Genomic DNA, 58,422 nt, shown 5'->3' on the forward strand with positions numbered 1-58,422 from the left:
TGAAAACAATCCTAAGGAACTGCCTGAGAAGAAAAAAACGTAGGAACACTAAATTCTTTATACACAGCAGCTATATTAGGTAGTGGTCAGTTGTTTGCTATTGACTGACCTGTAGGGATCAATGATAGATAATATTGATCACAGTTTCCATTCCCACTCTCTTGTACCCTGTGCAGCTTATTGGTGCGGTGGACCCCCCTTGTCCAGGATTTTGTGAAGGCTTTGTAGTTCCCAGCCTTCTACTACTTTTCCTTAATTAGCCTCCTGGCAGAGAAAGGTCTCATATGCCCAAGTTTATGTGTTCCTGCAAGTCATTAAATCCCACAGCCATAATGGGCTTTCTTACTTTGGTGTTTCATTGCTGTAAAGGAGGTTGATCCTGGACATCCAGCAACGCCCAGCCACTCACTGAAGATTGGCGTGTGGTCTCCCTGCAATAACTGAAGTCCAGTCAGCACCAGACCTGCTCATTTGTGACAGCCCTCTGATTCAGCTTCAGCCAGTGTCGATCCATTTGAATCTCATGTTATTTAAAGCAAGTTAAAAAAAACTTGAAGTTTGAAGTCACTTTGTTGTCTCCTAGAGGTATGAGCTTTGTGTGGGAGTCTTCTAATACAGCTGAGCAAACCCAGAGTTGTTGATTTGTAAGGCAGGAATGAATGCAAGCACTGACAGATACTGAGGCATGCCCGTGACACTCCTCAATTCCATTCAGCAACTAACAGGCTGGAAGAGGTGAGTGAAAAAAGTAATGCTTTGCTTAACCTAACCACAGTCAGCTTTAGAGTGCAGCATGTTGTGCAGATGGTGTAAGAGCAGTTGCTGTGTGGTGTAACCTGAGTGAGCTGATCGATCACTGATGTTCTGCAACTTCTTGGTCATGTCTTCAGGCTACTTGGAGGACCTCTCTGAGCTTCCTCCCGCCATGGAATAGCACTAACCATCCTGCAATTACTGGCTGTCAGAGTCAAGAAGATGAGGACAAGCAGGACAATTAAATACACTCTGTTCGCATTCTGCTACATCTTCTGGGTGAGTCAGTTAACATAACTCTACTTCTGTCAGTACCACTACCAATTATCCTTCTGAGGGAAGGCTCCACTCCATATTGAAGGGCTGACCCCATTCACAGAGGAAACCAAATTCAAACAGTCATACTTAATTTTGAGCCTAGAGCAAGACTATGAAAACGTGGGGACTTTGGCAATAGTCGGAGCAATTGCAGGTACTTCTTAGAGAGGCTAAAGATGTTCTAAGGCATATAGAGGCTTGGGAGGAAGGGTAGAGGATTCCAGTGAGGAGGAATTGAGAAAGAAGTAAGTGAAAGGGTGAGGATATGGCATTGTTATTACAGAGAAGACTATTTCATAGAATGTAGAACTGTACGACAAACTACACACCCTTTGGCCCATGATTTTGAGCAAACCTTTTAACCTAATCTACAATTAATCAAACACTGCTTTCCTACATATCCCTCCATTTTTCTTTCATCCATGTGCCTTTCTAAGAGTCTCTTAAATGCCCCTAATGTATCTGCCTCTTCCACCACCCCTGGCAGTGCATTCCATGCACTCACCACTCTCTGGGTAAAAAGAGAGTGACTTCTGACTTCCCCTCCTATACCTTTCTTCAATCACCTTAAAATTAAGTTCTTGTGTTAGCTATTACCACCCTGGGAAAAAGTCTCTGGCTGTCTGTTCTATCTATGCCTGTTATCATCTTGTACACCTCTATCAAATCCTCTCTCATCCTCCTTTGATCCAAAGAGAAAAGCCCTAACTTGACAAGAAAATGGGGCAAAAGTGCAGTCAAGCTCAGCACCGAGACTGCCCAAGGTCAACATTCAACATGGGTCCTTGGAACTACTGTTTTGGAATAGCAAGGTCAGATAAAGTTTTAGAGATGGGGAGGAGGATTTGTGAGTGGGAAGTAGAAGCAGCAGGGTTTAGTGCTGATTTATGTAAAATCAAGCAGATTGCATCAGGAAGAAAACAGGAACTAGAAGCATCTGGCCTGTCGAGTCTGCTCCACCATTCCATAAGATCATGGTTGACCTGTCCATGGACTCATCTCCACCTACCTGCCTTTTCCCCATAACCCTTAACTCCCCAGCTGTTCAAAAATCTAACTGTGTCTTAAATATATTTAATGAGGTAGCTTCTACTGCTTCCCTGGGCTGAGAATTCCACAGTTTCACCACGCTCTGGGAAAAACAGTTTCTTCATAGAGAAGCAAACACGAGGAAATCTGCAGATGCTGGAAATCCAAGCAACACACACAAAATGCTGATGGAATGTAGCAGGCCAGGCAGCATCTATGGCCAGGCCAGGAAGCACTGTCAATGTCTTGGCCCAAAACGTCGACAGTGGTTCTTCCTATAGATGCTGCCTGGCCTGCTGCGTTCCACCAGCGTTTTGTGTGTGTTTCTTCATAGAGACACTGAATCATAGAAAAGTACAGCATAGAAACAGGCCCTCCTGCCCATCTTGCCCATGCTGAACCATTTAATCTGCCTAGTCCCATTGACCTGCACTGGGACCGTAGCCTTCCATACCCCTGCCATCCATGTACTTATCCAAACATCTCTTAAACATTGAAATTGAGCTCACATGCACCACTTGTACTGCCAGCTTGTTCCAAACTCTCACGTGCCTCTTGAGTGAAGAAGTTCCCCTCATGTTCCCTTAAATTTTTCACCTTTCACTCTTAACCTATGACCTCTAGTTGTTTTTCCACCCAGCCACAGTGGAAAAAGCCTGCTTGCATTTACCTTATATATACCCTCATAATTTTGTATGCCTCTATCAAATTTCCCATCAATCTTTTATGTTCCAAGGAATAAAGTCCAAAGCTATTCAGTCTTTTCTTATTACTCTTATTATTTTCAGAAGGCATTTGATAAGGTCCCACATAGGAGATTGGTGGGTAAAATCAAAGCTCAGGGCATTGGGGGGAAGACATTGACATGGATAGAAAACTGGTTGGCAGATAGAAAGCAAAGGGTAGCGGTGAATGGGTGTTTCTCGGAATGGCAGGTGGTGACTAGTGGGGTGCCACAGGGCTCGGTATTGGGACCACAGCTGTTTACGATTTACATCAACGATTTAGATGAAGGCATTGAGAATAACATCAGCAAGTTTGCTGATGATACTAAGCTGGGTGGCAGTGTGACATGTGATGAGGATGTTAGGAGAATTCAAGGTGACTTGGATAGGCTGGGTGAGTGGGCAGATACTTGGCAGATGACGTTTAATGTGAATAAGTGTGAGGTTATCCACTTTGGGAGTAAGAACAGGAAGGCAGATTATTATCCAAATGGTGTAAAGTTAGGTAAGGGAGAAATACAAAGAGATCTAGGAGTCCTTGTTCATCAGTCACTGAAGGTGAATGAGCAAGTGCAGCAGGCAGTGAAGAAGGCCAATGGAATGTTGGCCTTTATTACAAAGGGAATTGAGTACAAGAGCAAGGAAATCCTCTTGCATTTGTACAGAGCCCTGGTGAGACCACACCTGGAGTATTGTGTACAGTTTTGGTCTCCAGGGTTAAGGAAGGACATCCTGGCTGTAGAGGAAGTGCAGCGTAGATTCACAAGGTTAATTCCTGGGATGTCAGGACTGTCTTACGCAGCGAGGTAAGAGAGACTGGGCTTGTACACGCTGGAATTAAGAAGATTGAGAGGGGATCTGATTGCAACATACAAGATTATTAAGGGATTGGACAAGATAGAGGCAGGAAATATGTTCCAGATGCTGGGAGAGTCCAGTACCAGAGAGCATGGTTTGAGAATAAGGGGTAGGTCATTTAGGACAGAATTAAGGAAAAACTTCTTCTCCCAGAGAGTTGTGGGGGTCTGGAATGCACTCGGAAGGCAGTGGAGGCCAATTCTCTGGATACTTTCAAGAAGGAGCTAGATAGGTATCTTATAGATAGGGGAATCAAGGGATATGGGGACAAGGCAGGAACCGGGTATTGATAGTAGATGATCAGCCATGATCTCAAAATGGCAGTGCAGGCTCGAAGGGCCGAATGGTCTACTTCTGCACCTATTGTCTATTGTCTATTGTCTCAAGCCTTCCAGCCAAGATAAGATCCTTGTAAATTTTCTCTGTCTCTTTCAGCTTTGGTTTATATCTTTCCTGTAGGTAGGTGACCAAACCTACACATAATACTCCAAATTAGGCGTCACTAACTTCTTATACAACATCAACATAACATCCCATCCCCCGTACTCAGTACTTTGATTTATGGTGGCCAATGTGCCAGAAGCTTTCTTTATGACATCACTTTCAATGAATTATGGACCTGTATTCCCAGACCCCTTTGTTCCACCACACTCCTTAGTGACCTAACACTCACAGTGTAAGACCTACCCTGGTTTGTCCTACCAAAGTGCAACACCTCTGACTTATCTGCATTAAATTCCGCCTGTCATTTCTCTAGCTGGTCCAGATCCTGCTGCAAGCTCTGATTGTCTCCTCCTCACTGTCCACTACACACCCAATCTGTCAATTTGCTGATCCAGTTAACCACATTATCATCCAGATTGTTGATATAGATGAGAAACAACAATTGTCCCAGCTCTGATCCCTGCAGTACTCCACTAGTTACAGGCCTCTAGCCAGACAGTCACCCATCTACTACCACTCTCTAGCTTCTTGCACAAAGCCAATGTCTAATCCAATTTACTGCCTCGTCTTGAATGCCAAGCGACTGAACCTCCTTAACCAACTCCTTGTTAAATGCCTTACTAAGGTCCATGTAGAAAACATCCACTGCCTTGCCTTCATAAACCTTCCTGGTAACTTTCACAAAAAACTCTATAAGATTGGTTAGACATGACTTAACACACATGAAGCCATGCTGACTATCCCTAATCAATCCATATCCATCCAAATACTCATATATCCAGTCCCTTAGAATACCTTCCAATAACTTCCCCACTACTGATGTCAGGCTCACTGGCCTATAATTTTCTGGTTTCTTTTTAGGGCCTTTCTTAAACAGCAGAACAACATTGGCAATCCTCCAGTCCTCCGTCAGCTCACCTGTCACTAAGGATAATTTAAGTATCTCTGCTAGGACCCCTGCAAATTCTGTACTTACTTACCACAGGTTTTGAGGAAACACCCTGTCAGGACCTGGAGATTTATCCACTCTAATTTGCCTCAAGACAGCAAACATTCCCTCCTCTGTGATCTGTATAGGGTCCATGACCTTGCTGCAGCTTTGCCTCACTTCTATAGATTCTGTGTCCATCTCCTGAGTAAATACAGATGCAAAAAATCCATTTAAGATTTACCCTATCGCTTTTGGCTTCACACATGGATTACCATTCTGATCTCCCTGAGGACCAATTTTGTCCCTTGCAACTCTTTTGCTTTTAACCTAGCTGTCGAATCCCTTATTCCTGTCTGCTAGGGCAACCTCATGCCTTCTCTTAGCCATCATGATTTCTTTCTTAAGTGTTCTCTTGCATTTCTTGTACTTTATAAATACCTAATTTGTTCCTACCTGCCTTTACCTGCCATACACCTCTTTTTTATCTTAACCAGGACCTCAATGTCTCTTGAAAACCAAGCTTCCTGAATCCTATTATCTTTACCTTCTATCCTGACAGGCACATACAAGATTTGCACTCTCAAAGTTTCACTTTTGAAGGCCTCCCACTTACTAAGTACACCTTTGCCAGAAAACAGCCTTCCCAATCCACACTTGTCAGGTCCTTTCTGTTACCATCAAAATTCATATTTCTCCAATCTAGAATCTCAATTTGTGGACTAGATCTGTATTTTTCTACATTTACTTTGAAACTAATGGCATTATGCAAATTAGATGTAAAGTGTTCCCCCATACAAACTTCTGTCACCTGCCCTGTCTCATTCCCTATTAGGAGATCAAGTATTGCATATTCTCTTGTTGGGACTTCTACATACCGATTAAAGAAACTTTCCTGAATACATATGACAAACTCTACCCCACCTAGCCCTTTTACACTATTGGAATCCAATCAGTATGTGGAAAGTTAAACTCTCCTACTATAACAGTCTGTGATCTCTCAACAATTTGTTCCTCAATCCTGCAGACTGTTGGGTGGTCTATAATTTAGCCCCAGTAATATGGTCATACCTTTCTTATTCTTCATTTCCACCCATAAAGCCTCACCAGGAGAGTTCTTCAACCTATCCTGACCGAGCACCGCCGTGACATTTTCCCTGACTAGTAACGCCACCCCTCCCCCTTTAACCCTTCCTGCTCTGTTATGTCTAAAAGCAATGGAACCCCGGAATATTGAGCTGCTAGTCCTGACCCTCCAGCAATTAAGTCTTACTAATGGCTGCAATATCATAATTCAATATGTTGATCCATGACCTGAGCTCATCTGCCTTTCATACTTCTGGCATTGAAATATATACAGCTCAGAACACTAGTTGCACCATGCTCAATCTTTTGATTCCTGACTTTGCCTGTCTCCACAACCTCTCCACTATCTGTTCTGGTAGTCTGGTTCCCATCCCTTTACAACTCTAGTTTACAACCCCCCACAAACTTTTCTGCTACGATATTAGTCCCCCTCTAGATCAGGTACAAACCATCTCTTCTGTACAGGTCTCAACTTCCATGGAAGACAGTCCAATGATCCAAAAATCTGATGCTCTCCCACTTACTCCCTAGCTGCATGTTAAATTGTATGATCTTCCTATTTCTGGCCTCACTAGCGTGTAGCACAGGTAGCAATCCTGAGATCAGAATCATGGAGTCTTTTCCTTTAATGTAGCACCTAACTCTCTGAACTCACTTTGCAGAACCCTGTCATTGGTACCTACCTGGACCATGACCTCTGGCTTCTCACCCTTCCATCTAAGAATGTTGAGAGCTCGATCGGCGATGTCCCGGAACCTGGCAACATACCATCTGGGGATCTCATACTCATCCACAGAACATCCTTTCTGTTCCACTAACTAATGAACCCCCTATCACCCTTCTCCCCCTTCACTTCTGAGTCACAGAGCCAGACTCAGTGCCAGAGACTACTTGTAGGAAATCCCTCCACCACCCCCCCCCCCAACAACAGTGTCCAAAGTGATATCCTGTTGTTGAGGGGGATGGCCACAGGGGTACGCTGCACTGGCTATTTAAACCCTTTCCCCTTCCTGACTGTCATCCAGTCTCTTTGATCTTGTTCCTTGGGTGTAACTACCTCTCTTTATGTCCTATCTATCATCCCCTCAGCCTCCTAAATGATCTGGGGTTCAACCATTTCCAGCTCCAACTCCTTAACGTGGATTGTTAGAAGCGGCAGCTGGATGTACTTCTTGCAGATGAAGCTGTCAGAGACACTGGAGGTCCCTCTGCCTTCCCACGTCCCACAACAGGAGCATTCAACTATCCTGCCTGGCATCCCCACTGTTCTAATTGAGCAAAAATAAAGAAGGAAACAACAATTAAACTGGGGGGTGGAGGGAGAGAAAGAAAATCTACCTATAGCTTTTTCGCCTTCCCTCATACAAGCTTCTCCTCGCTGAAGCCTCGAATAATTACTCTAATACTGTCCACTCCATCAAAGGCCCTTCAACAATCTATTCCCTGAATCTTGATGCTATGTCCCCTAGTTCTAAACTCACTTACCAGTGGAAACAATATTCCTGCCTCTATCTTTTCTAACTCTTTCATAATTTTATGTTTTGATAAAATCCCCTCTCATTCTTCTGAATTCCAACAACTCAATCTCTCCTCATAGGCTAACTGCCTCATCTCCATAATCAAGCTACTGAATCTCCTCTGCACCTTCTCCAAAATGAATATATCTTTCCTCAAGGCAACCAGATCTTTACACAGTATGCCTGGTGCAGTCTTACTTGTACTTTGTACAGTTGCAGCATAACCTCCCTGCTCTTAATTCAGTCCCTCTTGCAATGAAAATTAATATTTCATTTGCCTTCTTAATATCCTGTTGCAACTGCAAACTAACCTTTTGCAATTCATGCACAAGCCACTCCCAAGTCCTCTGTACAACAGCATGTTGCTATCTCTCACTGTTTAAATAATAATCTGATCTTCCAACTTTTCCTTCCGAAGTGGATGACTTTCTATTTAGCAATGCTGTACTCCATCTGCCAGACCCTTGCTCCCTCACTTAACCTATCTATATCTCTCTGCATCCTCTGCACAATTAAAAAATTAATTTACTTTTTATTTATAAGAGCCCAATAAGCTGCACTGCCCAGCAACCTATCTGTTTAACCCAAGCCTAATCACAGGACAGTTTACAATGACCAATTAACCTACTAACCAGTATGTTTTTGGACTGTTGGCGAAAAAAAGAATTGCTTTTCCATTCAATTTAGTGTCATCAGCAAACTTAGATATGTAACTCTTGGCCCCCTCTTCTAAATCATTGTTATATTTCGTGAACAGTTGCAGACCTAGCACCAACCCTTATGGCACTCCAATCACAACTGTCTGCTGACCAAAGAAGCACCCATTAATCCCAACTCTCTGTCATCTATTAGTTAACCACTCCTCTATCCATACTAATACATTACCACCAACACTATGCATTCTTACGGGTAAGTCTTTTATGCAGGCACTTTATCGAACACCTCCTAGAAATCCAAGTATATATAATCCATCTGTTCCCCTCTATCCACTGCACTCATTACATCCTCAAAGAACTGCAGTAAGTTTGCCAAAAAGAGATGGGACAGAGTAAAAGACCTCGTCATGGAGCAGTAATTAGAAAAGGAGGCCAAATTGGATGTAAAAATATTCACTTGAAAGAGCTGATTTCATAAAGCTTTTCTCACTGCAGTGACCCCAATTGCCAGAGAGCCAACTGAGGCTAAACAAATGAGACTGGGCTATCAGCAAATTAAGACTTCACACAAGTGTCTGAAAGAAAGACTTACATTTATATATCAATACCCTGACATCCCCAAGGTGCACTGAAAATGGCCCAATGACGTTTTATTGAAGCTGATTGATGTTGGTTTATTATTGTTACATGTACCAAGATACAATGGAAAGAACTGCCCTACCAATGAAACTAATGTCTATTTAGTTAGCTTTCCTAACCATGTGGTTTTTTTTTGCCAAATTTGACTCTATTTAAATGGATACAATGGACTACAATTTCTGTGAAGTTGCTTGTACTCACCAGATGCCTGTGTTTAAGTAGAGCATGCCTCTCAGTGCAAACTTTCCCAAGGACTTGATTAATGAGTCTCGTTGTAATGCAGTCCTTTGCGAATTGTAAGTCCCACAGAAAATATGAGGGAGCTATGAAAATTTAAATAATTAAACATTTAAAAAACATCTTAGCCTTTAAAATGTATGAATTGTGAGAAACACTGTTTAAAACACTTCTGTTGTGTATTTAATATTTCAGTAATATTGTAAATATATTATTTGATTAAGTGCTCTTTGTTTGGTTCAACAATTCAGTACAGGTTATACGTAAAAGTATGTGAATGGCAAGCATCATCACGTCATAAGTATTTGTCTTGCTAAAAAGTGAAAACAAAACTAAGGCATGCATTCCCAGCTCCGTGTTTCCTTTCAATTAGTTTTGTTTTAGAGTTACAAAATATTTGAACTTCAGATGATGAGCATCACTTAACCCGTGCCAGGTTGCATCCAGTGAGAATTGATGAGACAGCATAACTAATTGGAGGATATGGTCATTTGTGATCCACCACAGGACTCCTTTAGGATGCTAGTAGGTGTGCAGAAGTTGGAGATTTCTGCATTGCCTCCACTTATAAAATCATAGAGTCATGGAACACTACAGCACAGAAACAGGCCCTTCACCAATTTAGTCTGTGCTGAACCATTAATCTGTCTAGTCCCATCAACCTGCACCTGGACCATAGCCCTCCATACCCCCCTCATCCGAATTTCTCTTAAATGTTGAAATTGACCCTGCATACATCACTTGTGCTGGCATTTTATTCCACACTCTTATCACCCTCTGAGCCCCGTCATGTTCCCCTTAAACTTTTCACCTTTCACCCTTAACCCATGATCTGTAGTCTAGTCTCACACAATTTCAGTGGAAAAAGACTGCTTGCATTACTCATCTATACCCCTTATAATTTTTTATCCATCTATCAAATCTCCCTCAATCTTCTATGTTCTAGGGAATAAGGTCCAAACCTATTGAACCTTTCCCTCTGTCCTATCACACTCCACAGTGCACTAGTGCTCACATATAAGGCCTACCCTGGTTTGTACAATACCTCACACTTCTGTCTATTAAATTCCATCTGCCATTTTTCGGTCCATTCTTCAGTTGGTCTGGATCCGGCTGTAAACTTGGATAGTCTTCCTCACTGTCCATTACACCCCTAATCTAGATGTCATCCACAAATTTGCTGATCTGTTTTACCACATTATCATCCAAATCATTGATATAGATGACAGCAAATGTTTTGAGAGGTTGGTCAGGGATTACATCTGCAGCATGCTACCACCCACACTGGACCCCTACAATTCGTCTATCAATACAACCGATCGATAATGACGCAATAGCCACAGCTCTACACACCATCCTTATATATCTGGAGAAGAAGGATGCTTATGTGAGAATGCTGTTCTTGGTCTACAGTTCAGCATTCAACACCATAGATCCATCCAGGCTCGACAGGAAGCTCAGAGGCCTCGGCCTTGACCCTGCCTTGTGCAGCTGGATCCTGGACTTCCTATCAGATCACTGGCAGGTGATAAGAGTGGGCTCCCTCCCCTCTGACCCTCAACACAGGAGACCCTCAGGGCTGTGTACTAAGCCCCCTCCTTTATATCCATGACTGTGTCGCCATCCACAGCTCCAATCTGTTAATTAAATTTGCTGACGACACTACACTGATTGGCCTAATCTCAAATAATAACGAGGCAGTCTACAGAGAAGAAGCACAGTGGTGTCAAGAAAACAACCTCTCCCTCAATGTCGCCAAAACAAAGGAGCTGGTTGTGAATTACAGGAGGAATGGAGTTAGGTTAACCCCTATAGACATCAATGGATCTGAGGTTGAGAGGGTGAACAGCTTTAAGTTCCTTGGCATCCACATCACCGAGGATCTCACATGGTCTGTACATACTGGTTGTCGGTGAAAAAGGCACAACAGTGCCTCTTTCACCTCAGATGGTTGAGGAAGTTTGGTATAGGCCCACAAATCCCAAGAACTTTCTACAGGGGCACAATTGAGAGCATCCTGACTGGCTGCATCACTGCCTGGTATGGGAACTGTACCTCCCTCAATCGCAGGACTCTGCAGAGTGGAGCAGACAGCCCAGCGCATCTGTAGTTGTGAACTTCCCATGATTCAGGACATTTACAAAGACAGGTGTGTAAAAAGGGCCTGAGGGATCATTGGGGACCTAAGTCACTCCAACCACAAACTGTTCCAGCTGCTACCATCTGGGAAACAGTACTGCAGCATAAAAGCCAGGACCAACAGGCTCCGGAACAGCTTCTTCCACCAGGCCATCAGACTGATTAATTTACACTGATACAATTGTATTTCTATGCTATATTGACTGTCCTGTTGTAATACTATTTGTTACAAATTACTAAAAATTGCACATTACACATTTAGACAGAGACGTAACCTAAAGATTTTTACTCCTTATGTACGTGAAGGATGTAAGTAATAAAGTCAATTCAATTCAATACAACAACAATAGACCCAACACTTACCCTGCGGTACTCCAGTAGTCACAGGCCTCCAGACAGAGAGGCAACCATCTACAACCACTCTCAGGCTTCTTCAGTGAAGCCAATGTGCAATCCAATTTACTATCTCATCTTGAATGCTAAATGGCTGAACCTTCCTGACCAGCCTCCCATGTGGGACCTTGTCAAAGGCCTTGCTTAACTCCATTGAGACAGCATCCACTTCCTCAGCTTTCCTGGTAATTGCCTTGAAAAACTCGATAAGATCGGTTAGACATGACTTATATATGTGGCTAAGGATATTTTAAATATCTCTACTAGAGCCCCTACAAGCCTCCCACAGGATCTGAGGGATCACTATGTCAGGCCTTGGGGATTTATCCACCTTAATTTGCCTCAAGACAGCAAACACCTCCTCCTCTGTAATCGGTATAGGGTCAATGACCTTGCTACTACATTGTCTCACATCTATAGATTCTGTATCCATATCCTGAGTAAATGCAGATACAAAAAATTAATTTAATATTACCCCCATCTCTTTCAGTCCCATGCTTAGATTATCATTCTGATTTTCCAGAGGACCAATTTTGGCCCTTACTATTCTTTTTCTCTTAATATAGCTGTAGGATCCCTGAAGATTCTCCTTTATCTTGTCTGCTAGAACAACCTCATCTCTTCTTTTAGCCCTCTTAATTTCCTTCTTAAGTGTTCTCTTGCATTTCTTATATTCCTCAAGTACCTCATTTGTTCCTGTCTGCATTTACTGCTCTGCACCTTTTATTTTCTTAACCAGGGCCTTAATATCTCTCAAAAACCAAGATTCCATACACCTGTATTCTTGTTTTTTACTCTGACAGAAGCATGCAAACTCCGTACTCTCAAAATTTCACTTTTGAAGGCCTCCCACTTACCAAGTACACCTTTGCCAGAAAACAGCCTTCCCAATCCACACTTGCCAGATCCTTACTGATACCAAAAAATATTCTCCAATATAGAATCCCAACCTAAAGATCAGAACTATCCTTCTCCATAATTATTTGGAAACCTATGGCATTACCATCACTAGATACAAAGTGTTCTCCTAAAACAAGCTTCTGCCACCTGCCCTGTCTCATTCCCTAATCGGGGATCTAGTATCACACTCTCTCTAGTTGAGACTTCTATATACTGATTAAGGAAACTTTCCTGAATGCATTTGACAACATCCATCCCATCTAGTCCTTTTGCAGTATGTGAGTCCCAGTCAATACGTAGAAAGCTAAAATCATCTACCATCACAACCTTAGGTTTCTTGCAACAGTCTGAGATCTCTCTACAAACTTGTTCCTCTAAATCCCTCGGACCGTTGGGTGGTCTAAAATATCCCATTAATGTAGTCATACATTTCTTAGTTCTACCCATAAAGCCTCACTAGTCGAGCTCTCTGGTCTGTCCTGACTGAGCACTACCGTGACATTTTCCCTGACCAGTAATGCCATCCTTCCCCCTTTAATCCGTCCCACACTTACATGGTTAAAACAATGGAACCCCAGAACACTGAGCTGCCAGTCCTGCCCCTCCTACATCTAAGTCTCACTAATGGCTACAGAATCATGATTCCTTGCCCTAAGCTCATCTGCCTTTCCTACAATACACCTTGCACTGAAATATGCGCAGCTCACCACGCTCAACCTCTTGATTCCCGACCTTGTGGATAGGCTTAACAACATCTTTCAGCAGAAACTCTCCACTTTCTTTTCTGGTGCTCTGGTTCCCATACCCCTGTAACTCCAGTTTAAGTAACCACCCCTCCTGTGCTGTACTTGCAAACTATTAGGATATTAGTCCCCCTGCAGTTCAGGTGCAGGCTGTCCCTTCTGTACAGGTCCCAACTTGCCTATGATCCAATAGTCTGAAGCCCTCCCTCCTGCACCAACTCCTTAGACACATGTTAGACTGTATGATCTGTAGGACTCCTGAAACCATGTAGAGACTATAAAAGTGAATCTGTGGAACTGATTTCCACAGACAGCTGTGGAGACAAAGTAATTGGGTATATTTAAAATGGAGGTTGATAGGTTCTTGATTAGTAAGGTCACTAAAGATTACGGGGAAAGGCAGGATAATAGGGTTGAATGGGATAATAAATCAACCATGATGGAATGGTGGAGCATTCTTGCTGGGCCAACTGAACTAATTCTGTTTCTGTGTTTTATTGTCTTATCATCTTATGGACATAGGATCTACCCAAGTTGGTGCCTTTGCTTAAGATCACATCAGAAAGGTAGCATCTCTGACTCCCACAATACTGCACAGGCTAGATTCTGTACTCAAGACCTTTTGACAGATGTAATAAAGAAAAAAAAATAGTCTTGATATGAGCTCCTATTTCTTCTCCATCAATGACCACTTACTTCAATCTCAACATCATCGACCACTCCTAATGTCTCTCTATGCTGCTAAAGCTAGCATTATGTTTTCAGATTGGAGGTGATGGCTGGTGCTTGACACTCTCAATAAATAAAGTGAAAAATATGAGTGATTCTAAAGTATGTAATGTTTCAAAAAGAGAGTGATGAAGGTATTGATCATTGAATTGGATTTGAAGTGCTTTTAGGAATTACTCTTGTTTCTCTGGTCTTGACAGGTAGCAAGTGGGCTGATGATAGCTGTGGGGATCTATTCAAAAACAGCGGTGGAAGGAGGTAAATCTTAAATCTCACAGTAAAATGCCAATAACCTGCTGTCAGACTTTTCAGAAATCCTAGTGGTTCAGAACCTCACCCACAGAGTGTTGATTCCTGTTTTCCCTTGAATGTATTGGGTCCCCAGTTCCTGTTTTCATTTTAATGTACTGGGTCCCTGTTACTGTATTCTCTCTGATGTAATGAGGCCCAAGCTACAGTGTTCCCTCTGATGTACCTGGGGTCCAGTTCTTGTGTTCACTTCAATGTACCAGGGCCCCAGTTCCTGTTTCCCTTACCAGGACCCTAATTCCTGCTTCCCTTTGATGTTCTAGGGCTCCAGTTCCTGTGCTTGCTTTAATGTACCAGGGCCCCTGTTGCTACATTCCCTACACCGGGCCCCAGTTCCTGTTCCCCTTTAACATAATAGGGCCCTCTTTCCTGTGTTCCCTTTGATGTACTGGGGCCTGTTTCCTGTGTTCCCTTTGATGTACTGGGGCCCTGTTTCCTGTGTTTCCTTTGATGTACCAGGCCCTGTTTCCCGTGTTCCCTTTAATGTACTGGGCCCCATTTCCTGTGTTCCCCTTAACATACCAGGGTCCCAACTCCTGTGTTCCCTTCAAAGTACCAGGGCCCAAGTTCCTGTGTTCCCTTTGATGCACTGGGGCCATAGTTCCAGTTTTCCCTTTAATGTACAAGGCCCCAGTTTGTTCCCTTTAATGTACCGGGGTCCCAGTTCCTGTGTTCCCTCTCCCCCACAGCAGTCCCATTTCCTGTGTTCCCTTCAATGCATTGGGCCCAGTTTGTTTGTTCCCTTAATGTGCTTGAGTCCTTGTCCCTGCACATTATGTCACACTGGGGCATCAGTTCCCATGCTCTTCTGAAACTCACCTGGTTCAGTTTTCTGCACCCCTTTGGAACTTGCTGGTTTCACTGGAAAGTGTACCTTACTGTGTACCCTCTTCAAAAAATGTGAATTGTAAATGTTAGTAGGAATAGCATCAAATTGGCCAGAAAATCTACTAGTCTGACATTACCAAAGTTCTGAATATGTCTAATTAATTGTGCTCTACTGTGCAATGAACACAGTAAAGCTGGAGCGCACAGGTTTGTTAAGGAAGGTAACTTATTAATGATACAAATTGCTGATGTAATAAACAATCTACTGCTATTTAACTCTGATAGCATGTGTCCAATAAACACTGTGTCCCCATTCCATAAATTAATAACACGTGCAGAGAACATAAAATTAATCTGCAGATGCTGGAAAGAGGTTAGAAGCTCATCAAGGTTAGAGAGGAGAACTGCTTCAAGTTTGGTCCTGACAAACAGTTCAACAGCACAAACAGGAGAAGATCTGCAGATGCTGAAAATCCAAGACAACACACACAAAATGCTAGAAGAACTCAGCAAGCCAGGAAATTGATAAATCTCAGATGCGGCCTGACCAGCTGTATATTTCCAACATTTTCTATTTTTATTAAAAAATATAGGGGATGGGGGAAAGTGCATGCAGTGATAAAGCCTCAGATAAGGATCTCAGATTTAGTGCATTGTCAGGGTTACTACGTCTTTTGGCATTCTGTGCTGATTTGTGGTTCCCCTCTCCACCCCCCCCCCCCCCACCCCCGTAAAAGCAAACTGTAAGATTATACTGAGCTGGTGTTCGAAATAACAGGCAATTTATTAAAAAGCTGATGCTCCCCAGGAGACCAGTCAAAGCTGATCTAACTGACTGTGAATTTGGTACAGCATTTACATTCTCAGTTGAAGAGATTACCAGTAAAGCTCCATTTTGATAATAAAATGGTGGCAACAGAAAGACTTAATTAAGCATCAGACGAGGGTCTGATTACAGAATAAAATGATTATCCACAGGTCTAACAGTAAATCCAATCTACTATTACAAAAAGGAATAACTAGTGAAGTTCCTGAAACTTGGGTGTCTTTGTTGCTGCATTCCATGCCTCTACTTCCATGCTTTGTCTGCAGTTCCCTGTTACCGCATTAGCACAATTCACATCCCCATTTACTCGGCTTTTTATATCAAAATAAACTTTATTCATAATAAAAATATTACAAAAATAAACCACGCAATGCCTTTAGTTTCTGAATTTTATCGTTAATGCTTTCAGCACTGTTCCGTTACATTCTCTAAAGACAATAGGACTGCAGGCACTTATGAGGTGCTCTCCGGTGCTACACTGAATAAAACAAATTCTTTTAGTAGCCCTCACTAGTCTTTCCCCTACAACACACCTAAACAGGAAGTGTTAGAATACAAAGCAGGTCAGGTAGCATTGCTAAGAGAGGATGAGAATTAATGTTTGTCTTTCCGTGGAGAAAGAAGAAACTGAAAAAGGAGGTAGAAAAAGAAGCAGGTTTTAAGATGTAGTGAACCTTAACACCTGTTTTAATTTTAACAATACCCGGTGTTCCAAGTTCGATTGAAACATCATTAACAGATCGCTTCCAACAACTTCCTCATTTGCATTTCCATTATCTTTAGCACCCCATCCTCTTAATCAACAACCCATCACAATTATCTGCCCTAAACCTCCAAATCAGCCACACAATTACCCCACCCTTATCTGTGTGACCACTCCCATCCACCACTTCAGACTCTTGAATGGACCTCTTGTATGTTAACATGGACTCTTGACCTCATCATCTATCCCATTATCATCCAGCACTTTGTTTCCCTGCAGCTGTTACACTTCATCCTGCATTGTTGTTGTCTCAGCTTGCTCTACCTCAATGCACAGTGTAATGATTTAACCTTTATGGACAGCTTGTAGGACAAACTATTCACCGCATGTTGGTTCATGAAACAATAATAAAGCAAAACCAACCTTCTCCCTGATTTCTTCATTCCCTTGAGAAATTCTCCCTTCAGTTCACTTTAAACTACAACCTCCATCATCCATAGTTCAAGGGATTGCAGAGAGAAGTTGCATTCTCTTGCAATTATTGCCTTGGGATTCCTGCAACATTAGATCAACAGAGACTCTCCTCAGGAATGCTGCCCATATCAATGGGCCAATCCCAAACTTCCCACTTGTCACTGTTATTGCATGCCTGATTGAGTGTATTCCATTTAAAATGTGTGGCCAAAGTACTCCTACACTTGCCCCACTCTCTATTTTAATACATTTGGGAAATATTAGCTTTCCCTAAATGCCCCTAAGAAGAGGACTTGGAAAAGTTAATGACTGGACTGCAGCCTTCTTTGTTGTAAAGGTACACTCAGCAGCCACTTTATTAGTTACAGGAGAGAACCCGGTGCAGTCTTCTGCTGTTGTAGTCAAGTCAAGTCACTTTTTATTGTCATTTCGACTATAACTGCTGGTACAGTACACAGTAAAAACAAGACACCGTTTTTCAGGACCATGGTGTTACATGAAACAGTACAAAAACTAGACTGAATTATGTAAAACACAACACAGAAAAAAATGACACTAGACTACAGACCTACCCAGGACTGCATAAAGGGCACAAAACAGTGCAGGCTATACAATAAATAATAAACAAAACCATAGGGCAGTAAGTTGGTGTCAACTCTGGGTATTGAGGGGTCTGATAGCTTGGGGGAAGAAATTGTTACATAGTCTAGTCGTGAGAGCCCGAATGCTTTGGTGCCTTTTCCCAGATGGCAGGAGGGAGAAGAATTTGTATGAGGGGTCCTTCATAATGCTGATTGCTTTGCGGATGCAGCGTGTAGTGTAAATGTCCGTAAAGGTGGGAAGAGAGACCCCGATGATCTTCTCAGCTGACCTCACTATCCACTGCAAGGTCTTGCGATCCGAGATGGTGCAATTTCCGAACCAGGCAGTGATGCAGCTGCTCAGGATGCTCTTAATACAACCCCTGTAGAATGTGATGAAGATGGGGGGGGGGGGGGTGGGAGATGGACTTTCCTCAGCCTTCACAGAAAGTAGAGACGCTGCTGGGCTTTCTTTGCTATGGAGCTGGTGTTGAGGGACCAGGTGAGATTCTCCACCAAGTGAACACCAAGAAATTTGGTGCTCTTAACGATGTAGCCCATCCACATCAAGGTTCAACATACTGTGTGTTCAGAGATGCTTTTCTGCACATCACTGTTGTAATGTGAGTTACTGTTGCCTTCCTGTCAGCTTGCACTAGTCTTGCCATTCTCCTCTGACCTCTTTAGTTAACAAGGCATTTTCACCCACAGAACTGTAAGATCATTCTCTGCAAACTCTAGAGACTGCTGTGCATGAAAATCCCAGGAGATCAGCAGTTTCTGCAATACTCATATCACTTGCATGGTACTGTTACGTTCCCCAGTAACCGGGTGACTTACCAGCAAAGATAGATAGGTCCGCTGAAGCCTGATGCTACTATTTTCAAACGTTTTATTTATAAAGGGGCACAAACGTATGGTTAATACAAAACATTCAGATCATATGCATTGTCAAAACTGAATCTAAAGCACAGGTGTAGTAATAATCAATCAAAATTGAGCTCTATCGTTGTCTAAGGGATACTGAGTCCAATGAAATATAAGAGTCACTCAAAGTCTGCAGGCTTCCCCATTTCGGGAACCGCTGGCGTTTCACGTGTTGGAGAGAGAGAAAAGGAACACTTGCCCGTCGTCCTTGCGAAGCAAATCCCTGCTGTTAGTTAAAGCGGTTTTTCCTTTTGGGTCCTGCCACAGACTCCCGATCCGGAATCTAACGCACGTGGCTTCCTTCAGAATGGCTTCCCGTCCTGACGGGAAGCACTTTCGTGTCTTCTTCGTGTGTCTCCTTGGTGCGTCTGAGGCCCCGCCTCGGCAGCCCACCTTTTATCTGGACTGGCAGGGTTGTAGATGTCAATCAGGGTGGGGGTGAGGCAATCTTTCCCCCATCACCCATCTCACATTGCCCTTAGGGTTTGCACGTAGTCCAGTTCCTTATTCCACAAAGGTGTCTCCCAAGACAATGGCTATGTCCAAGGCTTTTGTCTTGCTGAGCGGCCAGCCCACATTCCAAACCGTAAGGCTCTCTCTCTTGCGATTCTCACAAAGGAGGGGGCTGAGGTCATGACAGTACCAACAACCATTCCATGGTTAGATAGCATTTCTTCTCCATTCTGATGCTTGGACTGAATAGCAACTGAACCTCTTCTTCTTCCTCCTCCATTTCCTGCAGTTTAGACGCATTTAGGCATATTACTGCCCCCGCAGGATGTATAATTAGTTACAGAGTTTCAAGAAATTCAAATTCTCGAGTATACGTAGAAACAGAATAATAAACTTTTCAATCAGATGGTGGTTCTCTTGGTGGCCAAACAAAGATTTAACAGAAAAACAAAATACATTTAAGTCAGACAGCCTCCTGAACAATATGCTTCTTTCAATTTTATATTGATTGCAACTCAGCAAAACATGCTGAACTGTCTCTGGACTACCACAGTCACATAATCCAGTTGGATGTTTTCCTATTATCTTTAAGTAATAGTTTAGCCCACAATGCCCCAACCTAAGTTTTGTTAATTTCACATTATCTCTATGATTTAAAGGGTAACAGTCTGAGACCTTTTCAACTAGTGGGTGACTAGAAAAGAAATGCCTTCCCTTTAATTTATTTTTCCAATCCTCCTGCCATTGCTTCTCTATACCTTTTTTTTAATCTTACTTCTCAATTCTGCTCTGCCTAGGGGTATTCTAATTCCTACTTGCCCACTCTGTAAGGAAGACTTTGCAATGCCATCCACAATTTCATTTTCCTCCACCCCAGCACGCCCAGGTATCCATGTAAATCTGACTTCACAACCCATCTTCCCTACTCTAAACAAAACTAAGAGAATCTCAATAACTATGTCAGGACGAGCTTTTGATTTATTCCCTTTTATCGCCTCTAAGGCAGCAGCAGAATCCGAACAGATGACAACCCTGCATGGTCGAGAGTCTTCTACACACCATAAGGTCCAGAGGATTGCTAATAATTCTGTTGCAAAGACAAAAACACCATCTGAAACCTAGTGACCAATCTCAACTCCAAGTTGAGACACGTACATCCCAAATCTGGCCTTACTGCTCTCTGGGTCCACTGAGCCATCTGTAAAAAATCTTCATATAAGATCCCCATTTATTATTTAAATATTCATTTACGATCGCTGTTGAAATTGCTCTGCTTCCTTGAAGCTGAAAAAGGAGGAATAGGTCTACACTTGGTTCTGGCAAAAGCCAAAAAGGAACGGGTGGCAAGCAAATTTGGTCAGCTATGTCTTCCTCAATGTTTCAATTTCACAGCCCAGATATTAACCAAATCTGAAAATGGATATCTTTAATTTTACTTTGGTGCTCTGATGTCTCCTGCAAAAGACATTTTGATGGACAGCTGTGATTGAAGCCATTTAGTTTTGCCCAATACTGCAGGCCCAACTTAACTCATCTTAAATGTAGAGGTGCTTCTCCCAAACTCGTCTTAAATGTAGAGGTGCTTCTCCCACCTCCACACATAATGCAGGGACTGATGTTGTTCTGAAAGCTCCACAACAGAGTCTAAGTGCTTTGGACCGCACAGTGTCTAATTTTCCAAGCACTGCCATAGCATCGGAACCATAAGCAATACAACAAATTACTGATCTAATCATAGCTAGATATATTAAGTACATAGTTTCCCACCCCACTCCCCAGTCACATCCAGCAATACTTCTCATGACATTTAAAACTTTCTCACACTTTCCTATTGTTTTATCTATATGAACCCTCCAAGTAAGTCTCATCAAACCAGACACCTAAAAACTTGAATACCTTGACTCTTTCTAATGGAGAACCATATAGACACAATTCACAATCAGGAATCTTTCTTCTAAAGCCAAAAATCATAACTGAACTTCTTGACCATGTCTGCATAACACATTAATAACACTTAATTGTTGCCACGTGATTTGTTGATTAGATATTTGCATTAAGAAGCAGGTGTACAGGTGTATCTAATAAAATGGCCACTGAGTGTATTTCTACATGACTACAAGGTAAGGTCCAGGATTCAACCTGATAAGGTTCTCAGCCCAAAATCTGGACTGTTTATTCCTCTCCATAAATACTGCATGACATGCTGAGTTCCTCCAGGATTTTATATTTGTCCTCCTGGATTTCCAACATCTGTAGAATCTTGTGCGTCAGTGATAGTGTAAGACTGGTGTTGTATTTCCAAGTCTGGTGGCTTGGGACCTGAAGTGGAGCTTGCAGTTCAACAGCTGTCCTGTAGGGGGCACAAGCAGGAGAAGATCTGCAGATGCTGGAAATCCAAGGCAACATGCACAAAATGCTGGAAGAATTCAGCAAGCCAGGCAGCATCCAAGGAAATTGATAAACAGTTTCAGGCTGAAGGAAATCAGTCTGAAATGTTGACTGTTTATTGATTTCCATAGATGCTGCCTGACCTGCTGAGTTCCTCCAGCATTTTGTGTGTGTTGTCCTGTAGAGGGCGCTGGTTTGGGAGGTACTGGCAGACCAGCCTGGGAGTGCTGTTGCAGATGCAGATACTTGCATTCCTGTGCAGCGGTAGCAGAGGGAGTGAATGGTGAATGATGGATAGGAATGGAGTGTTGCTTTGGCTTGGATGTGCAAGGCATACTTTCTGCCAATCAAGAGTTTGCAATTCCTCCATGCTTTTAACTCCTACAACACTATTTCTACTATTAGTTGCAACTCCAGTACAACTGCTCCCTCATACACTGCCACTTCATCTTCACTCCATCTCCTTCATCTTCTTCAATCCACTCTCAAAGACAGAAACATGGGTTACCTTGCTCTTTGAAGATCTCAGATAGATATTTGTTTCTTGATCATTCATAAAATAAACTTCTCAAGAGCCTTCCCCTAGGTGAGCTCTCAAGCCTTGCTCTGAGTTTTCAGTGCTCACCCATGAGAACCCTCATACACTGCTCTTTGCTCAAGGTATATCAAAGATTGAAGTTATGCAAACAAAATATTGGAGGAACTCACCAGGTCAAGCAGCATCTATGGAAAGTAATAAAGAGTCAACGTTTTGGGGTGAGACACTTCATCAAGTCCGGAATGGAAGAGGGAAAAAGCCAGAATAAGAAGGGAGGAAGGGAAGGAGTGTAAGCTAAAAGGTGAAGCCAAGTTTATGCAGGAGCAGGGATGGGGTGAGAAGCTGGAAGGTGATAGGTGGAAGATGTAAAGGGTTGAAGAAAAAAGAATCTGATAGGAAGGAGGTAGACCATGGGAGAAAGGGAAGGAGGAGGGGCACCAAGGAGAGGTGATGGGCAGGTAAGAAGAGAAGGGGTAAGAGGGGAGCCAGAATGGGGAATGAGAAAAGAGAGAAGGGGGAGGAGAGAGAAATTAATAGGAGTTATTGAAATCAATGTTCATGCCGTCAGGTTGGAAACTACTCAGATGGACTAAGAGGTGTTCAAAGTTAACTTTTCCAACCTGAGAATGGCCTCATCATGACCATAGAGGAGGCAATGGACAGACATGTCAGAATGAGAATGGGGATTGGAATTGAAATGGCTGGCCACCAGAAAATTCCACTTGTTGCAGATGGAATGAAGGTGATTGATTTAAGTTTGAAGGTGCAGATTTAAATTACTATTTTAGTAAGTGTTGTGCCATACTGTCTCACACCCTGTTTGTGTTATAGTTGCCTTTGATGTTCTTTTGCTGCAGCCTACCTTAAATCTTTCCGATGCAGGAGACTGCGGATGTTGGAATCTGGAGTAAGAGCAAGCTGAGGAACTCAGCAGGTTGAGCATCACCTGTGGAGGCAAAGGGTTGGTTAATATTTCAGATCAAGACCCAGCATCGTGTTCAAACCTTGCACTTTTCTTTCAGGTGCTGTGGATTCACTGATAGCAGACCCTGCACTAATACTGATCATTGTGGGATGCTTAATATTCTGTATCACTTTCCTGGGCTGCTTTGGAGCTCTGCGCGATATTCAGATTCTGCTGAAAATAGTGAGTACCCAGCAATATATGGTCATGCCTTTTGGTGGAAGGAATAAAGGCATAGACTATTTTCTAAACAGGGAGCAACTTCAGTAAGCTGAGGTGCAAAGGGACCTGGGAGTTCTTGTAAAGGTTAAATTGTCGGTTAAGTGGTGAGGAAGGCAAATGCAATGTTAGCATTCATTTCAAGAAGACTGGAATAGCAAAACCAAGGACGTATAAGGCATTGGTCAGATAGCGCTTTGAGCATTGGAGAGGGTCCAGTGAAGGTTTACGAGAATGATCCCAGGAATAACTGTTCAATGTATGAGGAATATTTGATAGTTCTGGGCCTGTACTCACTGGATTTTGGAAGAATGTGTGGGATTTATTTGAAGCCCATTGAATATTGAAAGGCCTAGATAGAGTGGATGTGGAGAGAATGTTTCCTATCATGGCTAAGTCTAGAACCAAAGGGCACTGCCTCAGGATAGAGGGAAGTCCATTTAAAACAGAGATGAGCAGAGGTTTCTTTAGCCAGAGGGTGGTGAATCTGTGGAATTTATTGCTATAGATGGTTGTGGAGGCCAATCATTGTATATTTAAAAAGGAGGTTGATAATTTCTTGATTAGTAAGGGTGTTAGAGGTTATGAAGAGAAGGCAAGAGAATGGGGTTGAGAGGGAAAATAAATCTGCCATGATAGAATAGAGGTGCAGTTTCAATGGGCTGAACAGATTAATTTTGTTCCTATGTCTTATGGTCTAATGTATGTGTTACGAAATTTGCTGTTTTCCAGCAGCATTACAGTGCAAGGCATAAACATTTACTATATAGCTACAAAATAAATAGTGCAAAAAATGAAAATCAAATTATTGGGTATATATAAAGCAGAGATTGACAGGTTCTTAGTTGGTAAGGGTGTCAAAGGTTCTGGGGAGAAGGCAGGAGAATGGTGTTGGGAGGCATAATAAATCAGCCATGATGGAATGGTGAAGACTTGATGGGCCGAAAGGCCTAATTTTGAAGTTTGAATTGCTTTGTTTCCACTTATTTAACTTAAGGTGTATTTGCCAAGTTATAGAATCTGTTTCAAGCTCCTCTTCATTTTAATTATATCTAAGGTAATCTAATGAAGGAACAAATCTAACAGTGATGCAAAAATAACAGCAGAAATACAAGCGAAGAACTTCATGAGCTTAAACATCCCAAGGTGTAATTACTGGAGTCAGGAAGCACAATATCCAATAGAAGGCTTTCATTGAAAGCAATGAGTAAATTACCAGATAGAGACCTAGGAACAGGAGAATGTCAAATAAAGTATTAAGCTTATTCCATCATTCATTGAAATCTTGGTTGATCTGTGTTATAATTTTATTAACTGGCTTTTGCGCCATAGTGGTTAATAAAAACCCTCATTTGTTTCATGTAGAAGTAATAACATCCACACCATCAATTGCCATTTGTGGAAGAGAGTTTCAAATTTCTCCTCCCCAATCCCATTCCGACATGTCAGTCCACGACCTCTTCTCCTGCCATGGTGACTCTGCTCTCAGGTTGCAGGAACACCTCATATTCTGTCTGGTTAGCCTCCAATCCGTTGGCATGAACATTAGTTTCTCTAACTTTCAGTGATTCCACCCCCCTTCCTCTGTTTTTTCCATTCCTCACTCTGGTTACCCTCTCTCCTTTTCTCTTCTCTTCACATGCCCATCACCCCTCTCTGGTGCACCCTCCTCCCCTTTATTCCATGATCCACTCTCCTCTCCTATCGGATTCCTTCTTCTTCAGCCCTTTAACTTTTCTACCTATCACCTGCCATCTTCTTACCTCATTCCCTGCTCTCCTACCCACACCCCTTCACCTGGCTTCAGCTATCACCTGCCAGCTTGTACTCTTTTCCCTCCCCTTCCACGTTCTTATTCCAGCTTCTTCCCCCTTCCTCTCCAGTCCTGATGAAGGGTCTCAGCCCAAAACATAGACTGTTCATTCAAGATGTTGGCTGAAACCTGGTGGGTGTGCAGTACGCCCTGCCAGGGGTGGTGGTAGAGTCAAGATATATTTGGAACATTTAAGCACATGGATGATAGATGGATGAAATGTAGGAAGGATGATTTGGATTGATCTTAAAGTAGGTTAAAAAGGGCAGAACATTGTGAGCTAAAGGGTCTGTACTCTTGCTCTGTTCTGTGTTGTATGATATTTTTCCCAGGTTTAACATTAAGTTGATATTCTTTCTCTACATGGCACCCCACACTGTATAAACTGAACCTTGAAATTGTATTGGCAGTTCCTATGGACTCTCCTGATCATTCTGCTACTTCAAGTAACAGTTGCTATACTTGGCTTCATATTCTCTGAAAAGGTAAATTGAATATTCAACTATTTTTGTCTTTTTTTGTGCTTTTGCATTATTTAGCTGGTACAAAGAGAACAAACTATCCATCCCATGGTTATAGGATGAGGGCTGTAGAGAGAGGGTTTCACACTACATGTATTGCCCATGGCTAGCCATGCTGGTTCTTCTAGATTTGCTGCTAGTTTCCAGGAGAGCATAAAAAGTTTTCAAAGAGGTTTGGACCTGTTAAGCTCACAATCAAAAAGATGGCAGATAGAGTACAATGTGAGGAAAAGAGAGATTGGGCACAATTATGGGAAGAAAGAAGACAAAATGTATATTTTATATGGGATGAGCAAACAAATGCTGGTATGTTGAGGGACCTTGGTATCTGGTTCATGAGAATCAGAAAGTAAACTTAAGGTACAGAAGATACTCAGACAAATGATCATTTGGCCTTTATTGGAAGGAGAGTGGAATACTAAAGAGTGAGCTAGTCTTGCTGTGGTTGTGAAGGGCTTTGTGATATCTCATACAGTTTCTATGCCAGAATGCAGAGCTGTGGATGAAATTATGAAGAAGTAGACCCAGCCTCTCTTGTGGAGAACCTGATTCTGCCTGAGTGGCTGTGCCATTCACAAATGGAGTGTGTACCAGTGTAAATCAGAGGCATGGAGACCACCCTGAGTCCTCCATGCACACTCCTGTCAATTCATGTAAAAGGCGTACAGAGAACCTCAGACAGAAAGTGGAAATGTTCTGCCTGGGTTTCTGAAGAAATGCAATCACAAGACGTGCAGTATTACTCATTCACGGATATATAAACAAACAGACATAAGGATTTTGTTTGCCTCATTCGGTCTATTTTTCCATGAGAATGAAACCATTTGGTCTTCCTGTCTGTTTACTCTCAGGGACTTAACCAACAGCAGTGTTGAGGATCCAACTAGAACATATAGGAAGTACACATGTTCTCTTGAAAGATCATCTATCTGAAACATATCTCTCTCCACAGATGCTGCTTGACCTGCTGAGTATCTCCAGAATTTTCTATCTTTTTTTTCCAACTTCCTGCATCTGCAATGTTTTGTTTTCCAATAATTCCACAAAGCTTAAACTGTTTCTAAATTTTATTTCATTTGCTTCAGGTGGAAAAAAAAGCAGTAGCATTACTGGAGAAAGGAATTATCAGATACAGGGATGATCTGGATCTGCAGAATCTCATTGATTATATCCAGAAAAAGGTACTGGTTGTTCCATCTTGGTGACCATAGATTCAATTATGGCCTTTGAGCTTCAGTGGAATAATTTAGATGTGACAGCATTGCAATACAATAGAATATTTAAGCATCTTTTGGGTTGCAGAGTGGAGATGTGACTCTACCAAAGGAGGTGTAAGACGCTCCTTCCCTCTGCTAGCCTGTAGGTCACCCTTGGGCAAGGTTTAGCACCTCCTTAGCCCCCTGATCAGGGTCACGTAAGCATTGGGAGCGGATGGTAGATGGTCATACGAGCAGCTGGTCTGTATCACAAGTCCTTGTTGGGCGACAACTGATACCAGACAGACAAACTCTGAAGAGTATTGATAATGGCTGGGATCACCTGTCTTGTAAAGACACTGCCAAAAAGAAGGCAATGGCAACCACTTCTGTAGAAAATTTGTCCAAAACAATCATGGAAAGATCATAATTGCCCACATCATACCACATGGCATGTAACAAACAAATGAAGCATCTTTTAGGATTTATTGTACTTATTTCTCAACCTCGGGTACTTATGCAGTTTGGATGTTCTAAGTTTCCTCCCAGGTAGCAAGTATTTGTGGGTGGTTGAATAATTGGCTACTGCAAATTAGATGAGTGGAAATTAACCAAAGGGGAGTTGATGGGCACGTGGGAGAGGATAGGCTATGAGACTGTAGGGAAATGAGGCAAGGGTGAATAGGATTGGTGGGATGGTCTTGCAGAGAGCTGGCACTGAGCCAATGGACTGAACAGCCCCATGTTTCTTAAGGAGCCTTGAGAAGACTGTTCTTGATTCCTGCTTGTAGAAAACAAATTTCTTATCATTGGAGAAATATTAATTCAATATCTGGTTCAAAAATAAGCTAGCTCTACAGAGTTTGATGTGGTACTTTTGACTAAACCTCACCAATAGTTCGAGAGCTCCAGAAGGAAAATACACTGGAGGCCTCCCCACAAAAAGAGGCAAGGCTTCAGTGCTTCAGAAGGACTTAGACAGGTTACGAGAATGCGCAAAGAAATGGCAGATGGAATACAGTGTCAGGAAGTGTATGGTCATGCACTTTGATAGAAGAAATGAAATGGTTGACTATTTTCTAAACAGAGAGAAAATACAAAAAAACTGAGGCACAAGGGGACTTGGGGTCCTTGTGCAGGATTCCCTAAAGGTTAATTTGCAGGTTGAGTTGGTGGTGAGGAAGGCAAATGCAATGTTAACATTCATTTCCAGAGGACTAGAATATACAAGCAAGGATGTAATGTTGAGACTTTATAAGGCACTGTGAGGCCTCACTTGAGGTATCGTAAGCAGTTTTGGGCCCCTTATCTTTGAAAGGATGTGCTGAAACTGGAGATGTTTCAAAGGAGGTTCACAAAAATGATTCCAGGATTGAATGGCTTGTCTTATGAAGAGCGTTTGATGGCTCTGGAGCTGTATTCACTAGAATTCAGAAGAATAAGAGGTGACCTCATTGAAATCTATTGATGCTGAAAGGCCTTGATAGAATGGATGTGGAGAGGATGTTTCCTATGGTTGGAGAGTCTAAGACAACTTCAGAATAAAGGGGGCGTTCTCTTTGAATGGAAATGAGGAGGAATTTCTTTAGCCAGAGAGTGGTGGATCTGTGGAGTTATTTGCCACAGGCAGCTGTGAGGCCAAGTCTTTATGTATATTTAAGGCAGAGATTTATTGGTCAGGGCATGAAGGGATAAGGGGAAAGGGCAAGAGATTGGGCTGAGAGGATAATTGGATCAGCCATAATGAAATGGCGGAGAAGACTCTATGGGCAAATGACCTATTTCTGCTTCTATATCTCATGGTCTTTTGGTCTTCAGGTCACACTCCAAGTTCTGCCCTCATGTCCCTATGGAAACATTGGACTGCTCTAAGGGAAAACTTCTAAAAGGGATTAAAGGGGGTAGCTTTTTCACATAGGGGATGGTGAGTATTTGGAATGAGCTGACCAAGGATGTGGTAGAGCTCATGTTCAAAGTAAATTTATTAGCAAAGTACATTCATATTACCATATACTATTTTGAGATTCATTTTGAAATACAATGGAATTTTATGAAAAACTACACAAAAACAAAGGCTGGCAAAAAACCAATGCACAGACAAAGACAAACTGTGCAAATAAAAATAATACTGAGAATATGATTGTAAAGAGTCCTTGGAAGTGAGTCTGTAGGTCATAGAATTAGTTTAGAGTAGTGGTGAATGATGTTTTCCATGCCTGTTCAGGAGCCTGTTGGCTATGGGACCTAAGGCTGATGGTAGTAGCAAGAGGACATGGCCTCAATGATTTAGTCACATCCTCAAAAAATTCAGTCCGGCTCATAAGGCACATTGATGAAGGAAGAGCAGTAGATGTAGTGTATATAGTTTTCAGCAAGGCATTTCACAAGGTACCCCATGCAAGGCTTATTGAGAAAGTAAGGAGGCATAGGATCCAAGGGGACATTGCTATTTGGATCCAGAACTGGCTTGCCCACAGAAGGCAAAGTGTGGTTGTAGACGGGTCATATTCTGCATGGAGGTCGGTCACCAGTGGAGGGCCTCAGGGATCTGTTCTGGGACCCTTACACTTTGTGATGTTTATAAATGACCTGGATGAGGAAGTGGAGGGAAGGGTTAGTAAATTTGCTGATGGCATAAATGATGGGGGTGTTGTGGATAGTTTGGAGGGTTGTCAGAGGTTACAGTGAGACATTGGTAGGATGCAAAACTGGGCTGAGAAGTGGCAGATAGAGTTCAACCCAAATAAGTGTGAGTGGTTCATTTTGGGAGGTCAAATATGATGGCAGAATATAGCATTAATGGTAAGACTCTTGGCAGTGTGGAGGATCAGAGGGATCTTGGGGTCCGAGTCCATAGGATGCTCAAAGCAGCTGCGCAGGTTGACTCTGTGGTTAAGAAGATGTACAGTGTATTGGCCTTCATCAATCGTGGAATTGAATTTAGGAGATGAGAGGTAACATTGCAGCTATATAGGACCCTGGTTAGACCCCACTTGGAGTACTGTGCTCAGTTCTGGTCTCCTCACTACCGGAAGGATGTGGAAACCACAGAAAGGTTGCAGAAGAGATTTACAAGGATGTTGCCTGGATTGGGGAGCATGCCTTATGAGAATAGGTTGAGTGAACTCGGCCTTTTCTCCTTGGAGCGAAGGAGGATGAGAGGTGACCTGATAGGGGTGTACAAGATGATGAGAGGCATTGATCATGTGGATAGTCAGAGGCTTTTTCCCAGGGCTGAAATGGTTGCCACAAGAGGACACAGGTTTAAGGTGCTGGGGAGTAGGTACAGAGGAAATGTCAGGTTAAGTTTTTTATGCAGAGAGTGATGAGTGTGTGGAATGGGCTGCCAGTGATGGTGGTGGAGGAGGATACGATAGGGTCTTTTAAGATTCTCCTGGACAGGTATATGGAGTTTAGAAAAATAGAGGGCTATGGGTAACTCTCAGTAATTTCTAAGGTAAGGACACGTTTGGCACAGCTGTGTGGGTCATAGGGCCTGTATTGTTCTGTAGGTTTTCTATGTTTCTATGCTTCTAATTAAAGAACATTGTTTTAAGAGATAGGGAAAAGATTTAAAAGAGATCTGAGGGGGTAGGTTTTTCATTCATATAGAACAAACTGCCGCAGGAAGCTGCATTTAAAACATGTAAATGACATTTAGGCAGATATATGGATTCCATCTGGGTAACCTCTGACCTGATGGCATAAATATTGATTTCTCCTCCTGAATAAAAAAAAAATCGCTCCCCCTCCCTTCTTCCTCTATTCCCCAGTCTGGCCCCTTAACTCTTCTCACCTGCCTATCACTTCTCCCTGGGTCCTTTCCTCCTTCTCTTTCTTTTATGGTGCACTCTCCACTCCTCTCAGATTCCTTCCTCTCCCACCCCTTACCTTTCCCACCCACCTGGCTTCACCTATCACTTTCTAGCTATCCACCTTTCTCATTGTGACATCTTCCACTTTCTTCCTCAGTCCTACTGAAAGGGTCTAGGCCTGAAATGTTGGCTGTTTGTTCATTTCCATAGATGCTGCCTGACTTGATTTCCACCAGCAATTTATGTGAGGTACTGGACATGGATAAGAAAGGTTTAGAGAGATATGGGCCAAATAGATGGAAATAGGACAAGTTTAGATGTGTTATTTGGTCAGGTTGGATGAATTGGGCCAGAGCCAATATCTGTGCTATATAACTCTACAACTCAATGAACTGAAGGAGTAACAATTCACTGCTTCCACTAACATTACGATGGTTTCATCTTTGCTGCTAACCATTTTCTGGTTTTCTCCTCTCAGTTATTTTCAATAAAGTCAAAGCACAAAACTAAAGAAATAACCTCATCCTTTGAGTTTATTGCATGCCCTGCCTGACAGTCCAAAAAGCCTCACCTCGGTCAATTAACCTACTCTTTGGAAGGTGGGAGGAAACCAGAGCCCCTGACCACATGGTCACGGGGAGAACATACAAACTTCTGACAGACCAGCAGAAATGAATGTGTATCACGGAGCTGTAATAAGACCATTAAGACATAGTGTGTACTGGAAATAGAAGCAATTTTGATTATTAACATGCTTATCAAAGCAATAAATTAACAAGTTGTCCACTGAACAATTATAAGTGTCCCCATTTTTCTTTTCCTTCAGTTCAAATGTTGCGGAGCATCGAGTTACAAAGACTGGTCGCAAAATATGTACTTCAGCTGTGTGGAAACCAACCCCAGCCTTGAACAGTGTGGTGTGCCATATTCCTGCTGCATCATGACTGCTAAAGAGGTGAGGGCAACTTACCTTGTACAGGGGCTCCCTGGGTTTTAGGTGACCTGGTTTACAGAAATGTGGCTTGTCACATATTTGCCCATACACTTGGTGGCCACTTTATGAGGTACACCTACACACCTGCTCACTAATGCAAATATCCAATCATCCAATCATGTGGCAGCAACTCAATGCATAAAAACATGATAAAGAGGTTCCGTTATTGTTCAGGCCAAATATCAGAATGGGGAAGAAATGTGACCTAAGTGACTTTGACCATTGAGTGATTGTTGGTGCCAGACGGGGTGGTTTGAGTATCTCAGAAACTGCTGATCTCATAGAATCTTCATGCACAACAATCTCAAGTTTACAGAGAATGGTGTGAAAAACAAAATACATCCAGTGAGTGGCAGTTCTGCAGGTGAAAACACTTTGTTAATGAGAGAGGTCAGAGGAGAATGGCCAGACTGGTTCAAGCTGACAGGAAAGCGACAGGATCTCAAATAGTCATGTGTATTGACAGCGGTATGCAGAAAACCATTTCTGAATGCACAACACATTGAAGCTTGAAGTGGGTTTCATGGCATTCAATAAGGACGTGTTACAGTATATCAAATTAAATCAAGTTTAATTATCATTCAAACCATTCATAGATCCAGCTGAGAGGGAGGGAGGGAGGGAGAAACAGTGCTATTGGTTTTAAGGAATATAATAGAACACTGTAACACACTGATGATGAATGTAAGAATGAAAGGCCTTGTATGATTCTTGTTAATAATATTTTATTATGAATAAAGTTTACTTTGATAAAATAACAATCTCAGATTGCTCTAAGCATGTGTAACAAGCCCTTGTTTTGGAAGTGGAGTCATTGATGTAAGTAGAGAATGTAGCATCACACAACTAATGAACACCAATGTAGTGATATTTATTTATTTATTTCTTATTTAGAGATACAGCATGGTAACAGGCCCTTCTGGCCCAGCTTGCCCAAGCCACCCAATTACACCCATGTGACCAACTAACCTACTAACCTGTACATCTTTGGATGGTGGGAGGAAACCAGAGCATGCAGAGGAAACTCACATGGTCACAGGGAGAGCAAATAAACTTCTTACAGACAGTGACGGGAATTGAACCAGGTTGCTAGTGCTATAATAGCATTATGCTAACCACCACACTACTGTGGTGCCCCATTTTAGAGATAAATATTAAGCAGGAGCCCCCAGTAGCCATGGGCCACTGGACACAGATTACGTTTGCATAGGCAACCCCCTGACCCTTTTATGGACTGAATGATTTTAAAAGTCTTTGATAGTTCTTTAACAAATGTCGATCAGTTGTGCTTTCTTCTCCATAGGTGCTGAACACAATGTGTGGGTACGAGACTCAGCAGCTCAAGTTTTGGATGGCTCGGAAAAAGATCTACACTGATGGATGTTTGAACACTATTGTCCATTGGGGGCATAAAAACCTGCTTCTGATTGGTGGCATTGCTCTTGGCCAGCTTCTCCTCGAGGTCTGTATCTCTCTTACTTCATCAGCGCTGCACTTGTGGGCTTCCTTCCAGGCTCCAGCTCTGCCCTTGAACTGGGCCTTGCTTTAGTATCCCGATTCCAATCTCACTCTCTCTCCCTTGCATCGCTGCCTTTCCTACTATCAGTTCTGGTGTTCCCAAGGATGCTTCCTCATTTTCTTTATTTCACATCTGTCCCTCAGCAACATCCTCCAAGGATATAGTGTAGGTTCCAAATGTGCATTGATGAAACTCGGCCCTAGTTTCTGTCACCTTCATGACCCTCCTTACATCCTCACACAGCTGAGCCTACGCCCACAGAAGATGCCAGAAACACTGAGCTTGAGATCAGGCAGCATCTGAGGGAAGAGAAACAGAGTAAATGATTCAGGTAGAGACCCTTCACCAGAACTGAAAGGAAGGCAAACGAAGCTTGTAAAGATGTAGGAAGAGTGGGGTAGGATGTTCTCTCTGATAAAACCGGCTTTTACCATAGGGATAAGCTATAAAAATGTTATCTGGTCAGTGACTGAATGGGAGCAGTTTGACAGGGAGAGCATAGAAAAGAATCCAAACACAAATGTGTCTGGGCACATTGCAAACTTTTGGACTCAATATTGAATTCTGAAACTTCAGCTAACTTGATTACTGCTGTATCATTCTTCCACCTGTAATATTAACCCAATTTTTTTCATTCTTTTCTTCTCCCCTCTGGTAGTTGAGGACATGCCTAGCCTGGCCTGCTGGGGATGAATTTTGTGACTCCTACATTCTTCTGTCACTGTCAAACTCTTCCCATTCACTCGCTGAGCAGATAACCTTGTCTACAACTTATCCTGTGGTCACCCTGGTGTTAGCCCATCAGAGACATTCACCCTCCCCAACCATGCTCACAGTTTAATGAGTTTCTCGTGTCTCCCTGACAAAGTGTCTCTAACCCGAAACGCTCCTCTTCCCACAGATGCAGCCCAACCTGCTGAGTATTTCCATCATTTTCTGTTTTATTTTAAATCTCAGCAGCTGCAGTTTGTTTGATGGTATCCTGCATCCAGTCTGGATTGTGCAAACCTTCCTCCAACTGGATGCCAAGACAATCAAATGAATCCTGCCGAAAGGTTTCGGTCTGAAATGACGACTGTACTCTTTTCCATAGATGCTGCCTGTCCTGTTGAGCTCCTCCAGCATTTCATGTGTGTTGCTCAGACTTCCAGCATCTGCAGATTTTCGATCAAATCCTTCCCCCATTGCAGGTTCTGTTCACCACACACCAGCTTCATTCAGCTGGCACCTGTCTACATCAGAACCACACTGCCTGTATCTTTGAAAGATGTGCTTTGTATACTTGTTTCTGCAATATCACTGATCTTAGTCCCAGTAACTTTACAGACACCTCCCCACTGCTCCACACCCACTCCTTCAGAAGAGGTGTTGGCAGTGATTGAGTGTAAATCCATTGGCAGGAATTGTCAGAGAGAGGCCCTGAAGCCAGAAATAGCAGGCTAGGGAACCCAGAGATGGTAGCAGCAGGAAAACAAACATAGAAACATAGAAATCTATGGCACATTACAGGCCCTTCAGCCCACAATGTTGTGCCAACCATGTAGCCTACTGTAGAAACGGCTTAGAATTTCCCTACCGTGTAGCCCTATATTTTTCTAAGCCCCATGTACCTATCTTAGAGTCTCTTAAAAATCCCTATTGTATCTGCCTCTACCACCTTAGCTGGCAGTGAATTCCACACATCCACTACTCTCTGTGTGAAAAACTTAATTCTGACATCCCCCTTGTACCTACTTCCAAGCACCTTAAAATTAGGCCCCCTCATGTTAGCCAATTCAGCTCTGGGGAAAACAAACCCTCCAGCTATCCACATGATCAATTCCTCTCCTCATCTTATACGCTTCTATCAGGTCACCTCTCATCTTCCATCGCTCCAAGGAGAAAAGGCTAAGTTCACTCAACCTATTCTCATAAGGCATGCTCTCCAATCCAGCCAACATCCTGGTATATCTCCTCTGCACTCTCTCTATGGTATCCACATCCTTCCTGTAGTGAGGTGACAAGAACTGAACGTGGTACTCTAAGTGGGATCTAACTAAGGTCTTATATAGCTGTAGCATTACCTCATGGCTCTTGAACGCAACCCCATGGTTGAATAAAGCCATCACACCATATACCTTCTTAACAACACTGTCAACCTGCGCAGTAGCTTTGAGTGTCCTATGGACATGAACCATAAGATCTCGCTGATCCTCCACACTGCCAAGAGTCTTACAATAGTATTATATTCTGTTCTCAAATTTGACCTACCAAAATTAACCACTTCACACTTATCTGGGTTGAACTCCATCTGCCACTTCTCAGCCCAGTTCTGCAGCCTATTGATGTCCCGCTGTAACCTCTGACAACCCCAAAGACTTTCCACAACACCCTCAACCTTTGTGTAATCAGCAACTTACTAACCCACCCTTCTACTTCCTCATCCAGGGCATTTATAAAAATCACAAGGAGGATGGGTCCCAGAACAGATCCCAGCAGAACACCACTGGTCACCGTCCTCCATGCAAAATACAAACCATCTACAACCACCCTTTGCCTTCTGTGGGCAAGCCAGTTCTGGATTCACAAGGCAAGGTCTCCCTGGATTCTATGCCTCCTTACTTTCTGAATAAGCCTTGCATGGGGAACCTCATCAAATGCCTTACTGAAATCCATATACACTACCTCCAATGCTCTACCTTCATCAATGTGTTTTGTTACATCCTCAATGAATTCAATCAAGTTTGTAAGGCATGATCTGCCCTTGACAAAGCCACGCTGACTATACATAATCAGATTATGTCTCTCCAAATGCTCATAAATCCTGCTTCTCAGGATCTTCTCCAATAACTTGTCCACCACTGAAGTAAGACTCACTGGTCTATAACTGCCTGGATTATCTCTACTCCCTTTCTTGAATAAGGGAACAACATTTGCAACCTTCCAATCTTCTGGTACTTCTTGTATCCCTATTGATGATGCAAAGATCATTGCCAGATGCTCAGCAATCTGCTCCCTTGCTTTCCACAGTAGCCTGGGGTACATCTTATCTGGTCCCGGCGATTTATCTATCTTAATACCTTTCAAAAGCTCCAGCACATCCTCTTTCTTAATGTCAATACACTCAAGCGTTTCAGTCCACTGTAAGTCATCCCCACAATTGCCAAGGTCCTTTTCACTAGTGAATACTGAAGCAATGTATTTATTAAGTACCTCTACTACCTCCTCTGACTCCATGCACATTTCCACTCCCACTGATGATTTGTCCTATTCTCACACGTGTCATCCTCTGCACTTCACATACTTGTAGAATGCCTTGGGGTTTTCCTTCATCCTGCTTGCCAAGGCCTTCTCATGGCTCCATCTAGCTCTCCTAATTTAATTCTTAAGCTCCTTCCTGGCAACCTTGTAACTTTCTAGAGCTCTATCAGTACCTAGTTTCTTGAACTTTTCGGAAGCTTTTCTTTTCTTCTTAACTACAGCTTCTACATCCTTTGTACACCATGGTTCTTTTACCCTATCATCCTTTCCTTACCTCAATGGAACATACCTATGCAGAATACCATGCAATTGTTCCCTGAACATTTGCCACATTTCTGCTGTGTATTTCCCTGAGAACATCTGCTTCCAAGTTCCTGCCTAATAGCATCATATTTCTCCCTACCCCAATTAAATGTTTCCCCAAATTGTCTGCTCCTATTCCTCTCCAGCGCTATGGTAAAAGAGACAGAGTTGTGATCACTACCTCTAAAATGCTCTCCCACTGAGAGATCTGACACCTGACCAGGTTCATTTCCCAATAACAGATCAAGCACAGATTCTTCTCTAGTTGACTTATCTACATATTGTGCCAGGAAACCTTTCTGAACACACCTAACAAACTCCACCACATCTAAGCCCCTTGCTCTAAAGAGATGCCAGTCAATATTAGGAAAGTTAAAATCACCCATCACGACAACCCTATTATTATTAGAATCTGCCTCCCTGTCTGCTCCTCAATATCTTGTTACTATGGGGGGAAGGGTGTATAAAAACACCCAGTAGAGTTATTGCCCTCATCCTGTTTCTGACTTCCATCCACACTGACTCAGTGGACAATCCTTCCATGACTTTCTCCTTTTCTGCAGCCCTGGGGTTGTGTGGAATTTGCATGTGCTCTTTGTGTGGAGTTTGCATATTCTCCCTGTGCCTTTATGAGTTTCTCTCGTGTGCTCTGGTTTCCTCCCTTGTCCTGCGGACATGAGAAGTGATGGATTGATTGTGTGGTTAAGTGGTTGAAACAGGCAGGAATGAATGGGAGTCTGGGGGAAATAAAATAGGGTTAATGTAAATGGGTGCTTGACACAGAATCAGTGGTCTGAAGGACATTTGGTTCTGTAACATTATTCTGGAGAGAATAAGATGGAGATGGACATTACACAGTATGAGGAGAGAATTAGAGTGGGATTAAAACAAGTTGAATATTGGAGGGAAAGGGGAGATGTATAGGACACAGAGAGGAGGGGGAGACTGGATTTAACTGGGTAGGATATCATCAAGGATCAATGACCAACGTCATCTGGCATATAATCTACAAGCATTAGGAATTCCCTCTGGTGTGTTTGTCAGGGCACGACATACGAACAAAATAAAACAATATTCAATAATTATAAAAAATAAAGAATTATATAAACTAAAGTTTAAAGGTTGAAGTTCAGATAGGGAATAAAATGTGCATAAATACATAAATACCAGCATGCATTTGCAATGTAAACAGCATGATAGAACATGGTTTAAAGTGTTTACAGAGCAGTGCAGGGACTGAGGTAATAGAGTGGAGGTGGAGGGAGGGGGCTAACTAGAATGGTTGATCAGATTAACTGCTTGGGAGATGAACCTTTTAAGATGGTGTGAAGTTTTTGTTTAATAGCCTTATAGCACTTATTAGACAGGAGCTGCTTTGGAAAAGGCAGTTTGCAGGGTGGGTAGTGCCCACAATGTTTTTGCCTGCCCGCTTCTTGTCTTGGATGCATACAAACCCTGTAGTGATGGTAGACTATACAGCCAATGGCCTTTTTTTCCTGCTCTGACAGCTTTCATATATTGTGAGAGGATGCTTCACCAAACCAGACAGTAATTGCTGATGTGGGGATGCTCTCTCATATCATACAGAGAACAGGAATCTGTGGAGTCTGAAGGAAATTAAGAATCAACATGGTGCAGAGGGAGTAGTCTAGGTTCAGGGGGCATACCCATTGTCTACCCTTATTAGGGAGGTATTATGTGAAAATCTGGCAGAGGATTGCTCACCCCTTGTTTGATTCAGGTCCTTCCAAACTGCAAAGATCCATTTTGGGCCTTGTACTGAGTAACTGCAGAACAATGTTTCATTGAGGGGAGGGGTTGGTGGTGCTGGAGCCAAAGATGAGGGAGGTGTCAGTGAGAAAGGTGACTAAAGGTGACTACTACCATCATCCACCAATCTCAACCTAAACTCACTGCCCTCAGAGAGAATGCCCAGGCTGCTTTGATCTTGAAGTAGTCACAGTGTAGGTGATGTTGACAATTCCTGCAGCCTGAGCTACTGGGAGACTGATCGCTCACTAGCAACTTCAGGAACCAGTGTGGGCTACTAGGAGTACCCACTCGCATACAGTCATTGGAAGAACAAATGTATATTTACAGACATCAAATAGTCCTTACTTGAACGAGCAGACAGAAGCTCCTGTCAAGGACCTGAACACATTGACAGGGTTTCTTATGTTGTAATGCTATTACCTCACCTTCAAAATTAATTAGACCATGGCTATCTCTACTTTTTTTTCAAATGTTTCACTTAATCACTTTGAAATCATCTTAGCAGAAGCTCTCATCTGTGTTGTTGCTATTCCTAAACTTGGCCAGCCTTGTAGAGCCTTGGCTGCTTCCCCACCCCCCCAAACCCTCAATGCTACTCTCCAGACTTTTAAAACTCTGCTTCCCATGGGCTAACTCAACCTGTGTCAGGTCATCCAACAGTACCGTCCTAGGCCTGTTGTCCAACCAGCAGTCAAGCAGGTCAGTTTAAAACTTTCCATCCATTTTCAAATCATTCCATGGATTCCCTCACGTTATCCTCGTGCCAACCTCAGAGAGTCAAACAGTTGTAGAACACAGAAACCTCTGCCTTCCTGTTTTTAATACCTCTTCTTACAACTTTGGAATGCTTGCTTCTCTCCAAATCGGTCCCAAAATCTTTTCTCCTCTATCAGCTACGAAGGCCCTGAGACAGAATCCCCTCATAGGCCTCTTCACATCTCTCTCTCTCTCTATTCTCCTCTAAGGGTTATGGTTAAACTTAAGCCTTTGACCAGACTTGTAGCTATCTGAATGATTATCTCCCAATGTGTCTTGGGATTAATTTATTAAAACACTGTTGTGGAGAGCTTGGGATGTTTTCCTGTGCAAGGAGAACGAGGAATATGCATGTCATCGTTGTTAAAATCATTTCTCGTTTCAGTCCCTGATGCAGTGCATCTTTTACTCACCCTCACAGTGCAGAGTAAATCCCCACATTTCATCTTCCCTTACTCTTACATCTTCTGACCTTCTGTATGCAGCATAACTCTGACATCACTGAGGCACTGTGTGCTAATCCTATTATTACCTGCACTGAAACAGCTTTTGTTTCCTAATTTTAAAAAAATCACCAGACTGAATCTGAAAGCTTCAGCTTGGTGGCACTAAAGAGCTGTGTGACCTGAGGCTTCCTCAGAATGGGTCATTAACTCATTGCACAGCTAGCAAGGTAAATTTCAAGTCTACTGAAGTCGTAAGGTCAAGACTCAAGTCATAGGGTGAATCTCCTTAGGCCAATTTCTCAATCTAGCCAAAAACCTGACCTCATTGCAGAGGAGTGAAAACAGGAGTAAATATTTAACCTCACCTAATATTCCCAACATGGCTGATTGCATACCTGACTTTATGTAATGTTCTCTAGTCTCCTTTACAGTTCAGGTGAAGGGTCTCCCAACTGAAATGTTGACTCTGTTTCTCTACCCACAGATGTGGTCTGACCTGATGTATTTTTTGTTTTATTCCATACACCCAACTGTCCTATTCTTTAATCCCATTGATTAATAATCAGCTACCCTTTGCTGGGTTTACACCCAATGGCCACTTTATGTGGTACCTCCTGTACCTAACAAAGTGGTCACTGGGTGTATGTTTGTGGTCTTCTGCTGCTGTAGTGCATCCATTTCAAGATTCAATGTGTTGTGCATTCAGGGATGCTCTTCTGCACACCACTGTTGTAACATGTGGTTATTTGAGTCACTGTGACTTTCCTGTCAGCTTGAACCAGTATGGCCATTCACCTCTGACCTCTCATTAACAATGCATTTTCACACACAGAACTGCTGCTCACTTGATGTTCTTTGTACCATTCTCTGTAAATTCTAGAGACTGTTGTGCATGAAAATTTCAACATATCAGCAGTTTCTGAGATACTCCAACCACTTGTCTGATGCCAACAATCATGCCACCATCAATGTCACTTAGATCACATTTCTTCCCCTTTCTGATGCTCAGACTGAACAACTGAGTCTCTTGACATTGTTTGCTTGCTTTTATGCATTGAGTTGCTGCCATATGATTAGCTGTTAGATATTTGTATTAACAAGTAGGTGTACAGGTGTACGTAATAAAGTGGCCACTGAGTGTATTCTGACCACTGATCTTGCATCATTGAAGACTTTCACATTTCTAGTATTCTTTGGGTGTACAAATCCACTACTGCAAAGCTTGCACAATACCATAAGTTCCCCATCAGCTGAAGATATTTAGTAAAAAGACAGAAAACTCTGTAAACAATCAGCAGATCAGAGAGTATCCATGGAAGGGGAAACAGATATTTTCATGGTTGAAGAAGGGCCTTTGACTTGAAAGATCATTGCTCTCTGTTGAGTGTTTCCAACATTTACTGTTTTCTATTTCAAATTTCCAGCATCTGCAGTCTGTTAGTTTTTCAACTGCAGAAATATTTTTCTCTCTAACTACCTCTAATATTCTCTTTAATATTTTGAAAGCATCATATTCTAAATTTTATGGGGATATAATCTTCGTTTGTGTAATGTCTGCTAATATAACCGTGAGAGGGTCAGGTATCATTCTGCTAAATCAGCTCCGAATTCTCTGGTAGAATTTTTCCTTTCAGCTTTGTGGATTGGGGTGAATCTCATGGGCTTTCTCCCACTGCTCAGGGGATATAACCAGTATAACGTCCACCCCTTATACCTCAGTCTTGTTGAAATAAAATATATTAAACTATTTTTATTATATTCCATGCTGCCATTACACGAGTGATACATGTGCCCTCAAATCAAACTAGAACCTTAACTGCTTTTATTTTTCTATTCTTATCTATCACTGCTAAGTCCCAAATGAATGATTCATGTTGGCCTGTAGTGTAATTCATTCACCCATTAACTTGAGCAACTAATATGTACTTGTTTGAATGCTGCTAATTACACTGCTTACAATGCCTCCTATCTTCCTGTCCTCAGCAAACTCAGCTTTGAGTTCAATCATCTGTGTGAAAGATCTGAGTACATTGATCTCATGGCCTGGTGAATTAGTGGATTGGATCTCAGCCAATGGGTTTGGAGATTGGTCCCTATGTTTCTGATGCTGAATGGGGGTTGGGGGGGGGAACAAGGATTGGTTCAGATTTTAAAAAGGCATAAAATAATGGAAACACTCAGCAGGTCAGGCAGCACCTGTGGAGATAGAAATAGATTTTATGTTTGGCTTTCACATGACACAGTGAGGGAGAGTGTGCTCTTATTATCATACAGAAGACATGGCAGGTGTGGAAATTAGCTGGATTGATCTCTCCCGATCAAGACCCATACGTATGTGTGAAGACTGAGCTTGTTAGCTTGTGGTTAAAAGCGCAGTTTACCAGGTCAAGTTAGTCGATTCCCTTGGACCCTTGCCCCCGTAACACTGAGCTTCATCAGAAGAAACTAGAAGCAGGGAACAATGATTTACACTTTGACTTTTCCTCATTTCCAGATTTTGGTGATCTCATTGACGGCCATTTTGCTCCAGCAAATCCACTTCATCAAGAAGAAAATCAATCAAAGGAGCACCATGCACTAGGTCCCACTCTCAAGAAAAACATTCAGCCTCATTTTGTGACCACCTCTGAGTGGAAAGCAGCACATTTCCTCCTTTTGCACTGATCCTTCAACGCACCTTATAAATACAGGCTTCAACGCTGGAGATAACCCAACTGGACTGCAAGGGATCACTTGTGTGTCACCAGTACCGTGGCTTTTTCTTATTGAGGTTGATTTACCAAGGAGATATTTTGTGTTTATTAATTAGTAACCATCAGCTTTGGAAGGCTTTGAGTATTGCTGGCATATCATTCTAGGAATGGTCTTCAATTGCCTCTTCAGATGGCCATCTTTGGATGGATTGCTCTGAAAGGTCTGACCATGTGGATGGGATATCAGTCTCACACCCACCCACAACTACCTGGGAGAGAGACTATGAATAAGGTGCTAAGTTGTATTTCCCTAAGTACCATAGCCACCTGTATCACCTGGCTTTCTGGCCAGGTATATCTTTCCCTCCTCCCCCCACACCCGCTTTTTGTGTCGCTCTCTATGTGTCTCCTTTCCCTTGTCCACTCATCCCTCCCCAGTGAACTTCCACCTGGCACTTACACCTACAAGTGTGACATGTGCCACACCTGTCCCTACAGCTCCTCCCTCATCAGCATTCAGGGCCCTAATCAATCCTTCCAGGTGAGGCAATACTTCATTTTCTGTCTGGGTAGCATCTAACTTGATGCCATGAACATTCTCTACACTCCTGGAAATTACTAAGCTCTCTCCCTTCTCTCTTTCACTATTCCCCATTTTGGTTAGTGTCTCCCCTCGCTTCTTCCTATCTGCCTATCAACTTCCTCTGGTTCCCTTCCTCCTTTCCCTTCTTCCACGGTTTGCTGTCCTCTCCTATTAGATTCCTTTTCCTTCAGTCCCTTACCTCTTCCACCTATCCCTGTCACATCCACGGATTCGGCAGCACAGTAGATACGGCAATTGCGCTTGTGAAAATGCACATGTCAGCTAACTATTATTTCATGTGATAGTATTTAACTCCTTACTTGTCATCGTAGTGCTTGTCGAGACTTGGACACAGCACAGCAATGCTTTGCTGCCTGTTTGCATTTGGTCTTGCCTGAGAAATTGGACTGTCAACTGACTCTGAAGACTCGTGGTATTCATTTTATATTTTAGTTGTTCTTTTTAGCCGCAGTGTAGCTTTCACTTTTCCATTTGAGAGTTTTAGTTAGCGGCACTGTTTGGCCTTATGTTTATTGTTTTCTTTCCTCTTTAACACTGCTCGCATTAAAGTCTGTGAACTAGTGACCTGCTTCAATGTCTCTCACTCCGCACTTGGGCCATATCCAAACTGAGTGACAATCACCTCCCAGCTTCTCGCATCAACCCCCTACCTCACCTTCCTACTCACCTGATCTCACCTATCATCTGCCAGCTTATACCCCTTCCCTCCCACAACCATCTTCTACCTTCAGTCCTCTTGAAGAATCTTGGCCCAAAATGTCAACGGTTTATTCCTTCCAGCAATACTTCTTGACTTGCTGAGTACCTCCACCATTTTGTGTGTGCTATTAAACCTGGAACTACTTATCTGTGCAGTGCAGTCCTTTCTAGTTTCCTGAGCCTAGTGATTAGAGAGTGTCTCAACTCATTTTTCGATGTCGATAGCAACTCAATACAGTTTATAGCATGCCATTCCTGTCTTTCATTCTTTCTGCTCCTACATCTTATGGTCTTAAAGTTTCAAGATTAAACCTTTGCCATACCTAGACCTTGATACACCACACCATAACACACTCAGTCACACTGGAACTTCTTTGTCACACACTAATGGTGACCCAGAGACACTAATTGTAGTATTGCTGTCTCACAGCTCCAATGACCTGGGTTCAATCTTGACATTGGATGCTGTCTACATGAAGTTTTCACATTCTCCTTTGCTGGATCTTGATGCTTTTAGACCATAAGACCAGAAGACATAAGGGTAGAATTAGGCCATTTGGCCTATCAAATCTGCATACTATTTCATCATGGCAGATCCGTTTCCCTCTCATCCCCATTCTTCTGCCTTCTCTCTATAACCTTTCACGCCTTGATTAATCAAGAGCCTATCAAGCTCCACTCTAAGCATACCTAATGACTTGGCCTCCACAGCCACTTGTGGCAATGAATTCCACAGATTCACTATCCTCTGGCTAAAGAAATTCCTCCTCATCTCCCCCACCATAGGAAAAATCTTCTCCACATCTACTCTATCTAGGTCTTTCAATATTCAACAGGTTTCAATGAGATCCCCCCTCATCCTTCTAAATTCCAGTGAGTATAGGCCCAGGTCCATCAATCACTCTTCGTATGATAAGCTTTTTATTCCCAGAATCATTCTTCAAAGGTTCAAAGGTCCAATTTAATGTCAGAGAAATATATAGTTGTAGAATACACCTTCTGGTGCTACTTGGACACGTCTTCAGTGATGAACCCGGGGTCGTAGGATGTTTCAGGTCTTTAATCATCAGACACTCTCACCCGGGCGACCCAGCCAGGGGGTCCTGAAATGCTTTTTCTTCGCAAAAACAGGGAAGTGCCCCAAAAAATGAATGACAATTAAATGTGCAAACCCCAAAGTCTCCCTAGCTCCCCCTCCTGTGCGTAAGTGGCAGCAAGGTAACAACACCACCTCCCCAACCAGCAAATAAAAAGCGCACCCGCACAAGCACGAGCTAGGTGATAGCAAAGACACAGACCTTGCAGTTACCTCAAAGACTATCGCATTTCAACCAGCATTCAACAAACCACAGGTTCTCTCTTTCCCTAATAAGGGAGAGGGAGGTTCCCCCATTTTCACAGAGAGCGGGAGACATAACAACAATCCGCTGGTTTACCATGTTTCAAAGTCCATTTCGTCGCTTTTTACGATCTCTGTGCCTGAAGTTCGCAAAGATCTCGGGTCTTCAGGCCCATAGCCAAAGCTTTTCTGGCCTCCCTGATGACACACGAGTCTCCTGCCGTGACACTGACCCTCAATCCGCCCGTCTCCAGAGCCCCGAGATCTTAGGCTTCCAAACATGAGGCTGACTTTCAGACCAAACCGTTGGTGTGCCGAACAATGGTCAGTCCTGAAACCTAGAGAACGGGTCCCATTCCTGCAAAGAACCGAAGTCTGCATGTAAATCCAGGTCAGGGTCTTCAAAAGAACCCTGAAAGGGAAAAATAAAGATATTAAAGATGGAAGTAGAGCTGTATCCGAAGATAACCATATAACAATTACAGCACGGAAACAGGCCATCTCAGCCCTTCTAGTCCGTGCCGAACGCTTACTCTCACCTAGTCCCACTGACCCACACTCAGCCCATAACCCTCCATTCCTTTCCTGTCCATATACCTATCCAATTTTACTTGAAATGCCAACACCAAACCTGCCTCTACCACTTCTACTAGAAGCTCGTTCCATACAGCTACCACTCTGAGTAAAGAAATTCCCCCTCGTGTTACCCCTAAACTTTTGTCCCCTAACTCTCAACTCATGTCCTCTTGTTTGAATCTCCTCTACTCTCAATGGAAAAAACCTATCCACGTCAACTCTATCTATCCCCCTCATAATTTGAAATACCTCTATCAAGTCCCCCCTCAACCTTCTACGCTCCAAAGAATAAAAGCCTAACTTGTTCAACCTTTCCCTGTAACTTAGGTGCTAAAACCCAGGTAACATTCTAGTAAATCTTCTCTGTACTCTCTCTATTTTGTTCACATCTTTCCTATAATTCGGTGACCAGAACTGTACACAATACTCCAAATTCGGCCTTACCAATGCCTTGTACAATTTTAACATTACATCCCAACTCCTATACTCAATGCTCTGATTTATAAAGGCCAGCATACCAAAAGCTGTCTTCACCACCCTATCTACATGAGATTCCACTTTCAGGGAACTATGCGCCATTATTCTTAGATCACTCTGTTCTACTGCATTCTTCAATGCCCTACCATTTACCATGTATGTCCTATTTGGATTATTCCTACCAAAATGTAGCACCTCACACTTATCAGCATTAAACTCCATCTGCCATTGTTCATCCCCACTCTTCTAACTGGCCTAAATCTCTCTGCAAACTTTGAAAACCTACTTCATTATCCACAACGCCACCTACCTTAGTATCATCTGCATACTTACTAATCCAATTTACCACCCCATAATCCAGATCATTAATGTATATGACAAACAACATTGGACCCAGTACAGATCCCTGAGGCACACCACTAGTCACCGGCCTCCAACCTGACAAACAGTTATCCACCACTACTCTCTGGCATCTCCCATCCAGCCACAGTTGAATCCATTTTACTACTTCAATATTAATACCTAACGATTGAACCTTCCTAACTAACATTCTGTGCGGAACCTTGTCAAAGGCCTTACTGAAGTCCATATAGACAACATCCACTGCTTTACCCTCGTCAACTTTCCTCGTAACCTCTTCAAAAAATTCAATAAGATTTGTCAAACATCACCTTCCACACACAAATCCATGCTGACTGTTCCTAATCAGACCCTGTCTATCCAGATAATTATATATACCATCTCTAAGAATACTTTCCATTAATTTACCCACCACTGACGTCAGACTGACAGGCCTATAATTGCTAGGTTTACTCTTAGAACCCTTTTTAAACAATGGAACCACATGAGCAATACACCAATCCTCCGGCACCATCCCCCTTTCTAATAACATTTGGAATATTTCTGTCAGAGCCCCTGCTATTTCTACACTAACTTCCCTCAAGGTCCTAGGGAATATCCTGTCAGGACCCAGAGATTTATCCACTTTTATATTCCTTAAAAGCACCAGTACTTCCTCCTCTTTAATCATCATAGTTTCCATAACTTCCCTAATTGTTTCCCTTACCTTACACAATTCAATATCCTTCTCCTTAGTGAATACCAAAGAAAAGAAATTGTTCAAAATCTCCCCCATCTCTTTCGGCTCCACTCATAGCTGTCCACTGTGATTCTCTAAGGGACCAATTTTATCCCTCACTATCCTTTTGCTATTAATATAACTGTAGAAACCCTTTGGATTTATTTTCACCTTACTTGCCAAAGCAACCTTGTATTTTCTTTTAGCTTTTCTAATTTCTTTCTTAAGATTCTTCTTACATTATTTATATTCCTCGAGCACCTCATTTACTCCATGCTGCCTATATTTATTGTAGATCTCTCTCTTTTTCCTAACCAAGTTTCCAATATCCCTTGAAAACCATGGCTCTCTCAAACTTTTAACCTTTCCTTTCAACCTAACAGGAACATGAAGATTCTGTACCCTCAAAATTTCACCTTTAAATGACCTCCATTTCTCTATTACATCCTTCCCATAAAACAAATTGTCCCAATCCACTCCTTCTAAATCCTTTCACATCTCCTCAAAGTTAGCCTTTCTCCAATCAAAAATCTCAACCCTGGGTCCAGTCCTATCCTTCTCCTTAATTATATTGAAACTAATGGTATTGTGATCACTGGACCTGAGGTGCTCCCCAGCACATACCTCTGTCACCTGACCTATTTCATTCCCTAACAGAAGATCCAACACTGCTCCTTCTCTAGTTGGTACCTCTATGTATTGCTGCAAAAAACTATCCTGCGCACATTTTACAAACTCCAAACCATCCATCCCTTTTACAGTATGGGATTCCCAGTCTATGTGTGGAAAATTAAAATCTCCCACAATCACAACCCTGTGTTTACTACAAATATCTGCTATCTCCTTGCAAATTTGCTCCTCCAATTCTCGCTCCCCATTAGGTTGTCTATAATATACCCCTATATGTGATACTACACCTTTCCCATTCCTCAATACCACCCAAGTAGTCTCCCTAGACGAGCCCTCTAATCTATCCTGCCAGAGCACCACTGTAATATTTTCTCTGACAAGCAACGCAACACCTCCCCCTCTTGTCCCTCCAATTCTATCACACCTGAAACAATGAAATCCAGGAATATTTAGTTGCCAATCACACCCCTCCTGCAACCATGTTTCACTAATAGCTACAACATCATATTTCCAGGTATCAATCCATGCTCTAAGCTCATCCACCTTTCTTACAATGCTCCTAGCATTAAAATAAATGTATTTAAGAAATTCTCCACCTCTTTCTCTCTGTTTATCTCTAACAGTACAAATAACTTTACTGTCTTCTTTTTCTTCCTTCTCCCATACATCTGTTCCTACAGTCTGGTTCCCCTCCCCCCTCGTATCTAGTTTAAATCCACTGGAGCCTCTCTAGCAAACCTACCTGCAAGAATATTTGTCCCCCTCCAGTTTAGATGTAACCCATCCCGCAAGAACAGGTCCCACCTTCCCTGAAAAACTGCCCAATTATCTATAAGTCTGAAGCCCTCTCTCCTGCACCATGTCTTCAGCCACGTGTTGATCTGCACTATCTTACTATTTCTAAACCCACCTGCACGTGGCACTGGTAGCAATCTTGAGATTGCTATCCTGGAGGTCCTGCCCTTTAACTTGGCACCTAGCTTCCTAAACTCACCTTTCAGGACCTCCTCACTCTTCCTACCCACGTCATTGGTCCCTACATGGATCATAACATCTAGCTGCTCACCCTCCCTCTTGAGAATTCTGAGAACTCGATCTGAGATATCTCGGACCTTGGCACCAGGGAGGCCATCCCGGATTCTCGATCTCTTCCACAGAACCTCCTATCTGTCCCCCTATTGAATCCCCTATCACTACTGCTCTTCTCTTTTCCCTCCTTCCCTTCTGAGCTGAGGGTCCAGTCTTGGTGCCAGAGACGCAACCACTGCAACTTGTCCCTGGTAGGTCGTCCCCACCAACAGTGTCCAAAACAGTATACTTATTGTTGATGGGAACAGCCACAGGGGTGCTCTGCTCTTCCTGTCCATTCCCCTTCCCTCTCCTTTCAGTCACCCAACTACCTGTCTCCTGACTCCTAGGGGTGACTATCTCCTGAAACTCCTGTCTATTTCTGCCTCTGCCTCCCGAATGATCTGAAATTCATCCAGCTCCAGTTCCCTAACACAGTTTGTCAGGAGCTGCAGCTGGATGCAACTTTCGCAGGTGTAGTCATCAGGGACAACAGTGCTCACCCTGACTTCCCACATACTGCAAACAGAGCACTCAACTGCCCTAACTGCTGCCTCCATTATCTACTCCTAAGCTAATTAGATTAATTGAAGGAGCTTACTCAGCCTTACCTCTCCTGGAGTGAAGCTCGTACTCAGCCTCTGCTCACTTTTTAAATTTCCCTGCTGATCTCAGGCCAATTTTCACGCGCTTGCGCAGTTATGCCCCGTTCAAACCTCGCCTCTGCCTGTTCTTGCCAAAGCCTGATTGAGCCAAAGCTGACCCACTCTGCTTCAGTCCACTCCGACAAGCAAAGGAGTCGCCATTTAGCGCCTCTTGTGAACCTCCTTTGTACCCTCTCTAATGTCAGCATGTTCCTTCTTAAACAAGGGGCCCAAAACTGTAACATTGCATTTGCCTTCCTTACCAATGACTCAACCTGCACATTAATCTTTAGGAAATCCAGGTCCTTTTGCACCTTGGATTCTTGAATTTTCTCCCCATTTAGAAAATAAACTGTAATTTTATTCCTTCTACCAAAATGCGCAACCTTACACTTCCCGAGACTGCATTCCAATTCCCCTTTCTTTGCCCATTCTCCTAATCCGTCCAAGTCCTTCTCCAGATTCTCTGCTTCTTCAACACTACCTGCCCGTTCACCTATTTTCATATCGTATACAAGCTTCACCACAAAGCCAGCAATTCTGTCATCCAAATCAATGAAATACAATGTAAAAAGCTGTCGAAACACTGACTCCTGCGGAACACCACTAGTCACTGGCAGCCAGATTCAGATTTAATATCACTGGCTATGTGGTGAAATTTGTTTATATGCAGTACAGTACAAGGCAATACATAATAATGAACTGTAAATTACATTAAGCATATCTATTAAAAATTTTAAATTAAGTAATGCAAAAAGAAATAAAAACTTAGTGAGGTAGTGTTCATGGGTTTAATGTCCATTCAGAAATCTGATGGCAGAGGGGAATCAGAAAAGACTCCCTTTATCCCCACTCTGTGCCTCCTGCCAATCAGCCAATGCTCTATCCATTCTAGTATCATTCCTGTAACACCATGGGCTCTTTTCTTGTTAAGCAGCCTCATGTGTGGCACCTTGTCATGAGCCTTCTGAAAATCCAAGTACACAACACCCACCGATTCCCCTTTATCCTGCTTGTGATCCAAAGGTTCTTCAGAAGTCAAGAAAGAGGCATGAAACGGGTTGCTTATGATTGCTTTATTAAGTGTTGCAAGAGCCGAAAATGAACAAGGGAGAACAAAAAAAAGGAAAAAACATTTGTGGTCATCTCACCCTCAGACTAGAGATCACAAAAAAATCCAGTGATAACAACCTATAAAATAGACAGATTCACGTGCTGTAACACCTGCTACAGAAAAATAAGAAGCTTCTAGAAAAATGCAGATGCAACTGTACTGCAACTACTGGAAAATTCACTGAATAATTACATGTATATAGGTGATCCTATAAAAATATAAGCAAGCATAGGTTAGTAGAACTACATGAAAAATAACAATTCAGTACCCCCTGTAGTTGTGTGGGTTTCCCCCAAGCGCTCTGGTTCAGGATTTTGTACATGTTGCTTATATATTAATCACCTTCCTGGTGTGGGCCTTGTGTAAGGCCTGAAGCTTTTGGGAGTCAGGAAGTGAGTCACTTACCAGAGGTTACGCAGCCTCTGATTTACACCAGCAACCATGAATCAATCTGTTCTACAGGAGCCCCAGCCAATACCCAGCCCTTTTATCTACAGCGCTTCTGGCAGCGGTGTAATGGTCAGGTTACTGCACGTGTTCTATGTCTTGCTATCTCCCAGCATGGAGTCCTTCATTTGGAAATGAGACTGAATATTCTGCAATTACCAGTGAACATCCTCACACTGACTATAGGCCTGAAGGAAGATCATTGATGAAGCTGCTGAAGATGGTTGGGCCAAGGATACTGCCTTGAAGAAGTCCTGCCATACTCCCTGACAGTGAAATGATTAACTTTGAACATTTGTAACTTTTTTCCTTTGTGTGACACCAATGATTAGGCACCAACTAGATGTTTCACAAAACAGAAAAAGTTGGAGACACTCAGACAACATCTGAGTTAATGTTTTGAGTCAGTAATCTTTCCTTGGGACTGTACTTCCTACAGTGCAGAGCTCCCTCAGTACTGTCCTCTCCTCACAGTGCAGAGCTCCCTCAGTACTGGCCTCCCACATTATGGAGCTCCCTCAGTACTGTCCTCGCCTCACAGTGCAGAGCTCCTTCAGTTCTGCCCTCCCACATTGTGGAGCTCCCTCAGTACTGCCCTCTCCCCACAGTGCAGAGCTCCCTCAGTACTGTCCTCTCCTCACAATTTAGTATTCCCTAAGTACTTTCCTCTCCCCAGTGCAGAGCTCCCTCAGTATTGTCCTCTCCTCCCAATTTAGTACTCCCTAAGAATTTTCCTCTCCCCACAGTGCAGAGCTCCCTCAGTACCGTTCTCTTCCCACTTTGCAGAGCTCCCTCAGTACTGTTTTCTCCCTACACTGTAGTGCTATCTCAGTGTGGAGCTCTCTCAGTACTGTCTCCACACAGTGTAGTGCTCCCTCATTACTTTCCTTGCCATAATATGGTGCTCCCTCAGTACTGCCTTTCTCAGAGTGCTGCATTTTCTCAGGAATAGGGCTGGAGTCCGCGGCTCAAGAGTTTTAGCCCCAGAGCCTGACCTACAATGTAGATCCAATCCAGAAGTTGTTTGAAACTTTTACCACATGTTGAAACTCAATGAAAGCGAACATCAATTTATGAAGTGCCAGGAATGACATCCACCCTTATATCCCCTGAATGACAATAGATTGCTTTTTTCCCATTTTACACGAACATATATTGGAGAGGATGTTTCCTCTCATGGGTGAGTCTAGAACAAGAGGTCACAAACTCAGAAGAGATGATTGTCTTTAGAACAGAGATGAAGAGGAATTTCTTTAGCTAGAGGCTGGTGAATCTGTGGAATTCACTGCCACAGATGGCTGTGAAGACCAAGTCATTTGGGTATATTTAAAGCAGACATTGATAAGTTTTTGATTAGTAAGGCCATCAAAGGTCATTGGGAGAAGGCAGGATAACAGGGTTGAGAGGGATAATAAATCAGCCATAATTGAATGACAAACACAATGGGCCAAGTAGCCCAAGTCTGCACCTTTATCTTATGGTCTACATCATCTTCAAATGTAATATGCATGAGTTTGAGCTCCATGAAAATACTAAAGCAAACTAATGATTTGATTTCTCCACTATCTCTCTGTTGTTGCCTGTGATAATCTCTTCTCTATTCGTTATTGGCCCATTCCTTCCCTAAACTTCCTTTTGTTATTGAAGTATCAGTAATGTATTTCACTATTCTGTTCTGATTTACTTTGGATTCCTCTTCACTTTACTTCCTGTGTCACACTCAAACATGTGAGAGAAACTCTAAGCCAGCACAAACTGCCAGAACCAGCCTCATAATTAATCTTTGAATTCACCCAATGTTTATTCCTCGGCAGTTAAATCTGGGGTGCTCTACAGAAACTTGCATGGTCCATCGAGAGCAGTCAGTGGGGAAATTCCAGATAACTATACACAGGCATAATTCTGTGACTTTGGGGCTGCAGCAGTCATGGGTAACTCCCTACCGTGATTTTCTACGGAGCAACAATGACAGACGGCACAGAAACAGGCTATTCAGCCCACTGAGTCTGTTGACCATCAATGACATCCTGTTCTCCCCACATTCCCACGAATTCCCTCCAGTTTATGCCACTCACCTACACACTATGGACAATTTACAGTGGCCAATTGGATTCAGAAATATAGAATGAATGTATTGTTTGTGTTAACAAACAAAACACACCTGAAGGCGTGCTGGGGGCAGCCCGCGTGTCACCACACATTCTGGCGCCAACATAGCATACCCACAGTGCTCTGTAGAACAAAGCAGAGCACAGCAAAACAGAACATACCAAGTGACAAAGCAACAGCTCCCTCCCACCCAATTAATCAATCATCCTACATGCGCTTGGGTGAAATTGGAGCAGCTGGGAAAAAACACATGCATTCAGAATAATCGCAGACAGCAGCCAAGGTCAGGACTGAACCTGGGTCACTGGAGTCGTGAGACAGCAGCTCTACTGGTTGTCTCTGAACACTTGTTACCAATTTGTGACTGAGCCACGTTGTCTTGTGAGCAGAGATGTTAGCTTACTAGGAGGATTTGTAGAAACTACCAACTGACACAAAGGTTAATCACCAGAGGTCATAAAATGAAGGTGTAATACTGGAAAGGCTGGAAATACCCTGCTGGTCAATCAGCCTGTACAAGTGCAAATGCAGAATTAAAGCTTCAGATCAATGACCTTTCAATAGAACCTAAAAAAGTCAGATTAAATAAAATAAGTTTAAATAGATGGAACAGTTGGGTCAAAGGGAACCTAAATTATACTTGTGAAAGGGTGAGAGTTAAGAGAGGCTGAAATTGTGCTCGACTAAGAAGGTATGATCAAAATCTAATGCACTAGTGGGACCTGGGAACGAAAAATGATTGAACTTCATCAAGATTGAAGTTGCATGTGTTCATTCACTTCAGGTAACTTTAAAACTGATTAAAGAGAAGTGACTGATTATTGGTTAGTACATTTATAGAAAAAATACTGAACAACATAATGGTATTCTTCCACAGCTCCTGAAAAGCTGTTTACATTGCAATTATGGATAGTTTTTAGAGTACAAAATAGATCTAGGTGCAGCTTCTGGCTTGTTGGAAGTTGGCTGGGTGGGTTTTATAGAAAAGTATAATTCAGAATTGGTAATTGACAGCTTTCTCCTGGGGGAATCTATGACGTTGCCTTTTAAATTTATTTTTAAGAGAAATGCATTTGACAACCTAATATATTAGGAAAAATGAGTTGAGATAATCAAAAGATCCTGATCATTGTGTTTTATAACTCTAAAACTAATTGAAAGAAAAACATGCGAGTTGAGGATAACTCGTGTACGTTTAGCTTTGCTTCAGTGAGGTGCTCAAATATGATGTGATGGTGTATTGACGTGTGCCATTCACATAGTTTTACATATAACACATAATGAATTATGTAAACAGACAAGGAATGCTTAATCAAACAGTATATTCACAATATTACTCACATATTACTGATATATTAAATTCTTTACACTGATGGAGACTCAGGAGCAACATGTTCTCTGCCACGTTGGGGTGTGTGTGTGTGTGTGTGTGTGTGTGTGTGTGTGTGTGTGTGTGTGTGTGTGTGTGTGTGTGTGTGTGTGTGTGTGTGTGTGTGTGTGTGTGTGTGTGTGTGTGTGTGTGTGTGTGTGTGTGTGTGTTTGTTAGATGTCAGTTATCCTACATCTAGAAATGTACATGGACTTATAGTAAAAGGTTCTTGGATTTGGCAGTGTTGCATGTCAGCAGAACACTGTGCCATGGGGAATGCAAAAGAAAGGCGAAGCTGCATTTTAAATGATTATAATCACTGATACACCTGCAACTAAGAAAATTTAATTGTTTCAGTAACAGCACCAAATAGCAGGGTTTACTTCAAAAGGACTCAGGGGAACTAATAATAATAATCACCCAGATAATAATTCTCTTTGGAATAGATGTAATTAAGAAGGATCAGTGGAAGAATGTATGTCTATAATTGGAATTATAATTTAAGCTACAGCATTTTGAATGCTGCAGTATCCTTTACTTTATTATTCTGCATTTCAAGGTCTATTGTAACCTTTTCTAACATGGTCTTTGATATTTTCACTTTGGCACATTGATGTGATGTAGGCCTTGGCAGACAAGTAGGAGGGAGGTGAGATTATTAACATCAAATTCTGGCCTCACTGAGTTAAACAAAAACCAGATGTAGTTCAGATGAATCTGGATTTCTGAACGCTGTATCAAACCCTTGGTAAGAAAGATTAAGTAATAAATTATGAAAAGACCCTTGATTTCAAGTAATGATGATGATGGCATCCGTTAGTCTCGCGAGACCATGGATCTGCACCTGGAAAGTCTTGCTTCAGTCTGTGTTGGTAGAGCAGCGTCTGTTGTGGCTGTAGAGGCCCACACAGGAATGACAGTCTAGCCTGTAGCAGCTGCACTTGAAGGTGCTGTCCTCCAGTGTTGTCTTGGTGCTGTTTTTTTGGTGAGTGCGCTTTTCTTCAACAGCAAGCCTCAGCTTCTCTTCTCCTCTTTTGTGACCTCTGTGTAGTTTCAGCCTCCAGCGAGAGCAATCACTTGCAATGTCCTCCTACCTCTCGACGTTCATGTTCAGTGACTTCATGTCTCTCTTCCAGACATCTTTGAAATGAAGATAGGACCGCCCTCGTGCTCTCTTGCCGGAGGCCAGTTCCCCGTACTGCAGGTCTTTCAGGATCCTCCCATCTTACGTGTGGTGTACGTGGCCCAGCCAGTGGAGACGGCATTGCCGGAGCAGGGTGAAAAGGCTGGGTATCTGGACGTGGGCCAGGACCTCATTGTTGATGACTCGTCAGTCCACTTGATGTCCAGGATGCATCTCAGGCTGCGAAGGTGGAAGACGTTGAGACGCCGCTCTTGTCTGAAGTAGAGGCTCCAGGTCTCGCTGCTGTAAAGCAGCACGCTGAGGACACAGGCCCTGTAGACTGCAATCTTGGTGTGGGTCATCAGCTTTCTGTTCTCCCAGACTCTCTTTGTCAGCCTGGCGAATGTTGAGGCTGCTCGTACGATCTGTCTGTTGATCTCGTTGTCTAGGGAGAGACTGTCCGTAATGGTGAAACCAAGGTATGTAAACTCATGAACTACCTCCAGCTGGTAGTTGTCGATGGTAATTGCACGGGGGTGCTCAACGCCTTGACCCAACACATTGGTCTTCTTCAGGCTGATGGTCAAGCTGAAGTCCTGACAGAATCATGAGAAGTTGTCCATGAGGCGTTGCAGTTTCTCTTCAAAGTGTGTTGCCAGTGCTGCATCGTCTACAAACAGCATGTCACTGATGAGTACTTCACAAACCTTGGTTTTCGCCCTCAGCTGGGACAGACTGAACAGCCTCCTGTCCGATCTGGTGTAGAGGTAGACACTATCAGTTGATGTTCCAAAGGCGTGCTTCAGCATGACTGCAAAGAAGATGCCGAACAGGGTGGGGGCAAGCACACAGCCCTGCTTCACACCACTGCAGATGTTGAAGGGCTCCGAAGAAGAGCTGTCAAACTGAATGACGCCTTTCATGTCTGTGTGGAATGACTGAACTATCCTGAGGAGCCTCGGGGGTACAACCAATCCTGGCGAGGATTTTGAACAGGCCGTCTCTGCTCACAAGGTCGAAGGCCTTTGTGAGGTCAATGAAAGTGACGTAGAGTGGTTGTCTTTGCTCTCTGCATTTCTCTTGTAGCTGTCGAAGGGAAAAGATCATGTCGATTGTGGAGCATTCTGATCTGAAATCGCACTGAGACTCGGGACTATTCAAGACCCTTTCAACTATTTTCTGCAGTCTGTTCAAGACCATGCGGGCGAAGACCTTCCCAACGATGCTCAGCAAGGAAATTCCCCTGTAGTTGTTACAGTCGCTTCTGTCCCCTTTGTTCTTATAAAGGGTGACAATGTTGCAGTCTCTCATGTCTTGTGACACTGCTCCCTCTGTCCACCACTGGCACAGTATTTCATGCAGGTGGTTTAGCAGGTCGCCCTTTGTGCACTTGATGGCCTCTGGTGGAATGCCATCCAATCCTGGTGTCTTCCCAGTGGGCAGGCTGTCGATGGCTTTACTCAGCTCTTCGACAGTCCTCCATGACAGGCAGGCATTCCACAGCATTTAACGTGCTGTCCGAGATACTGTTTTCTCTGGAGAAGAGTTCAGAGTAATGCCCCATCCATCTCTCCATCTGCTTGCCTTTGTCTTTGATGGTCTCACCTGTTATGGTTTTCAGTGGAGCTATCTTGCTCTGGGTTGGACCGATGGCTTTCTTGATCCCCTCGTACACTCCATGGATGTTGTCTGTGTCAAATGATGACTGAATGCTTTTGCATCGTTGTAGCCAGTAGTCATTTGCATGGCATCTGGCTGTTTCCTGGGCCTTGCTTCTTGCTGTCCTTAGCACTTGCAGTGTTGCCTGGGTGGGGTGGCGTTTGTGCTCTAGTAGTGCAACACGCTTTACCTCAATGACAGCAGTGAGCTTACTTGAGCTCGCTTCAAACCAGTCCTGTGTCTTGTCCGTTTCTTCCCGAAGGCCGTGAGTGCAGTGCTGTGGATAGTGTCCCTGAGAGAGTCCCATCTCTGCTGAGCATCTCCTTCTGGTGGGTCTGCAAAGAGAGCATCCTCCAGTGACCTGATGAACTCCGCCGCTTTATCTGGGTGTTGTGTCTTACTGGTAATAGACACAAGAGATTCTGCAGATGTTGAAAATCCAGAGCAGCACACAAAAAAATGCTGGTGGAATACAGCTGGTCAGGCAGCATCTGTGGAAAGGAATAAAGAGTGAACGTTTCAGGCTGAGACCTTGCATCAGGACCATTCCTGCACGTGGTTGTGAATGGTGGTGGACTGTTAAACATCTAATGCTCCAAGAGCATTCTCCACTATGGTAGGACACTTTATGTGATTCCTAAACAAAGTTCAAAAACTCAAAGTGACATACTGTATATGTCACCATAAACAACCCTGAGATTCATTTTCTTGTGGGCATTCACAGGAAAACCAAGAAACACAACAGAACCAATGAAGGACTGTCCCAACGGGATGGACTAATGTGCAAAAAACAACAAACTGCAAATCCAAAAAGAAAAAAAATCAATAAATATTGAGAATATGAAATGAAGAATCCTTGTAAGTGAGTCCATAGGTTGTGGAACAGTTCAGTGATGGGTCATGTGAAGTTGAGAGAGTTTATCCCTCTGATACAAGAACCTGATGGTTGAGGGGTAATAACTGTTCCTGAACCTGGTAGTGAGGTGTCCTGATGGCAGCAGTGAAAAGTGAAGATGGCCTGGATGGTGGGGATCCTTGATAATGGATGCTGCTTTCCTGCGACAGCACTCTGTGTAGATGTGCTTAATGGTGGGGAGGGCTTTATACGTGATG

The 58,422-nt window shown here is 42.9% G+C and overlaps 1 protein-coding gene across 4 annotated transcripts; it reads left to right on the forward strand.

The window, feature by feature from the left end:
* Positions 1–608: 608 nt before the first annotated feature.
* On the forward strand, positions 609–43,539 carry LOC140734108 (tetraspanin-33). 4 transcript variants are annotated; one of them, XM_073057689.1, is made up of 10 exons: positions 609–735; positions 891–1,032; positions 14,295–14,352; positions 23,144–23,268; positions 25,528–25,602; positions 26,724–26,819; positions 31,476–31,604; positions 32,947–33,105; positions 35,590–35,731; positions 42,175–43,539. In XM_073057689.1, exons 2-10 carry the CDS (start codon positions 976–978, stop codon positions 42,342–42,344), a joined length of 1,011 nt encoding a protein of 336 aa, XP_072913790.1. In that variant the 5' UTR covers positions 609–735; positions 891–975; the 3' UTR covers positions 42,345–43,539. The 4 variants fall into 4 exon arrangements, with proteins under 4 accessions (XP_072913790.1, XP_072913789.1, XP_072913793.1 ...); XM_073057688.1 differs by lacking the exon at positions 609–735 and having other exon boundaries at positions 795–1,032; XM_073057692.1 differs by lacking the exons at positions 609–735; positions 35,590–35,731 and having other exon boundaries at positions 795–1,032.
* Positions 43,540–58,422: the final 14,883 nt, after the last annotated feature.

Source organism: Hemitrygon akajei, chromosome 10 (assembly GCF_048418815.1).
Source record: "Hemitrygon akajei chromosome 10, sHemAka1.3, whole genome shotgun sequence".
In the NCBI taxonomy this organism is placed as follows: Eukaryota; Metazoa; Chordata; class Chondrichthyes; order Myliobatiformes; family Dasyatidae; genus Hemitrygon; species Hemitrygon akajei.

Bases quoted from the DNA above. Each gene is read 5' to 3' on its own strand.
- LOC140734108 (XM_073057689.1), top strand. From the start codon at position 976: ATGAGGACAAGCAGGACAATTAAATACACTCTGTTCGCATTCTGCTAC. The intron at 1,033-14,294 runs GTGAGTCAGTTA...TGGTCTTGACAG, and splicing joins CATTCTGCTACATCTTCTGG to GTAGCAAGTGGGCTGATGAT. The intron at 14,353-23,143 runs GTAAATCTTAAA...CTTTTCTTTCAG, and splicing joins AAAAACAGCGGTGGAAGGAG to GTGCTGTGGATTCACTGATA.